Here is a 72,089-nt window from a genome sequence, read left to right as displayed (position 1 = left end):
TGGCCCGGCCGGCTAGACCGCATTGTAGCACACTGAGCTTCCCACTGCAACTTATGCTTCATGTCCATGTGCCGGTTCATGCATGAAGTACTCAAACTATGTATTTTTTGGCCTCTACTTAGCTTTTGCTGACAAATGTTACAGATAACACGAGTTGGGTCATCTTTATCGATCTGAAAAAATGCCCAGGCTATGCAAGGCTTAGCACCCATGCGACCTGAAGAGCCACCACGACTTGTGGTGAGAGGCAGAGTTGTGTTTGAGGATGCAGTTGTTGACGTGCTTCCAGTACTACGTCTCTGTCCAGGAAGGCGCAACCTGACCTCGTCGTCACTAGCATCTTCCTCCACCTCCTCTGCTGACCTCATCTCTTGGCTGACTGTGGGTTGACAGTAAGTGGGATCTCCGACCTCATCATCATCACCCTGTGCGTTATCACACCCGTCGTCCTCAGAGCCAACCTGTTCCTGCCCTGACAAATAACTAAAGTTGTCGCTCCAATCAGGTATTTGAGTCTTATCATCGTCTTCCTCATTGTCTCCACCAACAGGAGTTACAGTTTGGGAATGAGGGTCTACATTATGGTCAGAACCTTCTGCGTCTGGTCCTGGATCCGACTCATAAAGATTCTGGGCATCAGTGCAGATTATTTCCTCGTCTGGATTCACAGAAGCGCTGGAGTCGACCTCTGACTCCCAGGCTATAGTATGAGTAAACAGCTCTGCAGACTCAACCATCTGTTCTACCTCATACTCAGACGGGCAGCTGGAGATTTGGGAGCTGTGAGGAAGCAAGTGCGATTGGGGTGACACCTTTGAGGACTGGAGTATTTGTGATGTTGAAGTTGATGTGGAGGAGAGCCCACTTAAAGGAGCACTTGATATCCGTTGAAGCACCTGCTGTTTTTGTGCCTCATCTGGAATTTGTAGCGATTGGCGTGGCCGTAAGAAAGGGATCTTATCACATTGTCCGCTAAAAGAAGTAGACATTTTAGTTTGGCTGGAAGATGGTCTTTCTTCTGCACCTACCCCACGGACACAACCTTTTTTCCCCTTCCCAACACGCCTATTCCCCTTTCCACCAGCAGCAGGCCTTTTTCCACTCATTTTGGTGGTTAACTAATTCACAACTCTGGAGTTGTTTGCACAAAAAAACAATGGATGGTAACCGAGCAGAGCTGAGTGGCCAAACTGTGGTATTAGGCCAAAACTATTGGCTGGGTTAGATGCAGAAAAAAATTATTTTTAATTTGCAACCTGATGGAGGTCAGTATAGATGGACTAATAGACCAAGTCCCACACACCGCTAGAAGCCCAAATATTTTTTCAGAGCTAGATGCAGAAAATTTTTTTATTCAATTTGCAACCTGATGGAGGTCAGTATAGATGGACTAATAGACCAAGTCCCACACACCGCTAGAAGCCCAAATATTTTTTCAGAGCTAGATGCAGAAATTTTTTTTATTCAATTTGCAACCTGATGGAGGTCAGTATAGATGGACTAATAGACCAAGTCCCACACACTGCTAGAAGCCCAAATATTTTTTCAGAGCTAGATGCAGAAAAAAATTATTTTTAATTTGCAACCTGATGGAGGTCAGTATAGATGGACTAATAGACCAAGTCCCACACACCGCTAGAAGCCCAAATATTTTTTCAGAGCTAGATGCAGAAAATTTTTTTATTCAATTTGCAACCTGATGGAGGTCAGTATAGATGGACTAATAGACCAAGTCCCACACACTGCTAGAAGCCCAAATATTTTTTCAGAGCTAGATGCAGAAAAAAATTATTTTTAATTTGCAACCTGATGGAGGTCAGTATAGATGGACTAATAGACCAAGTCCCACACACCGCTAGAAGCCCAAATATTTTTTCAGAGCTAGATGCAGAAAAAAATTATATTCAATTTGCAACCTGCTGGACGTCAGTATAGAAGGACTAATAGAACAAGTCCCACACACTGCTAGAAGCCCAAATATTTTTTCAGAGCTAAATGAAGAAAAAAATTATTTTTAATTTGCAACCTGATGGAGGTCAGTATAGATGGACTAATAGACCAAGTCCCACACACTGCTAGAAGCCCAAATATTTTTTCAGAGCTAGATGCAGAAAAAAATTATTTTTAATTTGCAACCTGATGGAGGTCAGTATAGATGGACTAATAGAACAAGTCCCACACGCTGCTAGAAGCCCAAATATTTTTTCAGAGATAAATGAAGAAAAAAATTATTTTTAATTTGCAACCTGATGGAGGTCAGTATAGATGGACTAATAGAACAAGTCCCACACACTGCTAGAAGCCCAAATATTTTTTCAGAGCTAGATGCAGAAAAAAATTATTTTTAATTTGCAACCTGATGGAGGTCAGTATAGATGGACTAATAGAACAAGTCCCACACGCTGCTAGAAGCCCAAATATTTTTTCAGAGATAAATGAAGAAAAAAATTATTTTTAATTTGCAACCTGATGGAGGTCAGTATAGATGGACTAATAGACCAAGTCCCACACACTGCTAGAAGCCCAAATATTTTTTCAGAGCTAGATGCAGAAAAAAATTATTTTTAATTTGCAACCTGATGGAGGTCAGTATAGATGGACTAATAGACCAAGTCCCACACACCGCTAGAAGCCCAAATATTTTTTCAGAGCTAGATGCAGAAAAAAATTATATTCAGTTTGCAACCTGATGGAGGTCAGTATAGATGGACTAATAGAATGATGCTATGCCCAAAAGATTTTACTTCACTAGGTGCAGTAAAAAAATTGGTATTCTATACACAGGTGGTATATCTTGCAACACAGATAGGCTACTCCACTGACTAACACACTCTGCAATAGGCCAAAAAGGATTAGCTTTGCTAGATTCAGCCAAATGCTGTGAAAAAAACTTGCACAGCACTGGCACAGACCTGCCTGGCAAAAACTGATAGGAACTGATGTAACCTAGTCCTGAAAAGGACTCCAATTACAATTAGTCTTTACTCCCACAATCTATCTATTTAAGAGCACAGACCTGCCTGATAAAAGTCGTAGGAAATGCTGTAACCTAGTCCTTAAAAGGACTGCAATCACAACTATTCCCTACTCCCAAGCTATCTGTATATTTGTGCGAAAATTGGCTTGAAATTAACAAGGTATAGCGCACACAGCAACAGCGGTGCCGTCTAACACGCAGCTGCAGCAGTGAGAAAATGGTGGCGACGGGGAAAATGGCTTGGTCTTATAGGGCAAGGACATGTGACATACACTGCCAATCACACATGCCCTTGCTTGTGTGAAAAAAAGCACTTCGCTCCGTGTGTGCGCTGCTGATAGGCTGACAGATTGCACCTCCCCACTGCAAATGCGGGAAAGAGAAAAAAAAATGGAGATCTTCATTGTTCCTGCAGAGATCCATCCCCTGCCCCTCCCCCCACCCCGCTGTACACTCAAACTGCGTATTAACATTAATTTTCATCATTACTGAGAAAAAATCCAGTTATGATTTTGGTGCACGAACAGTTATCGAACATAACCTCGAACAGCCGAATTTTTCTCAAATTGTTCGTGTTCGCCGACCGGCTCGAACACCGCCCAAAACAGCTCGAATTTGAGATTGGCGAACAGTTCGAGTAGAACAACGCTCATCTCTAGTGTCAGGCACCAAGTCCGTGTTGCCTACTCAGATGATTACATATAAAATAGGAGAACACTTGAGTAATGTGGCAAAAAATAAATGTAATTTTATTTAAGTACAAAATTCCAAAATATTAAAAACATGTAAAAGTTACAGTAGCAGGGGGATAAGGTGCAAAGTGCCAGGAGCTGGGGAGTACCCAGGGGAAACGGGCAATATAAGGCTGTAAATGCATATATACAGTCAGTATAAACACAGGTGAGTCAATGTAAATATATGGATAATGACGAGATTTACAGCACCAAGGAAAAGATGGCCCCCTATATCATAATAACCATCCCGCACTATGCGGGTAACATAATGTGAAAGTCACAGACAATGTAATTTGGCATACTGGGAGACTCAACTTAATCGTTGCCTATACACAAATTCCCCCATATCGAAGGGAAGAAGGGGGTGTTAGTGAGGTCACTAGTCCATATGGCGCGTAAGTCTGGTAACTCACCACGGAGAGACAGAGTCAGGAAGGCCCGAGACCCCAACAAGGAGTCCCCAGCTAGTGCGATGGGTGAAGACGCGCGTTTCGCCGTTCATTCTCAAGAGGCGCTACATAAGCCTGGGTGTGTGTCCTTACTCGTTCTCATAATGGGGCCATCCCTACTTGCTCAGTCTTCTCTCCTGGCCGGAAAACTTCCAGTTTAGCCTTCAGCTTGGTGCCAAAATACCAGAATGTCAAGAGCTTCTAAGGTTCTCAGGATGAGCTTATACTTGCCCATGGTGCTTCTTTTTAAGCAGCACAAACTGTGCAACATGTCAATTTAGCTTTTTTTTGTAACTGTAGCATCTCAATTCTTCCAGCGTTTTTGCATTTTTTAATCATTTAAATGAATAGGAAAAGAGCACAAATTAAAGCGCAGCAAATATGAGAGTAGCACGCATCGCTTTGCCTGCCAACACTGCTTTGGTGCAAAAAATCTGCAACAGAAATGCAATGTGTGAATAAACCCTTATTGCTAGCTTTGATTCATGTGACTATAGGACCACAGCCATAGAGCGGCCCCATCACTCCTCTGCAGACAAGTCATATCGGTCCCATCAGCAGATCCGTCCCAGCACCGGTAATACCGGAAGACATGACACCAGTGTGAACAGATAGGGAAACTTTGCCAGGTCCCTCCCGGAGGACCCGGACAGCCCCTCCCCTGAGGACCTGACAGCCCCCTCCTAGGACCCGGACAGCCCACCCCCACTGGACAGCCCCTCCCTTGAGGAGGACAGCCACCCTCTGAGGAGCCGGCCAGCCCCCCTTTGAGGAGCCGGATAGCCCCTCTCCGAGGACCTGGACAGTCCCCTCCCCAGAGGACCCAAACAGCCAGTCCCCAGAGGACCCAGACATCCCCTCCCCGAGGACTCGGACAGCCCCCCCACAGAGGACCTGTCAGCCCCTCCCCAGTGGACCCGGACAGCTCCTCCCCAGAGGACCCGGACAGCCCTTCCCCAGAGGACCCGGACAGCCCCTCCCTAGAGCACTCAGACAGACCCTCCCAGAGTACCCGGACATCCCCTCCCCGATGACCCGGACAGCCCCTCCCCGAGGACCCGGACAGCCCCTCCCCGGAGGACCCGGACAGCCCTTCATCAGAGGACAAGGACAGACCCTCCCTGAGTACCCGGACAGCCCCTCCCCAGAGGACTCGAACAGCCCCTCCCCAGAGCACTCGGACAGACCCTCCCAGAGTACCCGGACATCCCCTCCCCAAGGACACGGACAGTCCCTCCCCAGAGGACCCGGACAGCCCCTCACCATAGGACCCGGACAGACCCTCCCAGAGTACCTGGACAACCCCTCCCCAAAGGACCCAGACAGACCCTCCCCAGAGGACCCGGACAGCCTCTCCCCGAGTACCCGGATAGCCCCTCTCCGGAGGACCCGGACAGCCCCTCACCGGAGGACCCGGACAGACCCTCCCCGAGTACCCGGACAGACCCTCTCCAGAGGACCCGAACAGCCCCTCCCCAGAGCACTCGGACAGACCCTCCCAGAGTATCTGGACATCCCCTCCCCGAAAACCTAGACAGCCCCTCCCCGAGGACCCGGACAGCCCCTCCCCAGAGGACCCGGACAGCCCCTCACCAGAGAATCCGGACAGCCCCTCCCCGAGTACCCAGACAGCCCCTCCCCAAAGGACCAGGACAGACCCTCCCCGAGTACCCGGACAGACCCTCTCCAGAGGACCCGAACAGCCCCTCCCCAGAGCACTCGGAAAGACCCTCCCAGAGTATCTGGACATCCCCTCCCCGAAAACCCAGACAGCCTCTCCCCAGAGAATCCGGACAGACCCTCCCCGAGTACCCAGACAGCCCCTGCCCAAAGAACCCGGACAGACCGTCCCCGAGTAAACAGACAGACCCTCCCCAGAGCACTCAGACAGACCCTCCCAGAGTACCCGGACATCCCCTCCCCAAGGACCCGGACAGCCCCTCTCCCGAGGACCCACACAGCCCTTCCCCGAGGACCCGGACAGTCCCTTCCCCAAGGAGACGCTCACAGGTCGGGACGTCTTCACCCCAGGAGACGGTGCTCTGCATCCGCTGCACGACCGGAGCTGATTGGAAGCATGTTCCCCTTTGACGATGAGGTGACAGAATTCCCATGACCTTTAGGGTGCTTTCACATGGAGTTCTGTGTCCCCGTCGGGGCATATGTCCCAAAGTTCCCAGCAAAACAGGGTCTGGACGTATGCTGTGACGGGGGCCATAGACCGCAATGGTGACGCAGAAGCCTACATCTGAGTGTCCTCCTCCTGGGGGCGTACACTCCCGAATAAAGTGCACGGCAGCGCCCTCATCCGCTCTGCCGTCACCATTGCGGTCTATGGCCCCGTCACAGCATACGTCCCTGTATTGCTGGGGACTTTAGGACGTATGCGGGGACACAGAACGCAATGTGAAAGCACCTAAGCTACACCACTGGGATGTACACACAACACTGGCCCCTCTTAAAGGGAATGTGTCACAGACTCAATGACAGCCAGAGAGTCTCCACAGCAGCGCCCATAGGTGTGCAGATAAGTGGTACCTGCTGCTGTGACCTGCGCAGCCCAGCACTGACCGCAGAACAGGGCCACGAATCCTCTCAGGTAAGCTCAAAATGGCCGCCAGGACGTCACCTGATCCTTTCCGCTGCTTCAGCGCAGCCAATCGGAAAGCCGAATTGTAGGGAAGGCGGAGTCTGTCCTCAGGTCGTGCGCGGTTATTGGTCGCTTGTTCCCGCCTTTTTTACCTTCCCACCTATCAGCGCTTCAGTCTGGCCTCTCTGCGGAGGGCGGGAATCTGGAGCTGGAGCCGCAGCGCCTCAGAGATGAGACGACGACGGATCTCCGCGGAGGAGCGGCCGCTCTCAGCAGGGCAGGTAGGACTGGACCGAGCGCTCCCCGGGGGCAGCACGGTGTTACCGGGTGTCAGTATGTGTAGAGCTGACCCGACTGTGACGTCATGTGGTAACGTCTCCTCAAAGGACGTCACATAACGGGAACGGCCCTCAGCCCACACAGCCAGGCTGCTAATTACACTCGGGGGCTGTCAGACTGTAACACACCGGGGGCTGTCAGACTGTTACACACCGGGGGGCTGACAGACTGTTACACACCGGGGGCTGTCAGACTGTTACACACCGGGGGCTGTCAGACTGTTACACACCGGGGGCTGTCAGACTGTTACACACCGGGGGGCTGTCAGACTGTTACACACCGGGGGGCTGTCAGACTGTTACACACCGGGGGGCTGTCAGACTGTTACACACCGGGGGGCTGTCAGACTGTTACACACCGGGGGGCTGACAGACTGTTACACACCGGGGGCTGTCAGACTGTAACACACCGGGGGCTGTCAGACTGTCACACACCGGGGGGTTGTCAGACTGTTACACACCGGGGGCTGTCAGACTGTTACACACCGGGGGGGCTGTCAGACTGTTACACACCGGGGGGGCTGTCAGACTGTTACACACCGGGGGCTGTCAGACTGTTACACACCGGGGGGCTGTCAGACTGTAACACACCGGGGGGCTGTCAGACTGTAACACACCGGGGGGCTGACAGACTGTAACACACCGGGGGGCTGTCAGACTGTAACACACCGGGGGGGCTGTCAGACTGTAACACACCGGGGGGCTGTCAGACTGTTACACACCGGGGGGCTGTCAGACTGTTACACACCGGGGGGGCTGTCAGACTGTAACACACCGGGGGGCTGACAGACTGTAACACACCGGGGGGCTGTCAGACTGTAACACACCGGGGGGGCTGTCAGACTGTAACACACCGGGGGGCTGACAGACTGTAACACACCGGGGGGCTGTCAGACTGTAACACACCGGGGGGGCTGTCAGACTGTAACACACCGGGGGGCTGACAGACTGTAACACACCGGGGGGCTGTCAGACTGTAACACACCGGGGGGCTGTCAGACTGTAACACACCGGGGGGGCTGTCAGACTGTAACACACCGGGGGGCTGTCAGACTGTTACACACCGGGGGGCTGTCAGACTGTTACACACCGGGGGGTTGTCAGACTGTAACACACCGGGGGGTTGTCAGACAAAACCAGGTGAGGAACAATCAGAGAAAAGGTATAATAGAAACAAGTCACCAATTCTGCATTTATCACCCACTCCTGAGAAAAAACACTGACCGAATACTGACCAAATACTGATAGTGGGGCCGTGGCCTAATGATGTCGTGGCTGTCTGTGATTACTATCCCCTTCAGTCATCCTTTATTCTCATATCGTCCGTCAGTGTCAGCTACTTTTCGCTTTATATATACTGTATTGTATAAGTATATTTTATGCTGCCCATGTATTACGCTCAGGCTTATAGTCTCTTCCGCTTGCATCTGTAGCTTTTACTAAAGTCATTGCCTGTGTCTGACTGACTTCATATTGTGCAGAACCCTTTCCCCTTGACAAATGCCTGCTTCACCGAGTGTCTGTGGGTCACCATGGGATCTCTCCATTCCTCCCCGGCTGTGTAATTCAGCCTGCGCTGTTAGTGCACCATCTTCCTATGTGTGCAGTGTTGGCATGTCTGCGCCTCAGGTCCAGCAGTGTTATTGCCCTGTATGACAGCCTCGTGCTCGCGTGCTGTTCCTGGTCCGGACTTCTGTATGTGGTTATGTCATTCGGCCCACCCTGCTTACATAGGTGAACATTGACCTGTGTTGTGACACTTGGCTTTCACTCATGATGATGTAGTTTGCTTTTCTGTTCTCTGATAATGTCATTATTGTCTATATGTATTTACACTTAGTCTGAACACGGTTGTGTCTTGCTGGGATGTTGTAGTACTGGATACAATTCTTCTCACATTTTGCACCTGCTTTGGTTGAGTGCTGCCTTCCTTTCTTGTTTTGTGGATGACGGCCCGAGCGGATCTGGACAGGGTCCACTAGCAGGGGTGTACCACTTGCTTTCTATTCTTATCCTGGAGCACTATTCAAACTGTTTTTCACCTAGAGGGAAGGGATCAACATGATCGCTATGTCGGAGTGTGAACTGGTAGTGGGACAGATGATGAACTGGCCTGGCTGGTTAGGCTGCTGTCACTGTACAGCGCTGGTTCTCAGGACCCGCCAGGATCGCTGGGGGGGAACTACCCCTTATATCCAAGTCATTCATCAAAAGCGTTACCGCCTATTCACACTATATAAAATTGTTCTGTTATATATTATTAAAGCTGTACAGATAATCCGCCAGAGACAGTGAAAAGAAGCCCCAAAAAGAAAGGGTCCCCAACAAGGTAACCTGAAAGTAGTTATACATAGAATGTCACAGCGCATAAACTTATATACATTCATTTATACATGTCAAGCAGATTATCCCATGAACTGCCGTAAAGTGAATTATACATCCCAAGCAAAAAAACTAACTGCCCTATGTAGACATGACTTCACCATAGGAGTCTCCTCTTCATGGAATCCTAGAATGTTCTCGTTGGAGGAGACGTCCAGGGTCCTCGTGTCCACCCCCCGGCTCAATGCAGGAGTCACTAAACCATCTCAGACAGATGTCTGTCCGGCCTCTGAAGACGTCCATTGAAGGAGAACTCACCACCTCTCGTGGCTGCCTGTTCCACTCATTGATCACCTCACTGTCATACAGTGTCTTCTAATATCTAATCTGTATTTTCTCCCATTCAGTTTCATTCCATTGCTTCTCATGTTTTCATGTGCAAATGAGAATAAGACCACGATCCCACTATCAGTATTCGGTCAGTATTATTTCTCAGGAGTGGAAGCCAAAAGTAGGTGAGGAACAATCAGAGAAAAGGTAGAATAGAAACAAGTCACCAATTCTGCATTTATCACCCACTCCTGGTTTTGACTCCCACTCCTGAGAAAAATTACTGACCAAATACTGATAGTGGGGCCGTGGCCTAAAGCTGATCCCTTCATTAGCATGTACCAGGGGATACTGTGTGTGATTGCGTACCCCAGGCTAAATGAACCATCCATTGGCCATGCACTATATGGGCCAAGAAGTCTCTCCATGCTACAGACCATTTACATATCCGTGCCTCGGGTGAACCCCGCCCAATAGCCGACCACTTCTGGATTAGTGTCAAACCCACCATGAAATAAAATAAGCAATTGACGTGAACAGTTCCGATGTATTATCTAATAGTCCCTTTGGGGCAGCACGGTGGCTCAGTGGTTAGCACAGCACGGTGGCTCAGTGGTTAGCACTGTTGTTTTGCATCGCTGAGGTCCTGGGTTCAAATTTTCACAGCCAAATTCTAATAGATCCTGCGAAATACATGATTGAATATGCTACCCCTAAATAAATCCCTTGAAGCGTATAGTTTCCAAGGTCCTGAGTAATATCCTAATAAAACATTGCGCTCCTAAATGCTGGTTGGAATAGACGGCTTCAGACCTGGAGCGTGCCTAAAGTAAATCGGTTGACTTTTTTTTAAAAAAAAGTGGTGCTAAACTTAAAAGTCTTTGCATCAAAAGCTGCAACAAGATCAGCACATAAAACATGCAGAATTTTTTTTAGTGGATTTTCTGAGAAATTCCCAGCAGGACAGATCTGTTCACTATGGGGAACTTCAAGGCTGTAATTCTGGAGCAGCCCGTGCAAGTTGTCATTAGTAATATGACGGAGCCGCGCACTCGTCTCATGATGCTCCGTGTTCGGCCTGATCATTAAACATGTCTGTAATTGTACCTGTTGCTCGTGTTTATTGCTCTGCCCGGGTAATTTAGCGCAGAACCTATTAGCTATGCATCACTTGTCCTCCCTTTTATAAGACGTCTCAGAAACAAATAAACATCATAAAGCCTTGCGGTTTCAGGAGCTTATTTATACGGTTTAGGAGAAACTTTAATGTCGGCTCAGGATGAAATCTGATTGTGAATGCAAATAGTGTATGCAGCGTAACTAGACGCCGGCACTTAGGTTGTACATACTGGGAGCCTAGCACGCAATGTGCACATCCATCATCCTGGAGGGTGACGTCTCGAAATACAAAACAAATGACACTGTATCCCCCAAGACGTCTCTGACGGCTGACAGCCTGTTTGGGTTAAATGGCACCTACTTCTTAGGGCATCCTCTGAGCATGACACAGGGCCGCCGTCATACAGCTGTATACCAGGGCAGGGTGTGACGCTGTAAGGCCTTTCATGTGGTCGGGCTGCTTTGTGCTACGTCAATGTGAATAACAGTATATTAGAAGAGTTGTCATAATCCCAGCAATCATTATTACTGCCCCACTGCTGCTCCAGTTACAGCGGTGACATCACATCTACATCACATGACCTCTGCAGCCAATCAGTGGCCTCAGAAGTCCTGCCCCGGTAGACAGATCAGTGATTGGCTGCGTTGTCTCAAGGTGTAGACGTGATGTCATTGGTTCAGCCATGTCATTAAAGAATATGAAACCCAAAAAAAGATTAATAAAAGTGTTTCATATGTACCCCAAAAACATGCCACAAAAAAAATACATGTCAGGACGCAAAAAATAAGCACTAATTGGGCATCAGGGGAACAAAAAACATAATGGGTGGATGCCATGAAAAAGAAGTGCCGCGTCCTTAAAGCAGAAAAAAAATGGCTGAGACAGCAAAGGGTTGATAGATACAGAATAGAAGTAATTTCCTGATATGCCGGTACATATCTGTGACCATTTAGGTAATAGAAGATTGCAGATGTGGAGAAATCAGATTCCATTCACGGATAAGGGAATGTTTTTGTTTTTTTGTGGTTTTGTCAGTGTTTTTGCTACCACTAGATACATCCTGGCAGAAAACTGCGGCAAAACCACAGAAAGCAAACATCAGCTTGAAGGGCAGGATCATTACAATGTGACCAAGTCTGTCAATGCTTTCTGTTGTCAGGAGAGCAGCTGCCTCCTTTAAAATGAGGATTGGCCAAAGCTTTACTATATAAAGTGTCAGTATGATGTCAGCAAGCATCTGACATGTTTTAATGTCACTGAAATCAAAGTGGGACGTAAAAGCACTCGGCTGACTGCTGTGCTCGGATCTATGCTCATCCTCGGAGCGGCACGGTTAGCATTGTCTGGACTCGTAGACCCTCCTCGCCCCGAGGATCAGCAGAGCCAATTACAGATGATGGGGCACAATGCTAAGATGAACGCTTCTGCACCTTCATTTCAATGATCGATGGAGTCTCAGCGTAATGACATGTCAGAAGTTTTCCTTTAGGGTAAGAAACTTTCACACCAAGCGCATCATATACACAGACTGGAGAAAGGAGCTGCAGTGTTTTATTACAGCGCTGTGTCCCCTTGGCTACTGTCAGCTGCGCATCGGACCCCTACTGATCATGTACCAGATAGGAAGCCCCCTTTGTTTCTAAACATATAAGTAGAACAGGTCAGTGGTGTACTTGACATGATAACCTACATTAGAAAAACTGCTTGGTGTGCAATGAGGTTACAGCCCCAAGAACATGAACTGCTCCACTCCATATCACCATTTTATTCAATTACATATTGCTAAATATAGCTAAATTAACAGTTATTATCACACATGTGGCAGGTATTAATTATCTTACAAGATTGGACAAATCCCAGGAACACTGCAGCCAATGCACCCGCTGCTGGTGAATAAAGGTGCCCATAGACATTCAATGCAAATCGGCCAGACCTGGTGATTTCTACAGGACCAGCCAACGATCTGGGTGATTGTGGAAATATGGGTCATGTACGTGGGGATTTCTCCATGGTCGTTGCTTTCTTCCGATGATGCCAGAGTGCACTGAAGGATACATAAGTGTTTGGCTGAAGCGTATTCTCTTCTTCCCATTCCCATTGAAAATACATGCCATGTTGAGCTTCTGTAATGTAGGAATTGCTATTATCTGAAAGATTATCTGAAAGAACATTTCATGTAAAATGGACAGCCACCCGGACAATTTGGGTTGTTTTCCGTCTATAAAAGTTCGGTGATCTTTACAAAAGTCTGCTTGGCTTCAGGAGCGCTGCCTGTAGTCCACAACTTCTTATCCACCATATATTGTGGAGCATACTCTAGTGATTGCGATTAGTGGAGGCTACACACACTCTGATCAATGGCCGCTCAGCTTAGGTGGACTGAAATGAGTGACAGTGCCTCCTGTAGGCTGCATATGGGAATTACAAGCACCTGCCCATTTTCCCTAACTCCAGAGAAGTCAGTACATTCTTTCAGTATTTCTGTAACGGTGGGCTCACACAGTACAGGTGGGGGTCACACAGTATAGGTGGGGGTCACACAGTAAGGGTGGGGGTCACACAGTACAGGTGGGGGTCACAGAGTAAGGATGGGGGTCACACAGTAAGGGTGGGGTCACACAGTAAGGGTGGGGGTCACACAGTACAGGTGGGGGTCACACAGTACAGGTGGGGGTCACACAGTAAGGGTGGGGGTCACACAGTACAGGTGGGGGTCACAGTAAGGGTGGGGTCACACAGTACAGGTGGGGGTCACACAGTACAGGGTGGGGTCACACAGTAAGGGTGGGGTCACACAGTACAGGTGGGGGTCACACAGTAAGGGTGGGGGTCACACAGTAAGGGTGGGGTCACACAGTACAGGTGGGGGTCACACAGTACAGGGTGGGGGTCACACAGTACAGGTGGGGGTCACACAGTACAGGTGGGGGTCACACAGTACAGGTGGGGGTCACACAATACAGGTGGGGGGTCACACAGTACAGGGTGGGGTCACACAGTACAGGTGGGGGTCACACAGTACAGGGTGGGGTCACACAGTAAGGGTGGGGTCCCACAGTAAGGGTGGGGGTCACACAGTACAGGTGGAGGTCACACAATACATGTGGGGGTCACACAGTACAGGTGGGGGTCACACAATACAGGTGGGGGGTCACACAGTACAGGGTGGGGTCACACAGTACAGGTGGGGGTCACACAGTACAGGGTGGGGTCACACAGTAAGGGTGGGGTCCCACAGTAAGGGTGGGGGTCACACAGTACAGGGTGGGGGTCACACAGTACAGGTGGGGGTCACACAGTACAGGTGGGGGTCACACAGTACAGGGGGGGGTCACACAGTACAGGTGGGGGTCACACAGTACAGGTGGGGGTCACACAGTAAGGGTGGGGGTCACACAGTAAGGGTGGGGTCACACAGTACAGGTGGGGGTCACACAGTACAGGGTGGGGGGTCATACAGTAAGGGTGGGGTCACACAGTACAGGTGGGGGTCATACAGTAAGGGTGGGGTCACACAGTACAGGTAGGGGTCACACAGTACAGGGTGGGGGGTCACACAGTACAGGGTGGGGGTCACACAGTACAGGGTGGGGTCACACAGTACAGGGTGGGGTCACACAGTAAGGGTGGGGGTCACACAGTAAGGGTGGGGGTCACACAACCGTTTTCTCCACATCTGAGAAAAAACAATCCGATTAACTCTGATCAGAATTTGATCTGAGTTTCATCAATTTTTCTCAGATGTAGAGAGAAAAAAAAATTGAAAGTTTCTAACACGAAGGTCTCATCTTACGTCTGTGTGTGAACGAGACCTTACCCTGCACTAATTGTGACAAATCTGCATCTGTGAGAAGCATTCACTTTCTACCTTTTATGCCGCATTCACACATCCGTGTGTCAGAGTCCGTGTACAGACTGGCTGCGGGTCTTCTGGCGTGAACATGGCGGGCTCATAGGCCGTACTTGGGGGAGTTTTTGTTGTTGTTTTTCTCTGTAAGCGGTTTTTGAAGATTTTTCAAGTAATTATTTGTGTCTGGATTCCTTTAGAAGAGACATGGACTTTTTTTTCTACCTGGTGTCCTTCAAAACCTCGAAAGAAGCAAAAAAAACAACAACACTCAAAAACCTCCTTATATGAATAGCAAAGAAAAATTCCCATAGAAATTAATAGAAAAATAGTTTTCCAAGCATTTTTGAAGCGGTTCTTGAGGTGTTCATATCTGTGTGAACATAGCCTTAGATGCCATGGTAGGCTCGGCTCCCTCTGAAAGCCCATTAGTGCCCTACAACACAATTACTGATTGCCGGTATGTTTCCATGGCAGCAGGGGCCTAAGAATGGCCGGAGGGACTGCCTATTAGGCATGATTAAGGTATTTTGCAGTGTATTTTGGGTGATTAAAGGATCCCGTGGTCGGGTCTTAGAACTAAAAAGAATTGTGAAAATAAAAATCAATTAAGTTTGTAGAAAAGTTTTTCCCTTAAAAAAGTGTTTTATTATTGAAAAATGTATTATTGAATAAACAACATGGCAACATTTGTGAATTTTATCTCTCCTTCCTAAAAATTTAATAAAAAGTGCTAAAAAAAAACAAACATATTCACCTGCAAAAAAAAAGTGCCCATGGAAACCTCACCTCATCCCATGGAGGATGCTGACTTGGAAGAAACTGTGTAAAAAGTTATTTTATCCTGAAAAACTATAGTTTGTTATTTCTATAATCATATTGCCATAGATAATTACATATACCACGTGGTGAATAACATAAAAAAAAACAATGCCGGATTGTGGTTATTGATCCGTTCCCAAAAATATAGACATTTCCTGCAAAAAGACAAAATAAGCCCTGATGTAGCTCTGCCTACAGAAACAATAGTTATCAGTTTTGGAATGTGGAAAAAAAACAAAGAAAAAATTGCTGCATTATTAATGGCCAAAGAGAGAGCTGTCATTGTGGGGCAGAATGAGTGATTTGTGGTTACTGTAAGTGTTTACTGGTGGGAAGGTGCGTAGTCCAACCATCCAGGAGAGCCGGACCTCCCATGTGAGGTGTGAAAGGTGTGTCGGCCCGCTCTGCCGCGTGGTTGGCCACATTCCTGCCTCCAGCTCCTGGCAGTAAGACAAGGTCACATGCGAGATACTAGTTAAGAGCGGCTAAGGACAGCAACCACCTGAAGTCACTGACAAGCAGAGTGCAGGTCATTGTTTAACTCCTTTACATCTCTGATGGAGAATTGTTTTACGTCCACGAAAAATTACAATATTTCATGCATACTGTTATCCGCATGCCATCCTCATGTCCATTTTTTTTTTAATCCGTATGCAATCTTTTGGACGTCCATATGGCCTCCATTTTTCACATGAACAGTTTAATAAATAATAAAGGTCAAATACAGTTTACTATCTTTATAATTTTTACGCATCAGTGAAAAATGCATGTCATAAAAATTGTAATCCATTTTTCACGCACCGATTGATGTATAATGAGCAAGTCTGATCTAGAATATTGATCAAACTTGCATTTACTGCAATTTTTTTTACATGCAGACCATCAGTCCATGTGTAAAAACTTTCATGTGAATTACCACAATGACTTGCATTGGTCAGTGTACTGTCTGTCTGCTATCAGTTTTGCATACTGACAGCACACGGACTTTTAATATACTTGTCTGAATGAATCCTAAGACTATGTGCAGATGGAAGTTTTTTGAGGTGGTCAAAAACTTCCAGTTTTTCAATTGGAAACAGTTTCAGGAGTTTTTCATTTCCAGGAACTTTTCTTTCCTGAGCTGTTTTTACATCTTTTTGATTGGACATTGCCTATTTTCAAGCAGATTCCATCATGAGCGACTTCAAAGGATTGACGTGCACGTTCTTTTATTCGTCAGGAGTGATGTGCACGTTCTTTTATTTGTCAGGAGTGACGTGCATGTTCATTTAATCATCAGGAGTGACGTGCACTTTTAATCGTCAGGAGTGACGTGCACTTCTTTTAATCGTCAGGAGTGACTTGCACTTCTTTTAATCGTCAGGAGTGACGTGCACTTTTTTTTCTTTTTGTCAGGAGTGACGTGCACTTTCTTCTTTTCGTCAGGAGTGACGTGCACTTTCTTCTTTTCGTCAGGAGTGACGTGCACTTTCTTCTTTTCGTCAGGAGTGACGTGCACTTTCTTCTTTTCGTCAGGAGTGACGTGCACTTTCTATTTCTTACAATTAACTAAGAAAAGACATCGTAAGAGTCGCTTCAGTAAAAACACCGCCAGCTTTTATCTGAAATGTCTTTTGCAGGAGAAATTCAGCAGGTACAGAAACTGTAGAGAGGTTATCAGAGGTGGAAAGGTGCTTTTATAGTAAAAAAAAAATAAAATGTGAAAATCATATAGAAGCATGTATAACTGTATGGACAGTACACTGCAGTTATCATTGCATCACATAGGACTAGGCGGTGGGGTTCTTGCCAGTCTTATGTTTCTATCCTTCACATTCTCACTTCTAATCAGTGCGGCCATGATACCCATGGGGAGCCTGACACATAACAAGCTGACCGCCATAAATTCCAAGTGGATTAAAAACTACAAGGTGAGATAAGGCAAATAGGTCTGGCATGGGCCTTATTACTATCAGGGCAGAGCAGATAATGGTTCCTAAAAATACAACTGCAAAAATAACTCATCTGTTGTTACACTTCACATACGGGGGGGGGGGGGGGTATGACTGTGGTCAGTAATACCTGGGATTCGCACATTGCGGTTCATCATACTCTTTTTGGTGCATTTTCCTGAAATCATTTGCAAGGTGCTTGGTCCTTTCCATCACATCCATAAAGCTTAGAGTGGCAGCATGCGCTTCTTTCAGAATCCTTGACATGGCCTTCTGGCTGACTGGGCCCGGGCACGTGGGGGGTCCTGATAATCATGTGGCTGGAATAGCTCCTCATGTTGTTTATGAACAGAGTTGAAATCGCTTTACTTGTTGGATTTTGGAGCTCTGCAGGGCTGGAGGTAAGCTGATGGAAACAATGGTGGTCGCTGCTGGACTTATTTGTCGATCTTGTCATACAATGTAAACAGTTAGCATCTACTGTTCTTGGGTCTATTCTGTCATTTTCCAGATTGTCTGGAGCAGGAATGGATTTCTTTCTAGAACTGTTGTAATGTCATGAGAGCAGGAACTGTGCCTGTCTCGAGCCATTTATGTATTACATATATACAGGTGCATCTCACTAAATTAGAATATCATCAAAAAGTTAATTTATTTCAGTTCTTCAATACAAAAAGTGAAACTCCTATATTCTATAGAGTCATTACACACAGAGGGATCTATTATATAGAGTCATTACACACAGAGGGATCTATTATATAGACTCATTACACACAGAGGGATCTATTATATAGAGTCATTACACACAGAGGGATCTATTATATAGAGTCATTACACACAGAGGGATCTATTATATAGAGTCATTACACACAGGGATCTATTATATAGAGTCATTACACACAGAGGGATCTATTATATAGAGTCATTACACACAGAGGGATCTATTATATAGTCATTACACACAGAGGGATCTATTATATAGAGTCATTACACGCAAAGGGATCTATTATATAGAGTCATTACACGCAGAGTGATCTATTATATAGAGTCATTACACGCAGAGGGATCTATTATATAGAGTCATTACACGCAGAGGGATCTATTATATAGAGTCATTACACGCAGAGTGATCTATTATATAGAGTCATTACACACAGAGTGATCTATTATATAGAGTCATTACACACAGAGTGATCTATTATATAGAGTCATTACACACAGAGGGATCTATTATATAGAGTCATTACAGAGGGATCTATTATATAGAGTCATTACACACAGAGGGATCTATTATATAGAGTCATTACACACAGAGGGATCTATTATATAGAGTCATTACACACAGAGTGATCTATTATATAGAGTCATTACACACGGAGGGATCTATTATATAGAGTCATTACACACGGAGGGATCTATTATATAGAGTCATTACACACGGAGGGATCTATTATATAGAGTCACTACACACGGAGGGATCTATTATATAGAGTCACTACACACGGAGGGATCTATTATATAGAGTCACTACACACAGAGGGATCTATTATATAGAGTCATTACACACAGAGGGATCTATTATATAGAGTCATTACACACAGAGGGATCTATTATATAGAGTCATTACACACAGAGGGATCTATTTCACGTGTTTATTTCTGTTAATGTTGATGATTATGGCTTACAGCCAATGAAAACACAAAAGTCATTATCTCAGTAAATTAGAATAATTAACAAAAAACATCTGTAAAGGCTTCCGATGCGTTCAAAAACAGCGCTGTGGAGTCTGAGTCGGTGTCCATTTTGGTGGAATCGGAGTCGGTATAAAATGGACCGACTCCAACTCCTAAAATATATAATAAATTGGGTACAGTAGTTCAATGCAGTTCGTGGGGAATATTTTTCCATAAGAATTTGGGAAAGTTCTGAAATGTCCTATAAATGTGTCCTATTCCTGATCTCAGGGTCTGGACTTTTAGCTGAGATGAATCTGTGCTACAGTAACTTTATCACTTAAACATGAGCCGTGTATGAGGGAGTCGTGGAGTCGGAGGTTTGGCTTACCGACTCCACAACCCTATTTAAAAAGGTCCCTTAGTCTGTTTCAGTAGTCTCCGCTATCATGGGGAAGACTGCTGACTTGACAGATGTCCAGAAGGCAGTCATGGACACACTCCACAAGGAGGGTAAGCCACAAAAGGTCATTGCTAAAGAAGCTGGCAGCTCACAGAGTGCTGTATCCAAGCATAATAATGGAAAGTTGAGTGGAAGGAAAAAGTGTGGTAGAAAAAGGTGCACAAGCAACGGGGATAACCGCAGCCTTGAGAGGATTGTTAAGAAAAGGCCATTCAAAAATTTGGGGGAGATTCACAAGGAGTGGACTGCTGCTGGAGTCATTGCTTCCAGAGCCACCACACACAGACGTATCCAGGACATGGGCTACAAGTGTCACATTCCTTGTGTCAAGCCGCTCATGACCAATAGAGAACGTGAGAAGCGTCTTACCTGGGCCAAGGAGAAGAAGACCTGGACTGTTCTCAGTGCTCCAAGGTGTTGTCTTCAGAAGTAAATTTAGCATTTCATTTGGAAATCAAGGTCCTTTAGTCTGTTTCAGTAGGCTCCACAATCATGGGGAAGACTGCTGACTTGACAGATGTCCAGAAGGCAGTCATTGACACACTCCACAAGGTCCCAGAGTCTGGAGGAAGAGTGGAGAGGCCACAATCCAAGCTGCTGGAGGTCTAGTGTGACGTCTCCACAATCAGTGATGGTTTGGGGGGCCATGTCATCTGCTGGTGTAGGTCCACTGTGTTTTATCAAGACCAAAGACAGCGCAGCCGTCTACCAGGACATTTTACAGCACTTCATGCTTCCCTCTGCTTTTTGGAGATGGAAATGTCATTCTCCAGCAGGACTTGGCCCCTGTCCACACGGCCAAAAGTACCAATACCTGGTTTACACACAACAGGATCACTGTGCTTGATTGTCAGCAAACTCGCCTGACCTTAACCCCATAGAGGATCTATTATAGAGAATCTATGGGGTATTGTCAGGAGGAAGATGTGAGACCCCAGAGCCAACAATGCAGACGAGCTGAAGGCTGCTATCAAAGCCACCTGAGCTTCCATAACCCCTCAGCAGCCACAGGCTGATCCCTCCATGCCACAGGCTGATCCCTCCATGCCACAGGCTGATCCCTCCATGCCACAGGCTGATCCCTCCATGCCACATTGCCGCATTGATGCAGCAATTGATGCACAAGGAGCCGACCAAGTATTGAGGCATTTACTGAACAGACATTTCAGGAGGACATTTCGGATTTTAATAAACATTTTTCAAGCTGTTGTTATAAAGTATTCTAATTTACTGAGATAATGACTTTTGTGTTTTCATTGGCCGAAAGCCATAATCACCAACATTAACAGAAATAACCATGTGAAATAGATCCCTCTGTGTGTAATGACTCTATATAATAGATCCCTCTGTGTGTAATGTCTCTATATAATTGATCCCTCTGTGTGTAATGACTCTATATAATAGATCGCTCTGTGTGTAATGACTCTATATAATAGATCCCTCTGCGTGTAATGACTCTACATAATAGATCCATCTGTGTGTAATGACTATATAATAGATCACTCTGTGTGTAATGACTCTATATAATAGATCCCTCTGCATGTAATGACTCTATAATAGATCCCTCTGTGTAATGACTCTATATAATAGATCCCTCTGTGTGTAATGAATCTATATAATAGATCCCTCTGCGTGTATTGACTATATATAATAGATCCCTCTGTGTGTAATGACTCTATATAATAGATCCCTCTGTGTGTAATGACTCTATATAATAGATCCATCTGTGTGTAATGACTCTATATAATAGATCCCTCTGCGTGTAATCACTCTATATAATAGATCCCTCTGCGTGTAATGACTCTATATAATAGATCCCTCTGTGTGTAATGACTCTATATAATAGATCGCTCTGTGTGTAATGACTCTATATAATAGATCGCTCTGCGTGTAATGACTCTATATAATAGATCCCTCTGTGTGTATTGACTCTATATAATAGATCGCTCTGTGTGTAATGACTATATAATAGATCCCTCTGTGTGTAATGACTCTATATAATAGATCACTCTGTGTGTAATGACTCTATATAATAGTCACTCTGTGTGTAATGACTCTATAATAGATCCCTCTGTGTGTAATGACTTTATAATAGATCCCTCTGTGTGTAATGACTCTATATAATAGATCACTCTGTGTGTAATGACTCTATATAATAGTCACTCTGTGTGTAATGACTCTATATAATAGATCGCTCTGCGTGTAATGACTTTATAATAGATCCCTTTGTGTGTAATGACTCTATATAATAGATCCCTCTGTGTGTAATGACTATATAATAGATCCCTCTGTGTGTAATGACTCTACATAATAGATCCCTCTGTGTGTAATGACTCTATATAATAGATCCCTGTGTGTAATGACTCTATAATAGATCGCTCTGTGTGTAATGACTCTATATAATAGATCCCTCTGCGTGTAATGACTCTATATAATAGATCCCTCTGCGTGTAATGACTCTATATAATAGATCCCTCTGCGTGTAATGACTCTATATAATAGATCGCTCTGCGTGTAATGACTCTATATAATAGATCCCTCTGCGTGTAATGACTCTATATAATAGATCCCTCTGCATGTAATGACTCTATATAATAGATCGCTCTGTGTGTAATGACTCTATATAATAGATCCCTCTGCGTGTAATGACTCTATATAATAGATCCCTCTGTGTGTAATGACTCTATAATAGATCCCTCTGTGTGTAATGACTCTATAATAGATCTCTCTGCGTGTAATGACTATATAATAGATTGCTCTGCGTGTAATGACTCTATATAATAGATCCCTCTGCGTGTAATGACTATATAATAGATTGCTCTGCGTGTAATGACTCTATATAATAGATCCCTCTGTGTGTAATGACTATATAATAGATTGCTCTGCGTGTAATGACTCTATATAATAGATCCCTCTGTGTGTAATGACTCTCTATAATAGATCCCTCTGTGTGTAATGACTCTATATAATAGATCCCTCTGTGTGTAATGACTATATAATAGATCCCTCGGCGTGTAGTGACTCTATATAATAGATCACTCGGCGTGTAATGACTCTATATAATAGATCCCTCTGTGTGTAATGACTCTATATAATAGATCCCTCGGCGTGTAATGACTCTATATAATAGATCCCTCTGTGTGTAATGACTCTATATAATAGATCCCTCGGCGTGTAATGACTCTATATAATAGATCACTCTGCGTGTAATGACTATATAATAGATCCCTCTGTGTGTAATGACTCTATATAATAGATCCCTCTGCGTGTAATGACTCTATATAATAGATCCCTCTGCGTGTAATGACTCCATATAATAGATCCCTCTGCGTGTAATGACTCTATATAATAGATCTCTCTGCGTGTAATGACTCTATATAATAGATCTCTCTGCGTGTAATGTCTCTATATAATAGATCCCTCTGCGTGTAATGACTCTATATAATAGATCCCTCTGCGTGTAATGACTCTATATAATAGATCGCTCTGTGTGTAATGTCTCTATATAATAGATCCCTCTGTGTGTAATGACTCTATATAATAGATCACTCTGTGTGTAATGACTCTATATAATAGATCCCTGTGTGTAATGACTCTATAATAGATCGCTCTGTGTGTAATGACTCTATATAATAGATCCCTCTGTGTGTAATGACTCTATAATAGATCGCTCTGTGTGTAATATCTCTATATAATAAATCCCTCTGTGTGTAATGACTTTATATAATAGATCGCTCTGTGTGTAATGTCTCTATATAATAGATCGCTCTGTGTGTAATGGACTCTATATAATAGATCCCTCTGTGTGTAATGACTCTATATAATAGATCCCTCTGTGTGTAATGACTCTATATAATAGATCGCTCTGTGTGTAATGTCTCTATATAATAGATCCCTCTGCGTGTAATGACTCTATATAATAGATCCCTCTGTGTGTAATGACTCTATATAATAGATCCCTCTGCGTGTAATGACTCTATATAATAGATCGCTCTGCGTGTAATGACTCTATATAATAGATCCCTCTGTGTGTAATGACTCTATATAATAGATCCCTCTGCGTGTAATGACTCTATATAATAGATCCCTCTGCGTGTAATGACTCTATATAATAGATCCCTCTGCGTGTAATGACTCTATATAATAGATCCCTCTGCGTGTAATGACTCTATATAATAGATCGCTCTGTGTGTAATGACTATATAATAGATCGCTCTGCGTGTAATGACTCTATATAATAGATCCCTCTGTGTGTAATGACTATATAATAGATCCCTCTGTGTGTAATGACTCTATATAATAGATCCCTCTGTGTGTAATGACTATATAATAGATCCCTCTGCGTGTAATAACTCTATATAATAGATCCCTCTGCGTATAATGACTCTATATAATAGATCGCTCTGTGTGTAATGACTCTATATAATAGATCCCTCTGCGTGTAATGACTCTATATAATAGATCCCTCTGTGTGTAATAACTGTATATAATTGATCCCTCTGTGTGTAATGACTCTATATAATAGATCGCTCTGTGTGTAATGACTCTATATAATAGATCCCTCTGCGTGTAATGACTCTACATAATAGATCCCTCTGCGTGTAATGATTATATAATAGATCACTCTGTGTGTAATGACTCTATATAATAGATCCCTCTGCATGTAATGACTCTATAATAGATCCCTCTGTGTAATGACTCTATATAATAGATCCCTCTGCGTGTAATGACTCTATATAATAGATCCCTCTGCGTGTAATGACTCCATATAATAGATCCCTCTGCGTGTAATGACTCTATATAATAGATCTCTCTGCGTGTAATGACTCTATATAATAGATCTCTCTGCGTGTAATGTCTCTATATAATAGATCCCTCTGCGTGTAATGACTCTATATAATAGATCCCTCTGCGTGTAATGACTCTATATAATAGATCGCTCTGTGTGTAATGTCTCTATATAATAGATCCCTCTGTGTGTAATGACTCTATATAATAGATCACTCTGTGTGTAATGACTCTATATAATAGATCCCTGTGTGTAATGACTCTATAATAGATCGCTCTGTGTGTAATGACTCTATATAATAGATCCCTCTGTGTGTAATGACTCTATAATAGATCGCTCTGTGTGTAATATCTCTATATAATAAATCCCTCTGTGTGTAATGACTTTATATAATAGATCGCTCTGTGTGTAATGTCTCTATATAATAGATCGCTCTGTGTGTAATGGACTCTATATAATAGATCCCTCTGTGTGTAATGACTCTATATAATAGATCCCTCTGTGTGTAATGACTCTATATAATAGATCGCTCTGTGTGTAATGTCTCTATATAATAGATCCCTCTGCGTGTAATGACTCTATATAATAGATCCCTCTGTGTGTAATGACTCTATATGATAGATCCCTCTGCGTGTAATGACTCTATATAATAGATCGCTCTGCGTGTAATGACTCTATATAATAGATCGCTCTGTGTGTAATGTCTCTATATAATAGATCCCTCTGCGTGTAATGACTCTATATAATAGATCCCTCTGTGTGTAATGACTCTATATAATAGATCCCTCTGCGTGTAATGACTCTATATAATAGATCGCTCTGCGTGTAATGACTCTATATAATAGATCCCTCTGTGTGTAATGACTCTATATAATAGATCCCTCTGCGTGTAATGACTCTATATAATAGATCCCTCTGCGTGTAATGACTCTATATAATAGATCCCTCTGCGTGTAATGACTCTATATAATAGATCCCTCTGCGTGTAATGACTCTATATAATAGATCGCTCTGTGTGTAATGACTATATAATAGATCGCTCTGCGTGTAATGACTCTATATAATAGATCCCTCTGTGTGTAATGACTATATAATAGATCCCTCTGTGTGTAATGACTCTATATAATAGATCCCTCTGTGTGTAATGACTATATAATAGATCCCTCTGCGTGTAATAACTCTATATAATAGATCCCTCTGCGTATAATGACTCTATATAATAGATCGCTCTGTGTGTAATGACTCTATATAATAGATCCCTCTGCGTGTAATGACTCTATATAATAGATCCCTCTGTGTGTAATAACTGTATATAATTGATCCCTCTGTGTGTAATGACTCTATATAATAGATCGCTCTGTGTGTAATGACTCTATATAATAGATCCCTCTGCGTGTAATGACTCTACATAATAGATCCCTCTGCGTGTAATGATTATATAATAGATCACTCTGTGTGTAATGACTCTATATAATAGATCCCTCTGCATGTAATGACTCTATAATAGATCCCTCTGTGTAATGACTCTATATAATAGATCCCTCTGCGTGTAATGACTCTATATAATAGATCCCTCTGCGTGTAATGACTCCATATAATAGATCCCTCTGCGTGTAATGACTCTATATAATAGATCTCTCTGCGTGTAATGACTCTATATAATAGATCTCTCTGCGTGTAATGTCTCTATATAATAGATCCCTCTGCGTGTAATGACTCTATATAATAGATCCCTCTGCGTGTAATGACTCTATATAATAGATCGCTCTGTGTGTAATGTCTCTATATAATAGATCCCTCTGTGTGTAATGACTCTATATAATAGATCACTCTGTGTGTAATGACTCTATATAATAGATCCCTGTGTGTAATGACTCTATAATAGATCGCTCTGTGTGTAATGACTCTATATAATAGATCCCTCTGTGTGTAATGACTCTATAATAGATCGCTCTGTGTGTAATATCTCTATATAATAAATCCCTCTGTGTGTAATGACTTTATATAATAGATCGCTCTGTGTGTAATGTCTCTATATAATAGATCGCTCTGTGTGTAATGGACTCTATATAATAGATCCCTCTGTGTGTAATGACTCTATATAATAGATCCCTCTGTGTGTAATGACTCTATATAATAGATCGCTCTGTGTGTAATGTCTCTATATAATAGATCCCTCTGCGTGTAATGACTCTATATAATAGATCCCTCTGTGTGTAATGACTCTATATGATAGATCCCTCTGCGTGTAATGACTCTATATAATAGATCGCTCTGCGTGTAATGACTCTATATAATAGATCCCTCTGTGTGTAATGACTCTATATAATAGATCCCTCTGCGTGTAATGACTCTATATAATAGATCCCTCTGCGTGTAATGACTCTATATAATAGATCCCTCTGCGTGTAATGACTCTATATAATAGATCCCTCTGCGTGTAATGACTCTATATAATAGATCGCTCTGTGTGTAATGACTATATAATAGATCGCTCTGCGTGTAATGACTCTATATAATAGATCCCTCTGTGTGTAATGACTATATAATAGATCCCTCTGTGTGTAATGACTCTATATAATAGATCCCTCTGTGTGTAATGACTATATAATAGATCCCTCTGCGTGTAATAACTCTATATAATAGATCCCTCTGCGTATAATGACTCTATATAATAGATCGCTCTTTGTGTAATGACTCTATATAATAGATCCCTCTGCGTGTAATGACTCTATATAATAGATCCCTCTGTGTGTAATAACTGTATATAATTGATCCCTCTGTGTGTAATGACTCTATATAATAGATCGCTCTGTGTGTAATGACTCTATATAATAGATCCCTCTGCGTGTAATGACTCTACATAATAGATCCCTCTGCGTGTAATGATTATATAATAGATCACTCTGTGTGTAATGACTCTATATAATAGATCCCTCTGCATGTAATGACTCTATAATAGATCCCTCTGTGTAATGACTCTATATAATAGATCCCTCTGTGTGTAATGAATCTATATAATAGATCCCTCTGCGTGTATTGACTCTATATAATAGATCGCTCTCTGTGTAATGACTCTATATAATAGATCCCTCTGTGTGTAATGACTCTATATAATAGATCGCTCTGCGTGTAATGACTCTATATAATAGATCGCTCTGCGTGTAATGACTATATAATAGATCCCTCTGTGTGTATTGACTCTATATAATAGATCACTCTGTGTATTGACTCTATATAATAGATCCCTCTGTGTGTAATGACTCTATATAATAGATCCCTCTGTGTGTAATGACTCTATATAATAGATCGCTCTGTGTGTAATGTCTCTATATAATAGATCCCTCTGCGTGTAATGACTCTATATAATAGATCCCTCTGTGTGTAATGACTCTATATGATAGATCCCTCTGCGTGTAATGACTCTATATAATAGATCGCTCTGCGTGTAATGACTCTATATAATAGATCCCTCTGTGTGTAATGACTCTATATAATAGATCCCTCTGCGTGTAATGACTCTATATAATAGATCCCTCTGCGTGTAATGACTCTATATAATAGATCCCTCTGCGTGTAATGACTCTATATAATAGATCCCTCTGCGTGTAATGACTCTATATAATAGATCGCTCTGTGTGTAATGACTATATAATAGATCGCTCTGCGTGTAATGACTCTATATAATAGATCCCTCTGTGTGTAATGACTATATAATAGATCCCTCTGTGTGTAATGACTCTATATAATAGATCCCTCTGTGTGTAATGACTATATAATAGATCCCTCTGCGTGTAATAACTCTATATAATAGATCCCTCTGCGTATAATGACTCTATATAATAGATCGCTCTTTGTGTAATGACTCTATATAATAGATCCCTCTGCGTGTAATGACTCTATATAATAGATCCCTCTGTGTGTAATAACTGTATATAATTGATCCCTCTGTGTGTAATGACTCTATATAATAGATCGCTCTGTGTGTAATGACTCTATATAATAGATCCCTCTGCGTGTAATGACTCTACATAATAGATCCCTCTGCGTGTAATGATTATATAATAGATCACTCTGTGTGTAATGACTCTATATAATAGATCCCTCTGCATGTAATGACTCTATAATAGATCCCTCTGTGTAATGACTCTATATAATAGATCCCTCTGTGTGTAATGAATCTATATAATAGATCCCTCTGCGTGTATTGACTCTATATAATAGATCGCTCTCTGTGTAATGACTCTATATAATAGATCCCTCTGTGTGTAATGACTCTATATAATAGATCGCTCTGCGTGTAATGACTCTATATAATAGATCGCTCTGCGTGTAATGACTATATAATAGATCCCTCTGTGTGTATTGACTCTATATAATAGATCACTCTGTGTATTGACTCTATATAATAGATCCCTCTGTGTGTAATGACTCTATATAATAGATCCCTCTGTGTGTAATGACTCTATATTATAGATCCCTCTGTGTGTAATGACTCTATATAATAGATCGCTCTGCGTGTAATGACTCTATATAATAGATCGCTCTGTGTGTAATGACTCTATATAATAGATCCCTCTGTGTGTAATGACTCTATATAATAGATCACTCTGTGTGTAATGACTCTATATAATAGATCACTCTGTGTGTAATGACTCTATATAATAGTCACTCTGTGTGTAATGACTCTATAATAGATCCCTCTGTGTGTAATGACTTTATAATAGATCCCTCTGTGTGTAATGACTCTATATAATAGATCACTCTGTGTGTAATGACTCTATATAATAGGTCACTCTGTGTGTAATGACTATATAATAGATCCCTCTGTGTGTAATGACTCTACATAATAGATCCCTCTGTGTGTAATGACTCTATATAATAGATCCCTGTGTGTAATGACTCTATAATAGATCGCTCTGTGTGTAATGACTCTATATAATAGATCCCTCTGCGTGTAATGACTCTATATAATAGATCCCTCTGCGTGTAATGACTCTATATAATAGATCCCTCTGCGTGTAATGACTCTATATAATAGATCGCTCTGCGTGTAATGACTCTATATAATAGATCCCTCTGCGTGTAATGACTCTATATAATAGATCCCTCTGCGTGTAATGACTCTATATAATAGATCGCTCTGTGTGTAATGACTCTATATAATAGATCCCTCTGCGTGTAATGACTCTATATAATAGATCCCTCTGTGTGTAATGACTCTATAATAGATCCCTCTGTGTGTAATGACTCTATATAATAGATCTCTCTGCGTGTAATGACTATATAATAGATTGCTCTGCGTGTAATGACTCTATATAATAGATCCCTCTGTGTGTAATGACTATATAATAGATTGCTCTGCGTGTAATGACTCTATATAATAGATCCCTCTGTGTGTAATGACTCTCTATAATAGATCCCTCTGTGTGTAATGACTCTATATAATAGATCCCTCTGTGTGTAATGACTATATAATAGATCCCTCGGCGTGTAGTGACTCTATATAATAGATCACTCGGCGTGTAATGACTCTATATAATAGATCCCTCTGTGTGTAATGACTCTATATAATAGATCCCTCGGCGTGTAATGACTCTATATAATAGATCCCTCTGTGTGTAATGACTCTATATAATAGATCCCTCGGCGTGTAATGACTCTATATAATAGATCACTCTGCGTGTAATGACTATATAATAGATCCCTCTGTGTGTAATGACTCTATATAATAGATCCCTCTGCGTGTAATGACTCTATATAATAGATCCCTCTGCGTGTAATGACTCCATATAATAGATCCCTCTGCGTGTAATGACTCTATATAATAGATCTCTCTGCGTGTAATGACTCTATATAATAGATCTCTCTGCGTGTAATGTCTCTATATAATAGATCCCTCTGCGTGTAATGACTCTATATAATAGATCCCTCTGCGTGTAATGACTCTATATAATAGATCGCTCTGTGTGTAATGTCTCTATATAATAGATCCCTCTGTGTGTAATGACTCTATATAATAGATCACTCTGTGTGTAATGACTCTATATAATAGATCCCTGTGTGTAATGACTCTATAATAGATCGCTCTGTGTGTAATGACTCTATATAATAGATCCCTCTGTGTGTAATGACTCTATAATAGATCGCTCTGTGTGTAATATCTCTATATAATAAATCCCTCTGTGTGTAATGACTTTATATAATAGATCGCTCTGTGTGTAATGTCTCTATATAATAGATCGCTCTGTGTGTAATGGACTCTATATAATAGATCCCTCTGTGTGTAATGACTATATAATAGATCCCTCTGTGTGTAATGACTCTATATAATAGATCGCTCTGTGTGTAATGTCTCTATATAATAGATCCCTCTGTGTGTAATGACTCTATATAATAGATCCCTCTGTGTGTAATGACTCTATATAATAGATCCCTCTGTGTGTAATGACTCTATATAATAGATCCCTCTGCGTGTAATGACTCTATAATAGATCGCTCTGCGTGTAATGACTCTATATAATAGATCCCTCTGTGTGTAATGACTCTATATAATAGATCCCTCTGCGTGTAATGACTCTATATAATAGATCCCTCTGCGTGTAATGACTCTATATAATAGATCCCTCTGCGTGTAATGACTCTATATAATAGATCCCTCTGCGTGTAATGACTCTATATAATAGATCGCTCTGTGTGTAATGACTATATAATAGATCGCTCTGCGTGTAATGACTCTATATAATAGATCTCTCTGCGTGTAATGACTCTATATAATAGATCTCTCTGCGTGTAATGTCTCTATATAATAGATCCCTCTGCGTGTAATGACTCTATATAATAGATCCCTCTGCGTGTAATGACTCTATATAATAGATCGCTCTGTGTGTAATGTCTCTATATAATAGATCCCTCTGTGTGTAATGACTCTATATAATAGATCCCTCTGTGTGTAATGACTCTATATAAAAGATCCCTCTGTGTGTAATGACTCTATATAATAGATCCCTCTGTGTGTAATGACTCTATATAATAGATCTCTGTGTGTGTAATGACTCTATATAATAGATCCCTCTGTGTGTAATGACTCTATATAATAGATCGCTCTGCGTGTAATGACTCTATATAATAGATCCCTCTGTGTGTAATGACTCTATATAATAGATCCCTCTGTGTGTAATGACTCTGTATAATAGATCCCTCTGTGTGTAATGACTCTGTATAATAGATCCCTCTGTGTGTAATGACTCTATATAATAGATCCTTCAGCGTGTAATGACTCTATAAAATAGATCCCTCTGTGTGTAATGACTCTATATAATAGATCCCTCTGTGTGTAATGACTCTATATAATAGATCCCTTCTGCGTGTAATGACTCTATATAATAGATCCCTCTGGGTGTAATGGCTCTATATAATAAATCCCTCTGTGTGTAATGACTCTATATAATAGATCCCTCTGCGTGTAATGATTCTATATAATAGATCGCTCTGTGTGTAATGACTCTATATAATAGATCCCTCTGTGTGTAATGACTCTATATAATATATCCCTCTGTGTGTAATGACTATATAATAGATCCCTCTGTGTGTAATGATTCTATATAATAGATCGCTCTGTGTGTAATGACTCTATATAATAGATCCCTCTGTGTGTAATGATTCTATATAATAGATCGCTCTGTGTGTAATGACTCTATATAATAGATCCCTCTGTGTGTAATGTCTATATAATAGATCCCTCTGTGTGTAATGATTCTATATAATAGATCCCTCTGTGTGTAATGACTCTATATAATAGATCCCTCTGTGTGTAATGACTCTGTATAATAGATCCCTCTGCGTGTAATGACTCTATATAATAGATCCTTCAGCGTGTAATGACTCTATATAATAGATCCCTCTGTGTGTAATGACTCTATATAATAGATCCCTCTGTGTGTAATGACTCTATATAATAGATCCCTTCTGCGTGTAATGACTCTATATAATAGATCGCTCTGCGTGTAATGACTCTATATAATAGATCCCTCTGTGTGTAATGACTCTGTATAATAGATCCCTCTGTGTGTAATGACTCTATATAATAGATCCTTCAGCGTGTAATGACTCTATAAAATAGATCCCTCTGTGTGTAATGACTCTATATAATAGATCCCTCTGTGTGTAATGACTCTATATAATAGATCCCTTCTGCGTGTAATGACTCTATATAATAGATCCCTCTGGGTGTAATGGCTCTATATAATAGATCCCTCTGTGTGTAATGACTATATAATAGATCCCTCTGCGTGTAATGATTCTATATAATAGATCCCTCTGCGTGTAATGATTCTATATAATAGATCGCTCTGTGTGTAATGACTCTATATAATAGATCCCTCTGTGTGTAATGACTATATAATAGATCCCTCTGTGTGTAATGATTCTATATAATAGATCGCTCTGTGTGTAATGACTCTATATAATAGATCCCTCTGTGTGTAATGATTCTATATAATAGATCGCTCTGTGTGTAATGACTCTATATAATAGATCCCTCTGTGTGTAATGTCTATATAATAGATCCCTCTGTGTGTAATGATTCTATATAATAGATCCCTCTGTGTGTAATGACTCTATATAATAGATCCCTCTGTGTGTAATGACTCTGTATAATAGATCCCTCTGCGTGTAATGACTCTATATAATAGATCCTTCAGCGTGTAATGACTCTATATAATAGATCCCTCTGTGTGTAATGACTCTATATAATAGATCCCTCTGTGTGTAATGACTCTATATAATAGATCCCTTCTGCGTGTAATGACTCTATATAATAGATCCCTCTGGGTGTAATGGCTCTATATAATAGATCCCTCTGGGTGTAATGACTCTATATAATATATCCCTCTGTGTGTAATGACTCTATATAATAGATCCCTCTGTGTGTAATGATTCTATATAATAGATCGCTCTGTGTGTAATGACTCTATATAATAGATCCCTCTGTGTGTAATGACTCTATATAATATATCCCTCTGTGTGTAATGACTATATAATAGATCCCTCTGTGTGTAATGATTCTATATAATAGATCGCTCTGTGTGTAATGACTCTATATAATAGATCCCTCTGTGTGTAATGATTCTATATAATAGATCGCTCTGTGTGTAGTGACTCTATATAATAGATCCCTCTGTGTGTAATGTCTCTATATAATAGATCCCTCTGTGTGTAATGACTCTATATAATAGTCACTCTGTGTGTAATGACTCTATATAATAGATCCCTCTGTGTGTAATGACTTTATAATAGATCCCTCTGTGTGTAATGACTCTATATAATAGATCCCTCTGTGTGTAATGACTATATAATAGATTCCTCTGTGTGTAATGACTCTATATAATAGATTCCTCTGTGTGTAATGACTATATAATAGATCCCTCTGTGTGTAATGACTCTATATAATAGATCCCTGTGTGTAATGACTCTATAATAGATCGCTCTGTGTGTAATGACTCTATATAATAGATCCCTCTGCGTGTAATGACTCTATATAATAGATCGCTCTGCGTGTAATGACTCTATATAATAGATCCCTCTGTGTGTAATGACTCTATATAATAGATCCCTCTGTGTGTAATGACTCTGTATAATAGATCCCTCTGCGTGTAATGACTCTATATAATAGATCCTTCAGCGTGTAATGACTATAAAATAGATCCCTCTGTGTGTAATGACTCTATATAATAGATCCCTCTGTGTGTAATGACTCTATATAATAGATCCCTTCTGCGTGTAATGACTCTATATAATAGATCCCTCTGGGTGTAATGGCTCTATATAATAGATCCCTCTGGGTGTAATGACTCTATATAATAGATCCCTCTGTGTGTAATGACTCTATATAATAGATCCCTCTGTGTGTAATGATTCTATATAATAGATCGCTCTGTGTGTAATGACTCTATATAATAGATCCCTCTGTGTGTAATGACTCTATATAATAGATCCCTCTGTGTGTAACGACTCTATATAATATATCCCTCTGTGTGTAATGACTCTATATAATAGATCCTTCTGTGTGTAATGACTCTATATAATAGATCCCTCTGTGTGTAATGACTCTATATAATAGATCCCTCTGTGTGTAATGACTATATAATAGATCCCTCTGTGTGTAATGATTCTATATAATAGATCGCTCTGTGTGTAATGACTCTATATAATAGATCCCTCTGTGTGTAATGACTATATAATAGATCCCTCTGTGTGTAATGATTCTATATAATAGATCGCTCTGTGTGTAATGACTCTATATAATAGATCCCTCTGTGTGTAATGTCTCTATATAATAGATCCCTCTGTGTGTAATGACTCTATATAATAGATCCCTCTGTGTGTAATGATTCTATATAATAGATCGCTCTGTGTGTAATGACTCTATATAATAGATCCCTCTGTGTGTAATGACTCTATATAATAGATCCCTCTGTGTGTAATGACTCTATATAATAGATCCCTCTGTGTGTAATGACTCTATATAATAGATCCCTCTGTGTGTAATGATTCTATATAATAGATCGCTCTGTGTGTAATGACTCTATATAATAGATCTCTGTGTGTGTAATGACTCTATATAATAGATCCCTCTGTGTGTAATGACTCTATATAATAGATCCCTCTGTGTGTAATGACTCTATATAATAGATCGCTCTGTGTGTATTGACTCTATATAATAGATCCCTCTGTGTGTAATGACTCTATATAATAGATCCCTCTGTGTGTAATGACTCTATATAATAGATCCCTCTGTGTGTAATGACTCTATATAATAGATCCCTCTGTGTGTAATGACTCTATATAATAGATCCCTCTGTGTGTAATGTCTCTATATAATAGATCCCTCTGTGTGTAATGACTCTATATAATAGATCCCTCTGTGTGTAATGACTCTATATAATATATCCCTCTGTGTGTAATGACTATATAATAGATCCCTCTGTGTGTAATGTCTCTATATAATAGATCCCTCTGTGTGTAATGACTCTATATAATAGATCCCTCTGTGTGTAATGACTCTATATAATATATCCCTCTGTGTGTAATGACTCTATATAATAGATCCCTCTGTGTGTAATGTCTCTATATAATAGATCCCTGTGTAATGACTCTATATAATAGATCCCTCTGTGTGTAATGACTCTATATAATAGATCCCTCTGTGTGTAATGACTCTATATAATAGATCCCTCTGTGTGTAATGTCTCTATATAATAGATCCCTCTGTGTGTAATGACTCTATATAATAGATCCCTCTGTGTGTAATGTCTCTATATAATAGATCCCTCTGTGTGTAATGACTCTATATAATAGATCCCTCTGTGTGTAATGTCTCTATATAATAGATCCCTCTGTGTGTAATGACTCTATATAATAGATCCCTCTGTGTGTAATGTCTCTATATAATAGATCCCTCTGTGTGTAATGACTCTATATAATAGATCCCTCTGTGTGTAATGACTCTATATAATAGATCCCTCTGTGTGTAATGTCTCTATATAATAGATCCCTCTGTGTGTAATGACTCTATATAATAGATCCCTCTGTGTGTAATGTCTCTATATAATAGATCCCTCTGTGTGTAATGACTCTATATAATAGATCCCTCTGTGTGTAATGACTCTATATAATAGATCCCTCTGTGTGTAATGACTCTATATAATAGATCCTTCTGTGTGTAATGACTCTATATAATAGATCCCTCTGTGTGTAATGACTCTATATAATAGATCCCTCTGTGTGTAATGACTCTATATAATAGATCCCTCTGTGTGTAATGACTCTATATAATAGATCCCTCTGTGTGTAATGACTATATAATAGATCCCTCTGTGTGTAATGACTCTATATAATAGATCTCTGTGTGTAATGACTCTATATAATTGATCCCTCTGCGTGTAATGACTATATAATAGATCCCTCTGTGTGTAATGACTCTATATAATAGATCCCTCTGTGTGTAATGACTCTATATAATTGATCCCTCTGCGTGTAATGACTCTATATAATAGATCCCTCTGTGTGTAATGACTCTATATAATAGATCCCTCTGTGTGTAATGACTCTATATAATATAGGAGCTTCACTTTTTGATGATATTCTAATGTAGTGAGAAGCTCTTGTATGTTATCGTATTATGCAGCTGAGATTTTGTAATTCTGGATATTTCTTCTGAGGACTCTGGGGATGCGGTGTCCACAGACGGATGATAGCACCGCACACTTCTGTCTTGATTTGGCCTATAGAGACATTTGGAGACTTTCTTTTGCTGAATAGATGCATGGTATTTTTAGGAGATAGCCCAGAATAGTGGCTGAATAGAGGGTGAGGAGTAAGTGACAGGGTGACAGCAGCACTGTGCACACAGGGGACAATCTGCCCCACTGTTGCTCCTCTTCCTACTTCATTATTATTTTAAGTACTGTCCAATTAAAAATGTGCCAAGAATGTGAGCAAAAAAGCAGATGGATGATCCCAGTATGTCCAGTAGGTGTCCTCACAGAGCTACACACAGCTCCACAGCCCAGCCACTATGAGTGTGGGAACCTGTGAGCAGGTATGATGGGCTCAACAGCAGAAATCCACTGTTATCTGTGGTGTTACATAGGACTGCAGGTGGCAACTCTGATTAGTTCATGTAGTGGATGTAACCTGCAGTCCTATGTAACACCACAGATAACTCTCTGATTAGTTAATGTAGCGGATATCTGTGGTGTTACATAGGACTGCGAGTTACATCCACTACATGAACTAATCAGAGAGTTATTTGTAGTGTTACATAGGACTGCATGTGATATCTACTACATTATCTGTAATCAGAGCCTTCTTACTGTATGATATGTTGTTTTACATAGGACTGCAGGTGACCTCTACTAGATTAACGGTAATCAGAGTTATCTGTGGGGTTACATAGGACTGCAGGTGACATCTACGACATTATCTGTATTCATTATCCATGGTGTTACATAGGACTGCAGGTGCAGGGTGTATGTGACACTGCCTCCGTTTTTTGCCTCCTGTGGATCTGCTGTGGATCTGATCTGCTTGCGATCCGCCGTTCGGTCGGCTCAGTGTAGGAGAGGTGTCGGGCGCCCCCTGGCGGCCGCAGGTGGCGGGGCTGTATACGCGCGGCCGGCTGACTGCAGCATGGAGGAGCAGCCTGTGATCATGGAGCGGTGCTGATAGCGGGGGATAATCTCGGCGGCGGCGGCTGTGCTGCTGCTGCGGTGCTGGAGCGGATCGGCCGCCGGGCTCGGGGGGCGCACACAGTCCTGTAAGAGTTGGGGTCCCTCTCGCCGGGGCTTACACTGGTCGCCCCTCCCCGGGGCGGGCACTCGCTCTTTAGTCTATCGCTGGTTCTTGCTCCGGATGACACACAGCTAGGAGAAGGCGCCGGGGTAACGCTCATCCGGCTCCTGCTGACACCGATCTCTGGATTGTGGAGTTCTCCGTGCACCGGGGGGTCGGCTCTCTGCTCCCGCACCGGGATTACTGCAAACATGGATTGAAACTTGCTTGGCTTCAACTTTTCGTTTTGTGTGTTGTCCGGATCTGCTCCCGCCGCGTCCTCCGGAGAGCAGGGTCGTGTGGATCCATGGAATGACCCCGGCTCCCGGGCTCTGAAGATCTGCAGGCACACCTGGGAGTGGGGGGTCCTCGGCTACAGCACACACTTGGGGGCTCCTCTGCGGATGTTACTGGGAACCATGTACTTTCTGTTTTCTTGGATATACTGGGGCTTACTGGTCTATATCTCCTCTGCCCAGGTAAGAGGGGCACTTGCAGGGGGCTGATGTGCTGGGCACCTGGATGTCAGGAGTAGGCTGGGTGCTGGGCTGATGCCCTCAGTGCCCACATGTCATTGCCTCTCTCCATACCCGGCTTTGTACCAGCTCAGCACATGTGATCATTCTTCTTGGGCACGTAGCACTTTCCATAAATACCCACAATACGTGGGGCTGCCGGGCTCAGGTGATCCTGCAGGCGGCCGGGCTCAGGTGATCCCGCAGGCGGCCGGGCTCAGGTGATCCCGCAGGCGGCCGGGCTCAGGTGATCCCGCAGGCGGCCGGGCTCAGGTGATCCCGCAGGCGGCCGGGCTCAGGTGATCCTGCAGGCGGCCGGGCTCAGGTGATCCTGCAGGCGGCCACTAAACTTGAATGGGACTGTTTCGCTCTCTGTGGGGCTGTGACATGTGTGCAGCGTCTTGTGTGAACTTGGCTATGGTATATGGAGCTGCTGTGATTGTATTCTCTTTAATCCAGGGCTCAGCACAATACAGAGAGGAGCTGTGGAGGCTTCTCTGTACAGCAGCACGTGTGCCCAGCAGCAGGCACCCCACTCCAGCCCTGGCACCTAACCCCATAAGTTCCATGAACTTCAGGCAGCAAGGTGCACTCCCCCAGGCTGCAGGATGGGGCTCCTGGGGGCCAGCAGATGTTGTGGCAGTGTCACTGCTGATGGGGATATTGGCGCTGTCTGGCAGAAATCCTTAGTAACTGTATACTTGGGAGCGTTGTCCCTTATTCTATTTCTGCAGAGTTGTATAGTAACTGGGTACAGTCTGATGCAATGTGTCCAGGAGAGAGGGCCCGGCTCCCAATCTGCCAGCATTGTCATAGATAGATACACGGCCGCCGGGGAAGTGAGCGGGCAGCGTGTGACTGGACTGTTAATGGGTCACTTAAGTTTCCTCCTCTTGTAGGGGTAAGCAGGCCCCTTCTCACTGGCTCCCCTTTTCATTCTGACGACAGATCAGTAGGCCGGGTTAGCCAGACGGCTCATACTGCACGTACACTTTTTTCCCAATGTTAACCAGCCTGGAGACAGACTAAAGGCCTTTAAATCTCTTTCATGTGACTGGGCCAGGCTTTTTTTTCCCCCCTTCATCTGTCTGCTCTTTGCCAGCAATCACTAGGCCTCAGTCCACATTGTGAGTTAGAAATGTCCTTGAATGAGTGAGGTCCTAGCTCTGACAGATCACAAGGCTTTCTCTTTCTTCTCTTGCTCTGCTTGTCTGTTCTGCTGAGGTTTTGGGAAGGGTCCTTGTGCGCTCACAAGCAGTTTTTACAAGTAAGCCTAATTGTTTTTCCAAGCATTTACAGTTACAAAGCTCAACTAATGAGGAAGGAGAGATTGTGGCAAGACAGGCGGAGTGAGACGCGTTAACTGCTTCACTTCCTTACAGTTGGTAAAGGATTGAGCTGAACTAGCTGCTGAAAATCGTAGAGGCCCGGGTGCTGCGAGGGTCCCTGGCAGCGGCCCCTGCGGGATCCTCACCTAATTCTATGTTGTGTAGAAAATCCCCTGCAGTCCGGCTGTTCCTCACATTTCATTCCTCCAGCTGTGTCCTATGTAGAATAGTGGTTCTTGTGTATGAACCACCAGCGCATGGTTTCTCACAGCACACCTCTATGTACAACAGACACAAGCTGCTCCTATAGAGCCAGCGACTGCCGTGACCATCAGTCAGTGACCTAGTGCAAGTATCCGCAAGGTCATGTTGTGCATTTCCCCTTGGCTCTGACATGTTCTGGGTTAGGTCTCCTGTAATCATCTCGCTATGGAGGAACCGTCTTGAAGACAAGTTGTCAGGAGTTTGGGGAGACCCATCTCTGCACGTCTCCTGCCTCCAGGGGAATCCAGCGCTGGTTTTCTTCAGAACCGTGATATCGGCAGCTGTGAGGAGTCATTGTTCCCAGTGATAGCTGGAAAATCTGGGCAGGATCCAAACCTGACGTTAGAGGTGAAATCTGTGGGAAATGTGCATTTATATTGTCATTGTGAGCAAGCTCGTGTCTTGCTGTACCTCATTTAATCCTGACATTAAATCTTTATCCACCCATCTCCATATCCATATATTACAGCCGGGAAAGTCTAGGGGGGCTCAGCCTCTGCTGCCAGGAGTGCAATCTACAGTATAATGCATAGGTTAGCGCACGAATATCCCCTGGGAGAAGTCATTAAAAAAAGTTTTCATGGGAAAAGAACAGTGACATGAAATGGTAACCAGCTTGGCTCTGCAGTAAGTGATCAGTGCCGGCTCCACATGTACTTTATTACATGGGAACAGCAGAGGATGGTTCGCTGATTGACAGCCAAGGAACAATTTCAGATTTTTCATTGGATTTTCTTTGTGTTTTCTGGTTGTGACATCCTCTGTTGTGATTGTACGACACCAGACATTGCGTGGCCGTGCTGTTCACACCTCTGCTTGCTTTCTGTTACATGTACATTCTTTAACCCTGGTTACACGCTGCACCTCTTTGTGCCCATCGTTCTGTGATGGCAGTGCCAGTGAGCGGTCAGGTGCTATATGCATTGTTTGGGGTGAGATGGCAGTCGCTTCGTTAAGTTTTGGCGTCAGCAGTGCTTTAGCATAACTGCAGGAGAAAAGGTCACCCCACATAGCAGGGTCCTGCCACAGCCCCTTCTGGAAGGCTTACTGTTCCTGCCATGACTACAAGGACAAACAGGACCTGCAGTGACTGTTCAGGTTTAATTCTGTCCTTGGAAGAGACTTCTTCAGTATTCCTGAGCGCTAATCCCTGAGCGGACCTCCAGGCAGGGGACAGGTGCAGGGCACAGTGATCCTGGAATGACAGCGGAGAGTTAATGTCACGGCTAGCTAATCAGCCTGCATCACAATGTGACTGAGTTCAGTTCACTGCTGACTGTCAAGGTCCTTCCAAGTCCATAGTGTGTGGCCCCTGGAAAGGTTAGCGCCAAGGCCTTAGGCTTGTGATATTTGTGACTTCTTTAGTTTCTAGACATGAGCCCTTCAGTGGTGACCAGGTCTATGTTTAACATTTATTCTTTTTCTCTTGAATTAGAATTTTAGATGAGATGTGATGAATACACAGAAGATCTCCAGATGTGTTACCCCCTCCTGTGATGATTTCCTTTAATATTCACAGAATCAATAGACATAGGAATTAAACATTATACTCGCCCTCGCCCGCCACGGCTGGCCTCCGCCGGCCGCCCTCGCCTGCCACGGCTGGCCTCCGCCGGCCGCCTCAGCCCCCATGATTGTCATGTTATCCTGTAGTGTTCACTTGAGTGTGGTCTGGGCCTAGTCCATCGTCCTGTTGAAGTGTCCACACTACAGAATTGCAGGTTTGTCAGCATTGCATTACTTTTTAATATCTCAAAGCAAATCCATATGTCATAAAAGATAAATTCAGCCATTATTTTGTCATGTGTGTTGTCAGCAGCTGTGTTGGTGTAGGAGGCCAGCCACTGTACGTTAATTACAGGCCGGGACTAGCGAGGAGGGATAATGTGAGGGTATATTCTAATATACGATGGTAGTCGGGCACAAGGACAGACGTACGGTGAAGTTTTGCTTGTGTTGCACAATGTTCCAGCCTGTGTACGCTGCTCAGGTAATTGGATCGTAGACTTTGGACCCACCGGAGCCGAGCCTGCAACATGTCTGCAGCTCACAACATGGACGGCTCTGCTGTGCTGTTTGTTTTGCTATGGACTGACCTTCAGATATGAGGAACACAGGACGGCAGGGGTGATGGTACAGACGAGGGAGTGTTCTGCTACTAGAAGTTTTCCATTCGGCTGGTGGAGATTTGCCTCTGACAGGCAGGGCTGTGGCTATGGAGTCAGTATAAAATGGACCAACTCCAACTCCTAAAATATATAATAAATTGGGTGCAGTCGTTCAATGCAGTTTGTGGGGAATATTTTTTCATAAGAATTGGGGAAAGTTATGAAATGTCCTATTCCTGATCTAAGGGTCTGGACTTTTAGCTGAGATGAATCTGTGTTACAGTAAATTTATCACTTACACATGAGCCGTGTATGAGGGAGTCGGAGCCGGAGGTTTGCCTTACCGAGTCCACAGCCCTGCTCACAGGTCACCCTCGCCTTCTGCTTCCACCATGCTGGCATCACACAGTATACAGCACTGAGTACATACTGACAGGGGAGGCAATAGAGGGGAAGCCATGAAAGGCAGGGAAGTCATTGACTATCCATTGCCATGATGATTGTTTCCTATTGTTCTAGCTTAATGGTTTCCTGTCTTGTTGATTATATCTCTACTAGTCAGACACACAGTTGTACCTGAGGATCTCTGTGTGTGTGTGTAGCTACAGATCTCTGAGCTGCGGGATCAGAAGGACATAGGAAAACTAAGACAAGCCCAAAATCAAATAAAACCTAAGCTGTAAGCCACAGAGGACGGGGAGGAAACAGGATGCTGCCCTGCCCCACACAGTGTGCACCAGCGTGTGATGGCCGGGAGACGCTTCTCATATCAATGCCCTCAGCCTAAAAGTCCTGCAGTTTGCCCAGCTGTGGCTACACCCTTCAATAACATTGCCATGTATGGGGAGGATCCTGCTTTCTATGTAAATAGTTGGACAGGCCGGCTGTATTATCTACAGGATTATAACATTCTTATAAATAACGTTATCGGCCCCTTACACCCGCCTGGGCCCCATGGGACCCTCTGGATCGTTTCTAGGAATAAGATGTGTGCTGCGATGCTGCACACCGTGATCTCTGCTGGGCTGGGACAGTCCGACACTTTCCAACTAAAACTTGTCTGATTTCTGACATTGCCCTTTAGTTTCTTTCATCTTATCTAATCAGTGTCCTCATAGTTTTTCTTTTTTGTTTCCTGCAGTTTTCCCTGGCAGCCCCTACACAAGAAAAAGAGCAGAAACCCACAGAAGGTAAGGACATTTCCTAATAGGCGCATTCTTTTATTCTTGTTTATTCTGGACAGTTTCTGATCCAGAATCTGTACAGATGTTTCTCACGATCACTGGTTTTACATGCATTTCTATGGTAGGGTGCGGCTGTCAGATCTTATTCCAGAGTAAGGCTACGTTCACACACGTTGTGTTTTGCTGCATATTTTCTGCCTTGCTTTTGTATTTGGAAAATAGAGCGTATCACTTCTTTCAGCGCACCTGCGTATTTGCAGAGTCTTTTCACCCATAGGAAGTAATGGGTGGTCAAAAAACCTGCGTTTTTTTTTTAACACTGTTTTCCTGCCAGAAAAAAGTTAGCAGATTTGTAGCAGAAAAAAAACACAACATGTGTGAACATGGCCTATAGGCCCTCCTACTCATTAGATAAAATGCCAATTTCAGCGAGATCAACTAATTGGCATAAGCGCCTTCCAACCATCCCCAATATATTGTCCGGAACATAGTGATCGGGTGGTTGGCGTTGAGTTGACCGATCTTTTAATCGGCGACGTGATGGGCACCTGGCCAGATGATTTTGGCAGCGGCTGTCGGACAGTAGAGGAACCCTGAGCTGAGCGATCCTGTGTATGGGAGAGTCGGGAGCGATGGCCGTGGCCTCTTACTGCACAGCATTGTGCGTTCACGTGTGCCGGCCTCGCCGTAGCACTAAGATCTCTTTATATTTTGGGCAGTTTCTATTTCTTTTTTACGAACTTAAAATAAAGGCGGGTAAATCATTAGAAAGAATAGTTTAGTTTTTTCTTTTTCCAGGAGGAGGAGGTATAGGCACACATTCCTAGAAATGCAGTTGCGATAAAACCATGTGTGAGCAAATATTGAGCGCCATATCTTGGTACAGGCATAGGGGCAGATACAGGACCCTGTCCTCGGCTCCGTTCAGGGCCGGAGAGCCTGATGAAGCCCTGGAACGTCACAATAATACCATGGCTGATCCAGGAGGACATGGGCCGGGGTCCGAGCGTCTGCCCCCTTTACTCATGAGGCAGTCTGTTTGCCCTGGATCTTCGTGCACAGATGTGGAGTTGAGTCTTCTGGTTCCCTTGGTATTAATAAGGTGTAGTTGTACAGGGATGGCTGCCCGGCTGCGTCTTTGTGATTTCCTTTTCTCATCTAGACTGCGGGTGGTTGGAGATTAGTCAGCCCATTTATTTTAAGCTCCTGATACGTGGAGATCGTGCAGCAGGCGCATCGTTACGTAGCCGAGCTTTCTCGCCTAGGTCTCTGCACCCTTGAGCTTCATCATTGTTTCCTTGTCTGCAGGGGTCAGGACTGGTTACCTGCTTATTGGTAGCAGTTTTTTTTTACTATATCTTAATGGTTATGGTAAATTGAAACCGATTTCTTCCGAGCTGGCGTTGTGTGTGTGATGCCGCCCTCCCGCTGTCAGTATATGTGATAAGAGGGCAAGTTTCCGTGATGGCAGCGGCTGGACTTATCAGCGAAGGTTATCAACCCGCGAGCCACTGCTCCGAATAAACTCCAACATGGCGCAACTGTGTGCACATTCCACGTGGAGCTAGCTGTGTGCATGCTGAGCTCCCATTAACCCCTTCATACTCGCTGTAAAGGTAAAATCACAGCTGCCGCACCAGGTACCCAGTCCAGAGGGGCTGCGTGCTGGAAGCGGGGCTTTCCTTCTGCTCGCCTCTTAGCTTTCTATGTGAAGCATTGAGCAGTACGGAGGGTGCAGTGCCTGCTGGTATGACATTAATGGAGAGGGGGAACATTAGATTTTATGGCTTTCTAAGGAAAAATTGAGATACACATACAAGAACCTGAGTGGGGGTAGGGCTGCTCTACAGTGTGTCTTAAAAGAGGGGGGAAGGGCTGATTCTCAGCAGCTGCTCTGGTGGTCTCTCCTGGTGGACCACTACTGACAGAAAGAGGGGGGGTCGCCTCTGGAAGTTAACTGAGGACTTCTGCCAGACTCGGCAGAGCGTGGCGGCTCCAGATGCTGGTGGCTGTATCTCCAGGACCTTCTTCTCCAATGTAGGGATTGCGTAATGGGACTATGATGGAAGCGGCTTGAAGGATTATTCCATGGTGTAATATGCTGGGGTGTAGAATAGTATTACACCTTACGTGACCGTCTCAGGGGGGGAGTAAATCAGTCTGTTTTGCAACAAGTGTTTGACTTTCCAGAATCTGCCTGTAAAGGGGGTAACGGCGTGTCGTAAGAGGGGTTCGGCAGCTGGAAATTCTCAGCTCTGCTACCAGTCCCTGGCCGGGATGCCGGGGGGGGGGGGGGGGATTTTTAAGAGCTTTTATTTCTAATCCTAGAGGCCGATGAAACAATCGTCCGGGGTGCAGAAACTGCAGGGGAATTTTTCCTGCTAATCTGGGCACCATGCGGCTCCGAGCTCTGCTGACTGGGACTCTTTGTCCACTTGTCGAGAGATATGGCGTCTAATTAGCCCCCTCACACGTAGCAAGAATCGGCTGGAAATTAGCGCGGATCTGTTATAGAAAATGAGCCTAAATTCTGTCCGTCAGAAAATGTTCCCTCTGTGTCACTTGTGAGACTCGGGGCTCATAAATGCAACCTCCAGAAAAGCACTTATCCGACCATTGCTCCTAGTCAGCCACTGAATATAGTGTTTGTGGACCTGATGCTATAGCTGCCATTCACACAAGACATAAGGTATTTCTCCCAAGTCCACCAGAAATGGCTGAACTGAGCGTTAGGAGAGGACTAACCGTCCACCAGATCCTTAGGGTAGTCGCTCACCTCCCGCAAGAACATTCTGCCATGGTGAAATCTCCTCTACCTTCATGTGTACATCACATACGTACGATTGTATTGCCTTATTCCCTTTGTCAGCGTTGTCTCCTGAAGAGTGACATGATGATAGATGTAATAATATGGGTACCATGCTGACCACCTTTGTCGTTCCTCTCCAGTTGTACCGTTTATGACGGTCTACGAGCGCAGCCGATGTCAGGAGCGAGATACCTTGGTGGATATCTACCAGGAGTATCCTGACGAGGTGGAGTTCATCTTCAAGCCTTCTTGCGTTCTCCTTAAGAGGTGCGCGGGATGCTGCAGCGATGAGAACTTCGAGTGTGTACCCACAGAGTGCTACAACGTCACCATGCAGGTAGGTGCCACGCGGCCGGTTGCCCTTTCTCTCGGCGTGTTTTACCACACGTGGACTGCTGCACGTAATTCCATTTCAGCTTCTTATAAACTTTTTACTGAGACGCGCAGATTAACATTCTTCAGTAACTGGGACACGGCTGCGTATTTGTACGTGATCGGCAGCTGACGTGCAATCTGCGTAATGCCACGTTATTACATCCAAGGCCAAATCCTTAGTAAGCGTCGGTCTGCAAAGTTTCCACCCATCGGGAGCCACTGTTCTCTCCGATGGTTTCATGTGGACTCCGTGTTATCGTAAACCTCCACATGTCTCATACGGATTACTGGTAACAGTCAGGTCTTCATGTAACGTTCAGTCGTCTTCTGCTTGCTTCTTCTAGGTCTTGAGGATAAGGCCTCACCTAAGTCAGCTGGTTGTGGAGAAGAGCTTCCAGCAGCACAGCCGCTGTGAGTGCAGGTGAGGCGCCGCTCTCCCCCTCTGCTGCTCCTCGAACAAATACATCTGCCTGCAAATACATTCAATTCTTATTTATTTTTTTTTATTATTCTGCAGACAAAAGAAAGAAAGTAAAGGCAAACAGGAAAAGTAAGTGACGCTGTTTTCTTTCTGATTCTACCCATGTCCTATCCTACATCAGAAAGTAATTGGACTTGTCATTAAGGCCTCCTGCAAGGGTTAATATTTCATTCTGGGGGGCTCCCCTGTGCCATTGAGCTCTGCTGTCTCTTTGGAGGCCCTGTCACTGATATGAAGTTATTGTCGCTGATGCTCCTCAGTGGACAATGCCTGCGACCCTGGCTAGTTACAGGGCTCTGCGGGAACATTCGCTGCTGGCTGTCGGCGGCGTATCGTTTGCTGTGGCGATGGATTATGAATCCCGTGCTCCTAACCTGTGAGTGGAGCATGGCCCAGATTATTCGCCATCATGGGTCTGCACAAATGACACTCTATGATATTGCTCGTCAGTCTGTCTATACACTCGTCCTAATGCGTAAAGTTGTCTCTCGCCTCAGTCTCCTGTGTTTCCAGCTCTATCAGCGACCGTCCATCAGACCCCATAACTAAAATACATTCCAAACTATGTTTAGAAGAAGAGGAGGGGGAGAGGCAGGAGCCCGGGGAAGGGGTGGTGGGGGGTGGAGAGAAGGTGAGCCATTTTCTCAGACTCTGTCAGGACCTGTCAACTGGCACTGGTGCAAATCAGCGCTGTCCTCCAGAAGCCCGCTCCTGTCGCTGCACGCTCATTATCCTGTGCATGGTCCAGGAGACGAGCTGTTAACCTGTTCACACCCGCGTACTCCTCACCGCTGCAGAGGACGCCCATCCGTAGAGATCTACTAATCCAATAACACCAAGTGCATTTCAGAAATGGTGGGCCGCCGCTGCTGCTTTTACCGCTGGTTTATGTCTGCTTGCTTTCCTGCTGGTCACTGTCTTTTTGTTCTCACAGTCCGTTATCGGCGTGCATTAAATTTCGGGTGCGCACCTGTTGGATGATGTGGTGCGCAGTTTTCTGCCAGTAGCAGAGAGGTGACGGGACAGTCATAGAGCAAGTGTGTATTGGTTGGTGGTAAGAGAATAGACCTGCAGTCGTAGTAACCCCAGAGCCTGTAAATGTAGGGGTCCTCATCATAGAGACTGGAGGAGATGCGGAGAAAGGCTCTGAAAAAAACCCCAAAATGACTGGAGGGCATATCCCATGATGCTCTGCTGTAGAAAGGCCCCTTGGAGAGAGATGTTTTTTTCTATTAAGCTTACTATTAATATCCAGCCACGTGTGTGGGAAAGGTCACCTCTGCTGTCCATGCAGCACATAATGAGGCAGGAGATAGCTGAGCCCAAGATAACTGGGGTAACGTTGCTCCAGACCCGCTCTCCTCACCGCCAAGTTGTGACAATGATAAAGCTGCCCTGTGCTGCTGTGTGTGATCACCGGCGCTCCGCATGGAGGCCGGAGCACATTAGCAGTGACGCGCTACGTACGAGGACCCGTATAGTATGCAAGCGTCTGACCAGTCTCCTGCCATTGTGGGAGATGTGGGTCCATTAATTATTGCACTAGATTTTTCTTTTGATCTTATCTCTCTGTGTTGCCCGAAATGCGTCTGTGGAGTTAGAGGAATGCTGTGCAGGCGGCTGAGTCCCGGGGTAATGCATGCATGTCCATGCCTCCCAAGCTGGGAAACTTTAGAGACTTGACAAGTGTTAGGTTCCCGGCCGATCTGATGATGTCGTCACCTTTGTTACTGTGAATAGACGTGTGCAGACCCCACGACTAATAATAATGAGCATGCCTGCACAAATCCGTCACCCCTCTGGGCCCTCTGTGTGTAGCGCTGACCACAGATGTAATGGCCGAGTCCAGTGGTTTCATCTCGCCACTGCTTCCTAGTGCACTAATGCTAGAGACGCGGGAGACGTCATGGCCGCTGCGGGTCTTCATTGGATGTGTGCTCTGCCCCAGGTTGGCGGCTGCGTAGCGCCACCGCTCTGCTCTGGACATATTCCCCTGATTTTGCTCTAGTTTCTCTCGTTTTTTGCCCTTTCTCTCTGTCTCTCTCGCTCTGTGTTTTATTTTTTTTCTTCCAGAAAAGCAAAACGAGGGAAGGGCCATAAACGAAAGCGCAAGAAAATCCGGTACAAATCGCACCGCTTGTACGTTTGTATCGTGTGCTCACCAAGTCCCAACCACCAATAAGAATCCCGGCATTGTATCACCTCCTTCCATCAATTAATCCCATTGATCTGCTTGTGTGGCTTCTGGATTGGGGGGTCAAGATCACCGGAGATTCTCCCACTTGGTGGCGGGGGCTGAGGAGGAGGAGGGCATCTTATCCTGTCTTAATGTCATCATGAGACTCTCAGTAATGACCCACCTTTGTTTGCAGCCAGTTATTTGCTGTGTATCCCGGATCTCCGCCTGCCGGACCCTCCTGTCCCTTATGTTTTGTGCAGACGGGTCACAAGCAGTGATCATATGGCGTCTGTATCTACACAGCCGACGTCTCCTCTTCTTCTCCATTGTCTCATGATTACATTGGGTCAGCTCTGCTTATGGTGGTGGCTTGTCGTGGGACGCTGAATTATACTGATATTTGCTATGCTCAAAATTACTTTTTTTTTTATTGTGACTGCGCATGTTGCAATGGAAAATCACAATCTGTAATGCCGTCCTGTACTAGCGGTGCAGTCACAATGCCCCCTGCCTATGTGGTGTGAACGTGGCTCAATATTACTACCTCTGTGGATGCAGCAGTCTCTCTTGGAGCCAAAGTGAAAGTGCCGTCCATAGCTGGCCATAAACGTTAACTATTAGTTGGGGGGATCCCTATAATAATCCAAACAAGGATTCGGTGGGAAAGGTGGTGGGGTATTTTTTGGGTCTGATCTTGGAATTGTCAAGGTGATGGCTGCACTTCTGTGAATGTTGGTTTTGTCTACGGGGGTCGGGCATCGCCTGCAGTTTTGTCTACACAAGTTTGACTGCGCGCTTCACCTTGGGTCCTTTAGTGAGACTGCAGTACATTTAGTACAGACTGGAGAAGAACTGGAATGGCTGACTTATTGCCCCACCGGAAAATGACATTAAAGCACATAAAGTCCCATGCTTGCCGTTAATATTGAGCGATGGGCAGAGGGCGGCATGACGCAGGTGTGCAGCCATTTGTGTTCATCCTATGCTTACATTACTGTATGGGGTCACCACTCGGTGACAGCACTTACACCGGCGGCGGCTGCTTACTCCCCGATGTCACACTTGTCTCTTTGCTTCTCTTTTTTATATACTCTAATACTTAAGTCCTGCATTTGGAAGGCAGAATTAATTACAAATAATTTTTACTCAAACATCTTGCTTCTTTTAGTCTACTCCTAAAGTTTGTTCATTACCGCTGCTAACACCGTAAATGCATTGCTCTCCTTCCAAATGCAGCCTGTGGCTTCCTAACGCTGTGCTGTCTGCTTGCTCTTACCTCCTGGATAATGAACATAACACAGGAAGGTGCCTGGTGCGCCCCCCATAGGTGGAGATGAGGACCCACCACCTGTATGTGTATTTCTTAGGGTGGCCAGATGTCTACATTGACCAAGCTATAGCAGCCGACCTGTTGGGTTGTGTTACCATGTTGCGATGGTGGCACCGCTCCGTACTGTTACTAGTCAGGGCGACCACCGCTCCGTACTGTTACAAGTCAGGGCGACCACCTTCTCCTGAATGTGGACAGGTCCTGCTTTTATATCCATTGTTTGATGCACGGATGGGAGCTATAAAAGCAGGCCTGGGGGGGGGGGTCCGGCGGTCGCTCTGCGGGGATGGAGGGATTGCTTGTAATGTGTTGAGGAGTTTTGCATGTTGACGTTTCTCTTGCTGTTGCGCTGTAGCTTAGAACTCTCTTTTTTTCCTTTTGCTTTTTGCAGTCATTGTGAGCCTTGCACAGACACAGAGAGGAGAAAACACTTGTTTATCCAAGACCCCCAGACCTGTAAATGCTCCTGTAAAAACCCAGACTCACGTTGCAAAGCGAAGCAGCTTGAGTTAAACGAAAAGACTTGCAGGTTGGTTCATCGTACATGTGGGAGAAAAAATCTGTAAAAGCTAGAGCCGCTTCTTACTGCTAATCGCTGGCTGCCGTCCTGTCTTCAGAGGACCGCCGCGCTGCCTTCAATGTTCTTTTCTGTGTTTTGCTTCATATCTGTGCACATCAGTCATACATGCGGCCCCCCATGACGGCTGCCATTACCTGATCTGCTAATCTCCCGGGGTTCACACACGACCAGCATCTACACGTGCTTACAGCATTAATCCCGAGCCTCCGACCTATGTGACGGTATGTTCTTTTAGCTTCAAGAACAGCGGCACATACCATTCTGGAACAAGCTTCCCTTCCTGTGTGGAGCGAGCGGCCTCTCGGGATATTACGGGTGGGACGTCATGGTGGTATGAAGGGGAAGAGGTGACTTCTCCCTGTTGTATATGCCTGTCCATCTATCGCCTGCCCGCTGTACCCCTACTACATCGTAGTGTGCAGCATCCGGTCCGTCAATGTCCAGCTGAATCTTGACACCGTTTTCCCTGAGGAGTCGTTTAGCGCAGTTTGTTGTCTTTCACTAGGAGAGGCAAGAAGCCTAGAGCCCACCAGCCATATGCGGCCCCCTATTCTGCTGACCTCGCTCACTAACATGCGCTCTGCCACCCCTTACAGCAAAGTAAGTTACCCAAAAATAACACCTGTGTGTCCCCTGAATGCTTCTCTGTGTGGTCAGTCCCGCTTTTAGGATGAGGGTAGGGTTACATCATGTGTAGACGTTCTCTCTCTTCACGTCTCCATGTCGGCCGGGATACTACGGCGTAACGTGGGAACCTAAGAGTCGCTGCCTCCGATTTCCGGAGCCCTGTCTTCAGTTTTGTTTTTATGTACATGGCCGAGTCATTTTCTTCTTGTAGTGGTTACATACTTACCTCTCCACCGTGACTAATGTGTCTCTCCTTTATGCAACATGGGGCTGGCTACACCTTGTGCTTTTTGGTTGCTTCAGAAATGATTAGTGTTTGCGGTGTTGCCCCATGATATATTTTTAGAGTAACGTCACCACAAGTAGATAGATGTATATCGCGGTGTAGACGTCGCTTCTCGTCCTCTTCTGAATGTGATTCCTAAAATTTTCAATATTTTTTTTTCTGTGTCGTTGCTGAAAATTTCAATGATCTTATTTTTGTTTTTTTTCCCCAAAGATGTGAAAAACCGCGGCGGTGAAACGAGGAGAGCGTCTCTTTTTGTAGAGACAAAAATGGAGTGAAAAATGAAGGATCGACACTCGGCACAGCACTTTGGTTCTCATGCATTCCGCGTCCCCCCCACCCCCACCCCCCGGAGGGAAAGATTCGCCGTATTATTCACTAAACGCCATTTCTCCTTTTCAAAATTGATGCTGCTACCCATCGAGAGCCAGAACAGCGGGGTCATTAACTTTTTTTGGGATTCTTATATATTATTATAATTAAATATAGATATATAAATATATATATATATATATATATATATATGTGTGTATATATTTATATATATATTGGATTTTTCTTAACAAAATAATAATAATTTACCGGACTTTGTTCGCCAACCGACACGTTTTTGTTTTTTTTTTCACTCGCGTACGTGAGGGGATAGCTACTATCTCCAATAATAATTACTCTGGAACATATTCTATTGTCGCTAACTTTCTGCTGAACCAATACACAAGAGGCAAAAAACAGATCAAAGGTCAAAGAAGCCCCCGCTGAGATGTTCTGGAGTCCTACAGCTGCAAAACTCGATCCTTCACCAAACTTGCCCCTGTGCCCTCTGCAGATGGACTCATTGAGGGGTCGGCGCCATCGGTTGGCCGGAGACCACGTCATTGCCCATCGCGCACAGATCCTGCCCTGGAGGAACTTTCAGCATCTAATGTCGGCCGGTGTGTGTATTGATTTGGGCATGTTCTCTATTCAGAAGTAGAAAGGCTTTTGGGAAAAGGACTTTTATTTCCTATGGATGTCTTTACTTCATGCCCTTCCTTAAACGATGTGACTCATTGGCTCCATTTTTGTCCGGCATATTCTGAGCCAGTGCCAGTTGTATCTCTGTGGTCTTAATACAACACTAAAACATAAAAAAAAAAAAAGCAAGATCTCGCGAAGCAAAGTCTGAGTCTGGACCAAAATCAAGGAGGTCGCAAGAGAGGAAATGCTTCTGGATGGTGTGCAGAGCTTTTCGCTAATCACTAGAATCCATTGGGACTTGTATTCTCCCCGGTGAGCAGTCGGCAAATGACGTGAACTCTTGTACATTGAGTTAATTACTCACCCCAGTGAGGAAGACTCACTCATAATGAGTGGAAATGACTATATTAAAGAGTATGAATCGCTCAATGAGTGCAGCTTGCTGTTAATATGAATTGGACTTGTATATGTTGAGTGAGGCTGCCTTCCAGCGGGTGAATGGTTTCCCCCCCACCCAAAAATCCTCGAACCAGGACTGGCTTAGCATGTCTTGAGAATCTGAAGCAACCTGGTCCAAGTTATCTCCACCGAACAGCGTTGAGTCCTGGAGTTGCAGCTGGTGGAATCTGTAAAAACGCCGCGTTCACTGTAGCCTTGCCTATGTATCTCATGTATACAGACACACACACACCTGTTCTAAGGTTCCACGTGCCTTGCAGCCTAGAAATGAGTGAGGCTCTCGCTCCTTCACCCCCCCCGAGACCCTGAGCTGTTTTCTGGTTATAAAGGACTTTTAGTGCCGATGAAAGATTAACTGATAAGCATGACACAAATAAAGGGTTGATCCCTGCATGAGGGACTTGGCTCCTTTGCTGCTAGACTGTGTTAGAATGAAATCCCTGTGTACACTGCAACTTTGTCTGGGAAACCTTTTCACTGGTGGGTTGTGGGGGTCGGGGGGGGGCGTAGATTTACCTGTGTGGATGTATATGCACGGTGGTCGGTGCCGTTATCCAGTAGAACACAGAGCACCTTGGATTCTGTTCATTCTGCGTTAGCGCACCCCCGTGAAGACGACACATAGAGCAGGACCCTTACCCGTGAAGACGACACATAGAGCAGGACCCTTACTCTAGTGCCAAATACAGACATGGACTCAACACGTACAATAAGTGCCTTTGTAGGACCTAAAGCGCATGGCAAGTCATCTGATGGCCCTGGATAGGTAGATTATGGGTTGGGGGGGCCGGGGTCTGTAATGAGCCACAGTACGGACAGGGGGGAACCCTGTAGTGTGTGTATGTGTATACATAGATGCAGAGCCGCTCGCCCACTTATTTAATGTCCGCTTTATTCAGACAGCGTGTGAGGGTACAGTATTTCTTTTTGTTATATTTAAGATAATTTATACAATTACAAATACATTAATTGTCCAATGTTTTAATCCGTTCTCTTTGGTGGTTTTCTTTTAATATGTTCTTCTCAAGCCATTGCTACCTTCACTGGTGCAGGGGGCCAGTTGGTGGGCACGGAGGGTGGGGTGGACAGAGGACGTCACTTGTAATGATGAGGTCCTCCTCCTTTTTCCATCACGTTTGTGCTCATTAATTGGGAGTCTGTTTATATTTGGGTTCATGCTTTTTATAATGGGTATTCAGAGGCTATGGGAACAGAAGGATAGGTACTACTCACGCATCCTTCCTCTAGGGCTGGTGACTGGTAGATCGGAGGCGCCGGACATCCACGACCGCTCCGGAGCCATCTACCCCGCCGCCGCCTGTGCTCTAGATGAAGGATCCCGTCTGTCCAGCAGTAGAGACTTTCTGCATCTCCGGTCTGCCGGCTGCATGAAAGATCCACCACAAAAGCTGCTTGTCCACGAGAAGCTCTCTGCTTTGTCTCGGCTGCCTGGTCTGTGGAACCCGTCATATAGAGCAATGTCTTGTTAGTTCCTCGCCCGGACATGTCCCCATGACTGCAAAATCAGCTTTTCGCAGCAGTAATGTCTGTATGGCAGTATTTATTCTATTTATTACATACTGTTATGTGACAGTGCACACGACTGCGAAACACATCACATGTAGAAAACGGATGTCTGTCCGATCATTGCTGGGGCTCCCGCTCTGCTGGGGCTCCCGCTCTGCTGGGGCTGCCCGTAGCAGGGCTCCCGCTCTGCTGGGGCTGCCCGTAGCAGGGCTCCCGCTCTGCTGGGGCTGCCCGTAGCAGGGCTCCCGCTCTGCCGGGGCTCCCGCTCTGCTGGGGCTGCCCGTAGCAGGGCTCCCGCTCTGCCGGGGCTCCCGCTCTGCTGGGGCTGCCCGTAGCAGGGCTCCCGCTCTGCTGGGGCTCCCGCTCTGCTGGGGCTCCCGCTCTGCCGGGGCTCCCGCTCTGCTGGGGCTGCCCGTAGCAGGGCTCCCGCTCTGCTGGGGCTCCCGCTCTGCCGGTGCCGGGGCTCCCGCTCTGCTGGGGCTCTCGGTGCCGGGGCTCCCGCTCTGCTGGTGCTCCGCTCTGCCGGGGCTGTTGCCCTCAGTCAAAGATTCTAGTACAAATGCCAACCTCTGTTGCCCGTGCTGTATAGGTATCTTGGCCTGTCTAAGTATTTATTGTGTGGACTGTGTATATTGGGGCAGCGGTGATCACGATTTAACTATTTTGCACATGTGAATCCAACTTATTCATGGGTTTTGTTGACTCCTGTGCACATAGAAAGCTTTGGTCCGGCGCTGGACGTCCTGGGTGTATCCCCCTCCTCGTCCCGTGTCGGCTTCTCTCCGATTTGAGATGCGGAGCTTTGTCCTGATTCAGTCTCTGAATTGGTGAAAGGCAGGAGGCGAGGCTGATCCCCCTCCCCTCCAGAGCGGTGCTCGCTGCACTGCAGAGCCGTGCTCCCGTACATCGCTCTGCAGGGGCGCCGCAGGTTCAGATTACCAGATGTAATATTTAATGCTGACTTCTTAGTCTTTCCACTGGAGTGTGAAGATGAACAGTAGTGCGTACAATGAGGGTGTGTGGTTTCTGTAGTCCCTTGCTCTGTGTTTATTCCATGTAGGTAATCGCTTTCAACTCCAGATGAGCAGGACACTGCCCTAATATTACTGTGGGCAAAAAATAAAAATAAATGGTCATGTGCAGTGTAAAGCAGGGCAGTCACAGGCACTGGAATCCAGAGGGGGCCGGCCATAAAAATCCAGAGCTTTAAACTGTAAAGCATGGCGAGCTTCCTCCGCTGACCCGAGCCGCCGCCGCGGCGGTGCTGTGAAGCTGCACATTGACCATTTAGCACTGTGTCGGTAACCAGTATAAGCCATAACAATCCTAGTGACAATGAAGTCTATACACAAGGCCTCTGCCAGCCCGGATTCATATCTGTATATCGAGCATTACGCATACACACTACAGGTTTCCGTCTTTTTGTAAATAAATTCAAAAAATACAAAAAAGTTAATTCTGCCTAACATTTTTTTTTTTTTTAATTGTAATATGTGTTTTATTTATTGGTGCTATCATTTGTTATCGTTGTGAGACGCAGTCATTAACACATCTTTCTTTGCAGATTAAATATTATGTAGAAACATATTTATTTTTTAAAAGAAAGTATAAAGATAATGTTAAAAATAACTGTTTTCTTTGTTTTTATTAATCTTGTGCAATGAACCCTGAGGTGACTCCATCAGATATGCAGGGACGGCGCCTGTACTGGGGGGGGGGGGGGTGGACAGCGCCTGTACTGGGGGGAGGACGCCATCTGTACTGGGGTGGGGGAACTCCGTCTGTATCGGGGGGGTGGAGGACTCCGCCTGCATCGAGGGGGGGGGGGGGTGGAGGACTCCGCCTGCATCGGGGGGGGGGTGGAGGACTCCGCCTGCATGGGGGGGGGTGGAGGACTCCGCCTGCATGGGGAGGGGGGGTGGAGGACTCCGCCTGCATGGGGAGGGGGGGTGGAGGACTCCGCCTGCATGGGGAGGGGGGGTGGAGGACTCCGCCTGCATGGGGTGGGGTGTGGAGGACTCCGCCTGCATCGGGGGGGGTGGAGGACTCCGCCTGCATCGGGGGGGGGTGGAGGACTCCGCCTGCATCGGGGGGGGGGGGTGGAGGACTCCGCCTGCATCGGGGGGGGGGGGGGTGGAGGACTCCGCTTGCATCGGGGGGGGGGTGGAGGACTCCGCTTGCATCGGGGGGGGGGGTGGAGGACTCCGCCTGCATCGGGGGGGGTGGAGGACTCCGCTTGCATCGGGGGGGGTGGAGGACTCCGCTTGCATTGGGGGGGGTGGGTGGAGGACCCCGCCTGCATCGGGGGGGGTGGGTGGAGGACTCCGCCTGCATCGGGGGGGGGGGGTGGAGGACTCCGCCTGCATCGGGGGGGGGGGGGGTGGAGGACTCCGCCTGCATCGGGGGGGGGGGGTGGAGGACTCTGCCTGCACTGGGGGGGGGAGGGGTGACGACGACGACTCTGCCTGCAGCGGGGGGGGCGACGACTCTGTACTGGGGGGGGACTCCGTCTGTGGAGTCTGGACGGAGGGGCTGGAGATGGTGACCGCTCTCCTGTCCCTGGACAGTGGATAGTCCTTACTGGACTGATCAATGGATCATGAATGATGCTTCAATCCGAGCGGGGTCGTCTGCAGATACCCCATACTGTGTAATAGGACACGGTCAGGACGGGTTTTTGCCTCGGGATGTAAATAATTTTCTGACCTGAAGAGTATGCGATTTGCACGCCTTTTGCTCACAGGCCTACGTTAGGACGGTGCATTTTCATTTTAGATGCTGGATGATTAACATCCGTAAGATTTTATTTAAACACAAGTCAGCCGGGCCGGCCCTGGTGGGAGCGGCGGTGGACATTTTCACCAGATTTAATGTGAAGCTGCCTGTATATCGGAGCAGGAAACATCTGTTGTAATTGAATTGTTATGACAACCAAGTTATTGAGACGGCTCGCGAGCAGCTTTCCCACATTGACTTTGTCCTTCTCCTTTTTGTTCTTTGCTCATATAATGAAGACGCTGCCTTCAAAGAATCTTTGTAACTTATATTCCATAAATCAAAGATAAAGTTCTTGTATAACGAAGAGCGGGAACTTGGCCGGCAGCCCTTCCTCTACCTAAACATTCCCACAAGGCTCTGAACCCGGAGTTGATCTGTTCCTTGTCTATAGAAACCAGGAGGGAACTAAGGTGGTGGCACCCAAATACCGTATGCATCCTATATAAAAGTTCCATCATAGCGTGTGATAAGGGGTCCGCTACCGTCCCGCGTAGAGATGAGCAAATCAAATTCTTATAGAATTTGTATCAATTGTCTGAAACTATGGATTTGCTTTGTGCGAATCGCCTACAATAGAAATGCCATTTTGCACATTGCAGAAGATTGCATCAGCCAGAGAAGGATCACATGACGTTGGGAGCTTCCCCATAATGCCTTGCAGCAATCTCATCCCAGTCTATAGTCCTTGCTGATTGGCTGTCCTATCAGAGCCTGTATAAAAGCAGAAGCAGGAAATGCAGCTGCCATTTGCTGGTTAAGTTGTATAGTGAGAGGACGTCAGAGCTTAATAAAACACTGAATAAACTGCCCAGCTCGTCCCCCCACGCTCCCGGCGTCCTGGAGCACAACTCAAGGGACCACTTGTGCAAGTAGAAGAAAAATGCTCCAGCTTCAATATTTTTGCAAAAAAGTAATATAAAAGGAGTCCATGGGGAAAAAATGGACACAGCAACGCGTTTTGAACAGGCGTTCTTTATCAAAGCTACAGGTAGATTTATACAGAGAACCAACAAGACGAATAATCTCATGATAATTAGTCCCAATCCAAAACCACCACATAATATAAAACCATACACACGAATACATGTATATAAATGATCTCTACAATTCTATAGCTATATACCTATACTTGCTGTATCCACCCTCTGTGTATAGACTTACGGCATTCCCACCTCACAAGGCCGATGCAGTGACCACCTGTAATTCACCCATCCCTTTAATGCCAGTGTGACCTATCGTGTGTGTCTACTCCCCTTACATCTGTGCAATATTATAATGAATAATACATGTAATTACCAGCTTCTCGTACGCTACAGATAAATGCACCCAGATGTCCTGGAGGAGGCCACTGTCCATGTGGAGGCTGAGGAGGCCACTGTCCATGTGGAGGCTGAGGAGGCCACTGTCCCATGAGGAGGCCACCGTCCCATGTGGAGGCTGAGGAGGCCACTGTCCCATGTGGAGGCTCAGGAGGCCACCGTCCCATGTGGAGGCTGAGGAGGCCACTGTCCCATGAGGAGGCCACTGTCCCATGTGGAGGCTCAGGAGGCCACCGTCCCATGTGGAGGCTGAGGAGGCCACTGTCCATGTGGAGGCTGAGGAGGCCACTGTCCATGAGGAGGCCACTGTCCCATGTGGAGGCTGAGGAGGCCACTGTCCATGTGGAGGCTGAGGAGGCCACTGTCCCATGAGGAGGCCACTGTCCATGTGGAGGCTGAGGAGGCCACTGTCCCATGAGGAGGCCACTGTCCATGTGGAGGCTGAGGAGGCCACTGTCCATGTGGAGGCTGAGGAGGCCACTGTCCCATGAGGAGGCCACTGTCCATGTGGAGGCTGAGGAGGCCACTGTCCCATGTGGAGGCTGAGGAGGCCACTGTCCCATGTGGAGGCTGAGGAGGTCACTGTCCCATGAGGAGGCCACTGTCCCATGAGGAGGCCACTGTCCCATGTGGAGGCTGAGGAGGTCACTGTCCCATGAGGAGGCCACTGTCCCATGTGGAGGCTGAGGAGGCCACTGTCCCATGAGGAGGCCACTGTCCCATGTGGAGGCTGAGGAGGTCACTGTCCCATTAGGAGGCCACTGTCCCATGTGGAGGCTGAGGAGGCCACTGTCCCATGTGGAGGCTGAGGAGGTCACTGTCCCATGAGGAGGCCACTGTCCCATGTGGAGGCTGAGGAGGCCACTGTCCCATGTGGAGGCTGAGGAGGTCACTGTCCCATGAGGAGGCCACAGTCCCATGTGAAGGCTGAGGAGGTCACTGTCCCATGAGGAGGCCACTGTCCCATGTGGAGGCTGAGGAGGCCACTGTCCCATGTGGAGGCTGAGGAGGCCACTGTCCCATTAGGAGGCCACTGTCCCATGTGGGGGCTGAGGAGGCCACCGTCCCATGTGGAGGCTGAGGAGGCCACCGTCCCATGTGGAGGCTGAGGAGGCCACTGTCCCATTAGGAGGCCACTGTCCCATGTGGAGGCTGAGGAGGCCACTGTCCCATGTGGAGGCTGAGGAGGTCACTGTCCCATTAGGAGGCCACTGTCCCATGTGGAGGCTGAGGAGGCCACTGTCCCATGTGGAGGCTGAGGAGGTCACTGTCCCATGTGGAGGCTGAGGAGGTCACTGTCCCATGTGGAGGCTGAGGAGGTCACTGTCCCATTAGGAGGCCACTGTCCCATGTGGAGGCTGAGGAGGTCACTGTCCCATGAGGAGGCCACAGTCCCATGTGGAGGCTGAGGAGGTCACTGTCCCATGAGGAGGCCACTGTCCAATGTGGAGGCTGAGGAGGCCACTGTCCCATGTGGAGGCTGAGGAGGCCACTGTCCCATTAGGAGGCCACTGTCCCATGTGGAGGCTGAGGAGGCCACCGTCCCATGTGGAGGCTGAGGAGGCCACCGTCCCATGTGGAGGCTGAGGAGGCCACTGTCCCATTAGGAGGCCACTGTCCCATGTGGAGGCTGAGGAGGCCACTGTCCCATGTGGAGGCTGAGGAGGTCACTGTCCCATTAGGAGGCCACTGTCCCATGTGGAGGCTGAGGAGGCCACTGTCCCATGTGGAGGCTGAGGAGGTCACTGTCCCATGTGGAGGCTGAGGAGGTCACTGTCCCATGTGGAGGCTGAGGAGGTCACTGTCCCATTAGGAGGCCACTGTCCCATGTGGAGGCTGAGGAGGCCACTGTCCCATGTGGAGGCTGAGGAGGTCACTGTCCCATGTGGAGGCTGAGGAGGTCACTGTCCCATGTGGAGGCTGAGGAGGTCACTGTCCCATTAGGAGGCCACTGTCCCATGTGGAGGCTGAGGAGGTCACTGTCCCATGAGGAGGCCACAGTCCCATGTGGAGGCTGAGGAGGTCACTGTCCCATGAGGAGGCCACTGTCCCATGTGGTGGCTGAGGAGGCCACTGTCCCATGTGGAGGCTGAGGAGGCCACTGTCCCATTAGGAGGCCACTGTCCCATGTGGAGGCTGAGGAGGCCACCGTCCCATGTGGAGGCTGAGGAGGCCACTGTCCCATGTGGAGGCTGAGGAGGCCACCGTCCCATGTGGAGGCTGAGGAGGCCACTGTCCCATTAGGAGGCCACTGTCCCATGTGGAGGCTGAGGAGGCCACTGTCCCATGTGGAGGCTGAGGAGGTCACTGTCCCATTAGGAGGCCACTGTCCCATGTGGAGGCTGAGGAGGCCACTGTCCCATGTGGAGGCTGAGGAGGTCACTGTCCCATGTGGAGGCTGAGGAGGTCACTGTCCCATGAGGAGGCCACTGTCCCATGTGGAGGATGAGGAGGCCACTGTCCCATGTGGAGGCTGAGGAGGTCACTGTCCCATTAGGAGGCCACTGTCCCATGTGGAGGCTGAGGAGGCCACTGTCCCATGTGGAGGCTGAGGAGGTCACTGTCCCATGTGGAGGCTGAGGAGGCCACTGTCCCATGTGGAGGCTGAGGAGGTCACTGTCCCATGAGGAGGCCACAGTCCCATGTGGAGGCTGAGGAGGCCACTGTCCCATGAGGAGGCCACTGTCCCATGAGGAGGCCACTGTCCCATGTGGAGGCTGAGGAGGTCACTGTCCCATGTGGAGGCTGAGGAGGTCACTGTCCCATGAGGAGGCCACTGTCCCATGTGGAGGATGAGGAGGCCACTGTCCCATGTGGAGGCTGAGGAGGTCACTGTCCCATTAGGAGGCCACTGTCCCATGTGGAGGCTGAGGAGGCCACTGTCCCATGTGGAGGCTGAGGAGGCCACTGTCCCATGTGGAGGCTGAGGAGGCCACTGTCCCATGTGGAGGCTGAGGAGGTCACTGTCCCATGAGGAGGCCACAGTCCCATGTGGAGGCTGAGGAGGCCACTGTCCCATGAGGAGGCCACTGTCCCATGAGGAGGCCACTGTCCCATGTGGAGGCTGAGGAGGTCACTGTCCCATTAGGAGGCCACTGTCCCATGTGGAGGCTGAGGAGGCCACTGTCCCATGTGGAGGCTGAGGAGGTCACTGTCCCATGAGGAGGCCACTGTCCCATGAGGAGGCCACTGTCCCATGTGGAGGCTGAGGAGGTCACTGTCCCATGAGGAGGCCACAGTCCCATGTGGAGGCTGAGGAGGTCACTGTCCCATGAGGAGGCCACTGTCCCATGTGGAGGCTGAGGAGGCCACTGTCCCATGTGGAGGCTGAGGAGGCCACCGTCCCATGTGGAGGCTGAGGAGGCCACCGTCCCATGTGGAGGCTGAGGAGGCCACCGTCCCATGTGGAGGCTGAGGAGGCCACTGTCCCATTAGGAGGCCACTGTCCCATGTGGAGGCTGAGGAGGCCACTGTCCCATGTGGAGGCTGAGGAGGTCACTGTCCCATTAGGAGGCCACTGTCCCATGTGGAGGCTGAGGAGGCCACTGTCCCATGTGGAGGCTGAGGAGGTCACTGTCCCATGTGGAGGCTGAGGAGGTCACTGTCCCATGTGGAGGCTGAGGAGGCCACTGTCCCATGTGGAGGCTGAGGAGGTCACTGTCCCATGTGGAGGCTGAGGAGGTCACTGTCCCATTAGGAGGCCACTGTCCCATGTGGAGGCTGAGGAGGCCACTGTCCCATTAGGAGGCTGAGGAGGTCACTGTCCCATGTGGAGGCTGAGGAGGTCACTGTCCCATGTGGAGGCTGAGGAGGCCACTGTCCATGTGGAGGCTGAGGAGGCCACTGTCCCATGTGGAGGCTGAGGAGGTCACTGTCCCATGTGGAGGCTGAGGAGGTCACTGTCCCATTAGGAGGCCACTGTCCCATGTGGAGGCTGAGGAGGCCACTGTCCCATTAGGAGGCCACTGTCCCATGTGGAGGCTGAGGAGGTCACTGTCCCATTAGGAGGCCACTGTCCCATGTGGAGGCTGAGGAGGCCACTGTCCCATTAGGAGGCCACCGTCCCATGTGGAGGCTGAGGAGGCCACCGTCCCATGTGGAGGCTGAGGATGTCTCCTACGTTTTCTCAGCCTTGTATTGTGGAACGGCATTTAATCACATTGGGTTTTAGCTCCGCGCAGGTGAGAAAAGTAACTTGAATACAAAATGTCGTAGACGTTACTGTCAATAAGCAGCAAAACCTGGAGCCCTCATTCACCCCTTGTCTTATGGTTCAGATAAATTCATAAAACAGGCGCCGATCAAAAATATTTACAAATTCTGTTTATATGAGAAACTTTTATTAAAAGCAAATCGCCGTCAGTCGCTGCCTCAGGCCTTGTTCTGATGTGGGGAATCGCTGCTCTTATCTTCAGGGGTCTTCCATCAAAGCCCACAGTAGCAATGGACTCTGGTTAACACGGTGGGCTTTTAGTGTAGAAACGCATTTAAAAACGCAATTGAGGTTTCATATTCCGCAGCGCTTTACACAATTCAGCGTTTACGCTCTGTGCAAACAAGGCCGGAAACTCTTGAAGAGTTGCAAGAAACGCATTGATGCGGTACAACAATTGTGTGATTTGAGCCGACGTATACAAGTGGCCATGATGCCCACAAGTATTGTGGGATCAGCTTAAAAAGTGATGGACAGTAAAGTATGTGATCGCTCGCTGAATCGTTTTCACACTGGGAATCGGCCCGTGTAATAGACCCCTCCCAGTCCGGTCCATATGTAACAGTCTGCAGGCCCTGGACCTGTGCGCGCTGTAATGATCTGTTCTGTCAGTGGGGACCAGAGGTGAACGTTCTCCATTGGGCTGGACAGTCATGGGATAAGACATCTACCGTACGTCGTCTTTCTAGAGGTTTTATTCCAGTTCTTTGGAACCGCAGCAGGTTTCTGTTCATGATTTTTAGCGTTTCGGATTTTTGGGGTAATACGCTTACCTTCCACCTGATTTTTGCATTGTATTCATCCCCCCGATACTTTTCATTACCTCTTCACAGAAATTGTATTTATTTTCTTCATTTATTTGTTCTGTAATAACCGCCTATTGTGAATAGTGACGTATACTGTAAAACATTTTCTAAGGGAGGAACACTTCATATACAGTGGATGAAATAAGTATTCACCAATTTTCCAAGTAAATCTATTGCTAAAGGTGCAATTGAGATGAAATTCTCATCAGATGTCGGTAACAGCCCATCCAATCCACGCACAAAATAAATCACCATAGATGTCCGTAAATTATGTGTAATAATGAGAAATGACACCGGGAAAAAGTATTGAACACTCTTACTGAAATGTATTTAATACTTCATACAAAAGCCTTTGTTTGGGATGAAACTACAAGACTCCTGTGTGGAGAAATTAGTCGCAGGCATTGCTCCGGTGTGATTTTGGCCCATTCTTCCACACAAACGCTCTTCAGATCCTGAAGCTTCCGTGGGCTCCTATGAACTCTGAGCTTTAGTTCTTTCCATACATTTTCTCTTGGATTCAGGTCTGGTGATTTGCTTGGCCATTCTAGCAGCTTTATTTTATGGTGTTTTAATGTGTATATTATGGCATCCAAAGAGTTAAGTTTTGGTCTCATCTGACCAGACTATATTCTCCCAGTATTTCACAGGCTTGTCTAAATTTTGAATAAAGTTTAAACCTGCTTGAACATGCTGTTTGCTCAGCAATTGAGTCTTGCATGGTGAGTGTGCATACAGGCCATGGAGTCGTGCGTGGTGAGCGTGCATACAAGCCATGGAGGTTGTGTGGTGAGCATGCATACAAGCCATGGAGGTTGTGTGGTGAGTGTGCATACAAGCCATGGAGGTTGTGTGGTGAGCATGCATACAAGCCATGGAGGTTGTGTGGTGAGTGTGCATACAAGCCATGGAGGTTGTGTGGTGAGCATGCATACAAGCCATGGAGGTTGTGTGGTGAGTGTGCATACAAGCCATGGAGGTTGTGTGGTGAGCGTGCATACAAGCCATGGAGGTTGTGTGCTGAGCGTGCATACAGGCCATGGAGGTTTTGTGGTGAGCGTGCATACAGGCCATGGAGTCTTGCGTGGTGAGCATGCATACAAGCCATGGAGGTTGTGTGGTGAGCATGCATACAAGCCATGAAGGTTGTGTGGTGAGCGTGCATACAGGCCATGGAGGTTGTGTGGTGAGCGTGCATACAAGCCATGGAGGTTGTGTGCTGAGCATGCATACAGGCTATGGAGGTTTTGTGGTGAGCGTGCGTACAGGCCATGGAGTCTTGCGTGGTGAGCATGCATACAAGCCATGGAGGTTGTGTGGTGAGCATGCATACAGGCCATGGAGGTTGTGTGGTGAGTGTGCATACAAGCCATGGAGGTTGTGTGGTGAGCGTGCATACAAGCCATGGAGGTTGTGTGCTGAGCGTGCATACAGGCCATGGAGGTTTTGTGGTGAGCGTGCATACAGGCCATGGAGTCTTGCGTGGTGAGCATGCATACAAGCCATGGAGGTTGTGTGGTGAGCATGCATACAAGCCATGGAGGTTGTGTGGTGAGTGTGCATACAAGCCATGGAGGTTGTGTGGTGAGCGTGCATACAAGCCATGGAGGTTGTGTGCTGAGCGTGCATACAAGCCATGGAGGTTGTGTGCTGAGCGTGCATACAGGCCATGGAGGTTTTGTGGTGAGCGTGCGTACAGGCCATGGAGTCTTGCGTGGTGAGCGTGCATACAAGCCATGGAGGTTGTGTGGTGAGCGTGCATACAGGCCATGGAGGTAGTGTGGTGAGCGTGCATACAGGCCATGGAGGTTGTGTAGTGAGTGTGCATACAGGCCATGGAGTCTTGCGTGGTGAGCATGCATACAGGCCATGGAGGTTGTGTAGTGAGCGTGCATACAGGCCATGGAGGTTGTGTGGTGAGCGTGCATACAAGCCATGAAGGTTGTGTGGTGAGCGTGCATACTGGCCATGGAGTCGTGCGTGGTGAGCGTGCATACAGGCCATGAAGTCTTGCGTGGTGAGCGTGCATACAAGCCATGGAGGTTGTGTGGTGAGCGTGCATACAGGCCATAGAGGTTGAGTATATTACATATAGTTTTCTTTGATATAATTGTGCCTGCTGATTCCAGGTCTTTCTGTAGCTCTCCACAGATGGTCCTTGGTTCATGGACAACTCTTCTGATAATTCTTTTCACTCCTCTGTCTGACTTCCTGCGGGGAGCACCTGATCACGGCCGGTTTATGGTGAAATTAAGTTCTTTCCACTTCCAGATTATGGCCCCAGCAGTTCTCACTGGAACCTTCAGTAGTTTAGAAATTCCTCTGTAACCAATGGCATCTGTATGTTTTGCAACAATAAGGTTGTGAAGGTCTTGAGACAGCTCACTGGTTTTACCCATCATGAGATGTTTCTTGTGTGGCACCTTGGTAATGAGACTCCTTTTTATCGGCCATCAGTTGAACCCGCTAATATTATTTGTCACTAAGTGGCGGGATCGCTTTCTTCAAGACTTATTTCACCGCTGTATACCCAGCCCACGTCACACTAACATAATTCCGGATTACGGGATGTTTAGTTGGATGGTTTTATCTTTTGGATGGCGCATCGCTCCTAGAGGTTGTGCAATACCAGGTCACTGTGTGGGGTGGACAGAGCAATATCTTCCTGTTCTAAAAAATCCATTTAATGTATAATTCCTATATCAATGATGCGATAGATATTCAAATGATCAAAACAGATCCCACTTGTTCTTTCCTGGATAAATATCATTTCATCGTGGTCAAAATAAGCAATTTAGTCACAGGACAGACATAGGTTTGTTGACCCATTGGAATGGGATGATTCTAGCCCAGAATATCTGTGTTACTGGGACAAGTACAAGTCCTAAAAATCTAACCACCTTCTTGGTCATTGCTGACAATTAGTCCTGATAATCTGTAACAGAGCCGTGGGCCACACAGTGACTTTATCAGCCCGTTGTCCCAGTTCAGAGCGGCTCAGACTATGACTCTTATTAGGCATTTTGTTGATTGAGGAAATTCTCAGGAGCAAGGAGTTAAAGCCAATCATGATAAAGCGCAACTCTAAAATCCACACTGGGATTCATAAGAACTCTTTGAGTGCATGCTTTGATGAACTTAAAGAGTCTTCTGTGGATTCTCAGTCGCTCTTGGCTGGGTCAGCTGACTTCTAGAGTTCAGAAGGAATTACCATCATCCAAGCATGGACCGGAAGGACTGGCGGACCGGAAGGACTGGCAGACCAGCAAATGTCAATTTATGGCTGAGGTGTTGGTAATCTCACACGCAGGTCTTACATCGCACAATCTTTTAACTATTGAGTTGCATGCTACTTGTAGTGTCCTACTATACCTACAGCTTGCTCCCATGTAGCTTTAGACCTAGGCTTGATAAAGGCACAGTATGATTAGTCCAACCGTATAAGCCCAGCTCTTTCTCAAGTAGGAAGGTGACCTCCTGACTTTCTAAAACGATGATCTCCATCTCAGCCCGGCTCTGCAGACTTACTGCTAAGATTGTCATCGGCTTAGTACTGGAGCGTTCACCTGCTTGTGTCACAAAGCGACATCTCTCCAAAACACGTAGAAGAACCAAGTTTCTAAGTATTTCCCACCTCCCATTCTGAGTGACACAAACAGTTTTTTTTTTAATTGGAAATATCTTCTGGAAACTTCTTTTTTGGGGAGGTTTTTGGAGTACCGTCATTTTTATTTTCCTGGAATGTTTTTTTTTTTTGTGGTCTTCTGATTGGACGGTGGTTAGTTTGGAGCAGATTCCACCAGGAGACACTTTGAAGAAGTGACTTGGACTTTTTTTATTCTGTCCACAACGTGTTTTTCCAAAACCTAAAGCCGAAAAAAAAACTTAAATCACTGAAAATATGAACAACAAAGTGGTTTTACTATAGAAATGAATAATCGAGTCTTTTGCACAGATTTTTAAGCGATTTTTTTTTTTCTGGCAAGAACTGAGCAACGCAAGGAGAAGCAGAGGATGCAAAACGCAAAGGTTCTAGTAACCATAATCTCTGGAAGAAGGTTGTACCGGATAGTGAGGAGGAAATATTCCTTAGGCGACCCCCCTAGGGGAAATATTCCTTAGGCGACCCCCCTAGGGGAAATATTCCTTAGGTGACCCCCCCTAGGGGAAATATTCCTTAGGCGACCCCCCCTAGGGGAAATATTCCTTAGGCGACCCCCCTAGGGGAAATATTCTTTAGGCGACCTCCCTAGGGGAAATATTCCTTAGGCGACCCCCCTAGGGGAAATATTGTTTAGGCGACCTCCCTAGGGGAAATATTCCTTAGGCGACCCCCCTAGGGGAAATATTCTTTAGGCAATCTCCTTAGGGGAAATATTCCTTAGGCGACCCCCTAGGGGAAATATTCCTTAGGCGACCCTCCTAGGAGAAATATTCCTTAGGCGACCCCCTAGGGGAAATATTCCTTAGGCGACCCCCCTAGGGGAAATATTCCTTAGGCGACCCCCTATCATATATGTACAGACTGAGACTCCCCTATTTTCCATTGGACATGGACATCCTGGGTGGTTGGAATCATCCCCGCACTTCGGCACAGATTCACGCCTATTTAGGGTTAATACTCCATTCACATCTGTTTACCAATACACAAAACAATGCAGCGCAGCATCTCACACCCCGCCACTGCCTCCCTGCAATAACCAATAGGATCCCAGCATCCCGAACAACCAGTCGACCAGTTTCCTGTGCTCGGGGTATGCTGATGTGGGCTGCGCTTACGATTGGTTGGCCTGGCCAGAAGAATTGTCATGGAATGTATATAACATTGTTCTGACTTCCACTCCTTCCATGGAATATTGCCAGAAGTGGGAATCACTGAATGAGGAGTCTGTGCAGCTCTGCCAGTTTCTCAGGAGATGTCCAGATCCCAGGGGAGGGTGATGGGTCTCTTGTAGCTCCTGAGAAGCTTGGCCTGCAGATGTTCAGCTCCTATAACATCTGAGCCAGTCCTGTACAGGAAGACAGCCCTGCATTAACTCTCTGTGTGCAGACTGGATGACTACTTAAAGGGGATATTTGGTGACATCCGAGGCCACTCTCTTCGGCCTCAGAAGTTGCTGATGAGGTTACGACCCTGTGAATTAGACCAGGACACATGCACTACACCTGCCAATCGTGCAGGTGTCTCCACTGGTCGTAATGGCATCATTCCCGCTCACTTTTGATGCGACTGGCTCGGGATGTTGCTGGATCCATACAGTAGAGCAGCGGGCGCGGATGTGACTGGCTCGGGATGTTGCTGGATCCATATAGTAGAGCAGCGGGCGTGGATGCGACTGGCTCAGGATGTTGCTGGATCCATATAGTAGAGCAGCGGGCGTGGATGTGACTGGCTCGGGATGTTGCTGGATCCATACAGTAGAGCTGCGGGCGCGGATGTGACTGGCTCGGGATGTTGCTGGATCCATATAGTAGAGCAGCGGGCGCAAATGTGACTGGCTCGGGATGTTGCTGGATCCATATAGTAGAGCAGCGGGCGCAAATGTGACTGGCTCGGGATGTTGCTGGATCCATATAGTAGAGCAGCGGGCGCGGATGTGACTGGCTCGGGATGTTGCTGGATCCATATAGTAGAGCAGCGGGCGCAAATGTGACTGGCTCGGGATGTTGCTGGATCCATATAGTAGAGCAGCGGCCGTGGATGCGACTGGCTCAGGATGTTGCTGGATCCATATAGTAGAGCAGCGGGCACGGATGTGACTGGCTCAGGATGTTGCTGGATCCATACAGTAGAGCAGCGGCCGTGGATGCGACTGGCTCAGGATGTTGCTGGATCCATATAGTAGAGCAGCGGGCGCGGATGTGACTGGCTCGGGATGTTGCTGGATCCATACAGTAGAGCAGCGGCCGTGGATGCGACTGGCTCAGGATGTTGCTGGATCCATACAGTAGAGCAGCGGGCGCGGATGTGACTGGCTCGGGATGTTGCTGGATCCATATAGTAGAGCAGCGGGCGCGGATGTGACTGGCTCGGGATGTTGCTGGATCCATACAGTAGAGCAGCGGGCGCAGATGTGACTGGCTCGGGATCTTGCTGGATCCATACAGTAGAGCAGCGGGCACGGATGTGACTGGCTCGGGATGTTGTTGGATCCATACAGTAGAGCAGCGGGCGCGGATGTGACTGGCTCGGGATGTTGCTGGATCCATACAGTAGAGCAGCGGGCGCGGATGTGACTGGCTCGGGATGTTGCTGGATCCATACAGTAGAGCAGCGGGCGCGGATGTGACTGGCTCGGGATAATGCTGGATCCATACAGTAGAGCAGCGGGCGCGGATGTGACTGGCTCGGGATGTTGCTGGATCCATACAGTAGAGCAGCGGGCGCGGATGTGACTGGCTCGGGATGTTGCTGGATCCATACAGTAGAGCAGCGGGCGCGGATGTGACTGGCTCGGGATAATGCTGGATCCATACAGTAGAGCAGCGGGCGCGGATGTGACTGGCTCGGGATGTTGCTGGATCCATACAGTAGAGCAGCGGGCGCGGATGTGACTGGCTCGGGATGTTGCTGGATCCATACAGTAGAGCAGCGGGCGCGGATGTGACTGGCTCGGGATGTTGCTGGATCCATACAGTAGAGCAGCGGGCGCGGATGTGACTGGCTCGGGATGTTGCTGGATCCATACAGTAGAGCAGCGGGCGTGGATGCGACTGGCTCAGGATGTTGCTGGATCCATACAGTAGAGCAGCGGGCGCGGATGTGACTGGCTCGGTATGTTGCTGGATCCATACAGTAGAGCAGCGGGCGCGGATGTGACTGGCTCGGTATGTTGCTGGATCCATATAGTAGAGCAGCTGGTGTGGATGTGACTGGCTCGGGATGTTGCTGGATCCATATAGTAGAGCAGCTGCCGTGGATGCGACTGGCTCAGGATGTTGCTGGATCCATACAGTAGAGCAGCGGGTGCGGATGTGACTGGCTCGGTATGTTGCTGGATCCATATAGTAGAGCAGCTGGCGTGGATGTGACTGGCTCGGGATGTTGCTGGATCCATATAGTAGAGCAGCTGGCGTGGATGCGACTGGCTCAGGATGTTGCTGGATCCATACAGTAGAGCAGCGGGCACGGATGTGACTGGCTCGGTATGTTGCTGGATCCATATAGTAGAGCAGCTGGCGTGGATGTGACTGGCTCGGGATGTTGCTGGATCCATACAGTAGAGCAGCGGGCGCGGATGTGACTGGCTCGGTATGTTGCTGGATCCATACAGTAGAGCAGCGGGCGCGGATGTGACTGGCTCGGTATGTTGCTGGATCCATATAGTAGAGCAGCTGGCGTGGATGTGACTGGCTCGGTATGTTGCTGGATCCATACAGTAGAGCAGCGGGCGCGGATGTGACTGGCTCGGTATGTTGCTGGATCCATATAGTAGAGCAGCTGGCGTGGATGTGACTGGCTCGGGATGTTGCTGGATCCATATAGTAGAGCAGCTGCCGTGGATGCGACTGGCTCAGGATGTTGCTGGATCCATACAGTAGAGCAGCGGGTGCGGATGTGACTGGCTCGGTATGTTGCTGGATCCATACAGTAGAGCAGCGGGCGCGGATGTGACTGGCTCGGGATGTTGCTGGATCCATACAGTAGAGCAGCGGGCGCGGATGTGACTGGCTCGGGATGTTGCTGGATCCATACAGTAGAGCAGCGGGCGCGGATGTGACTGGCTCGGGATGTTGCTGGATCCATACAGTAGAGCAGCGGGCGTGGATGCGACTGGCTCAGGATGTTGCTGGATCCATACAGTAGAGCAGCAGGCGCGGATGTGACTGGCTCGGTATGTTGCTGGATCCATACAGTAGAGCAGCGGGCGCGGATGTGACTGGCTCGGTATGTTGCTGGATCCATATAGTAGAGCAGCTGGCGTGGATGTGACTGGCTCGGGATGTTGCTGGATCCATATAGTAGAGCAGCTGCCGTGGATGCGACTGGCTCAGGATGTTGCTGGATCCATACAGTAGAGCAGCGGGTGCGGATGTGACTGGCTCGGTATGTTGCTGGATCCATATAGTAGAGCAGCTGGCGTGGATGTGACTGGCTCGGGATGTTGCTGGATCCATATAGTAGAGCAGCTGGCGTGGATGCGACTGGCTCAGGATGTTGCTGGATCCATACAGTAGAGCAGCGGGCGCAGATGTGACTGGCTCGGTATGTTGCTGGATCCATATAGTAGAGCAGCTGGCGTGGAT

General features: G+C 46.4%; 1 protein-coding gene across 12 annotated transcripts; it reads left to right on the top strand.

Moving 5' to 3' along the window:
* The first annotated feature begins 37,551 nt into the window (after nucleotides 1–37,551).
* Nucleotides 37,552–56,355, top strand: VEGFA (vascular endothelial growth factor A). 12 transcript variants are annotated; one of them, XM_073671661.1, is made up of 9 exons: nucleotides 37,552–38,196; nucleotides 43,074–43,122; nucleotides 46,066–46,262; nucleotides 46,645–46,721; nucleotides 46,818–46,850; nucleotides 48,855–48,920; nucleotides 50,682–50,819; nucleotides 51,376–51,470; nucleotides 51,997–56,355. In XM_073671661.1, exons 1-8 carry the CDS (start codon nucleotides 38,122–38,124, stop codon nucleotides 51,440–51,442), a joined length of 702 nt encoding a protein of 233 aa, XP_073527762.1. In that variant the 5' UTR covers nucleotides 37,552–38,121; the 3' UTR covers nucleotides 51,443–51,470; nucleotides 51,997–56,355. The 12 variants fall into 12 exon arrangements, with proteins under 12 accessions (XP_073527762.1, XP_073527767.1, XP_073527766.1 ...); XM_073671660.1 differs by lacking the exon at nucleotides 37,552–38,196 and adding an exon at nucleotides 42,664–42,795 and having other exon boundaries at nucleotides 48,855–48,902; XM_073671659.1 differs by lacking the exon at nucleotides 37,552–38,196 and adding an exon at nucleotides 42,664–42,795.
* Nucleotides 56,356–72,089: the final 15,734 nt, after the last annotated feature.

This window comes from Phyllobates terribilis, unplaced genomic scaffold (genome assembly GCF_046119375.1).
Source record: "Phyllobates terribilis strain yellow unplaced genomic scaffold, ASM4611937v1 Scaffold_3__8_contigs__length_932513732, whole genome shotgun sequence".
NCBI classification, from domain to species: Eukaryota; Metazoa; Chordata; class Amphibia; order Anura; family Dendrobatidae; genus Phyllobates; species Phyllobates terribilis.
The sequence above is the reverse complement of the archived record's forward strand: the minus strand, read 5'-3'. Positions and strand labels throughout refer to the sequence as shown.

Coding starts and splice junctions, on each gene's coding strand:
- VEGFA (XM_073671659.1), top strand. CDS start 42,679: ATGGCCGGGAGACGCTTCTCATATCAATGCCCTCAGCCTAAAAGTCCT. Junction 46,263..46,644: donor GCTACAACGTCACCATGCAG/GTAGGTGCCACG, acceptor TGCTTCTTCTAG/GTCTTGAGGATAAGGCCTCA. Junction 48,921..50,681: donor CGGTACAAATCGCACCGCTT/GTACGTTTGTAT, acceptor TGCTTTTTGCAG/TCATTGTGAGCCTTGCACAG.